This window comes from Bos javanicus, chromosome 12 (assembly GCF_032452875.1).
Source record: "Bos javanicus breed banteng chromosome 12, ARS-OSU_banteng_1.0, whole genome shotgun sequence".
Lineage (NCBI taxonomy): Eukaryota > Metazoa > Chordata > Mammalia > Artiodactyla > Bovidae > Bos > Bos javanicus.
Window position 1 is genome coordinate 57,517,576 of NC_083879.1, and position 72,089 is coordinate 57,589,664.

General features: G+C 37.7%; 1 protein-coding gene across 1 annotated transcript; it reads left to right on the forward strand.

The window, feature by feature from the left end:
* The first annotated feature begins 26,935 nt into the window (after positions 1-26,935).
* Positions 26,936-27,359, forward strand: LOC133258087 (replication protein A 32 kDa subunit-like). The gene has a single exon (XM_061434402.1). It carries the CDS (start codon positions 26,951-26,953, stop codon positions 27,314-27,316), a length of 366 nt encoding a protein of 121 aa, XP_061290386.1. The 5' UTR covers positions 26,936-26,950; the 3' UTR covers positions 27,317-27,359.
* The last annotated feature ends 44,730 nt before the right edge of the window (positions 27,360-72,089 follow it).

Below are 72,089 nucleotides of genomic sequence, written 5' to 3' on the forward strand. Positions count from 1 at the left end.
AATCTGAGAATTAAAGCTATGAGTATCTATGTCAGTACTGCAGAAATATCTCACTGGGTATATAAATCATATTTTAGAGAAATAGAAAACATAAATATATATTTAAAATTAATAAACTGTGTGTTTGAAATCCATTTTCATATACATAAGAAATATAAGGATTTTACAAAGAATTTCCTATACCTTACATACAGTTTCTTTATTATTAATCTGTTACAGTAGTATTGTACACATCTTATAATTAATTAATCAATATTAATCCTTTATTATTAATGAAAGTTCATATGATATTCAGATTTGCTTTATTTTTTCTAGGGCTTTTTGTCTGTACCAGAATCTTTTCCAATATACCAAATTATACTCAGTCATCTGTTTTCTTAAGCTTCTCTTGGCTATGACAGCTTTCTTCATATGATTAAACTGGAGGTCTGGGGTGTAAGGACTGAGATCACAGAGGTTAAGTGTCATTTTCATAAAATTATATTAAAGATGCATTATATCAGCATGATTCACCATTGTTGAATTTGACTTTGATTACTTGGCTGAGGAAGTGTTTGTCATTTCTACAGTGTGAAGTTATTCCTTCTTTTCCCTCCTGGTTCCATCCTTTTCTTACTCTCTTCTTTGAAAGGAGGTCACCGTGTACAGCTTATACTTAAGAAATGGGACCTTACACTCTTTCTGGAGGGCAAAATATCTTCATAAATCAGTTGGAATTTTACACTGGAGATTTACTTCTTCTCCCATTAATTTCCCTATATAATTTATTAATGTAAATATGGATTAACAGATGTTTATTTTATAATTTGCATTATTATCAAATACTACTTTTTTTGGTTACTTAAATTGTTTCAGCTGTGGCCGTTTGGCTTTTTCAGTCTGGTGGTCTTTGATGTTCATCAGTGTTTTGTCTTTTGAGTATATTTTTTCTGGTCACTACAGATACTCCAGGCTCAACTTCTATATTTTTGTTTTCCTTAGTCCTAGAGCCAATCATTTGTCCAAGGAGTCCTCTGACAGCTATTTCTCCTGAATCCTTTTTAAAAAAAATGTTCTGCTCTAGCCTTTATTGAATTATTTATGTTTTGCTATGCTGGGTCTTCATGACTGCATGGGCTTTTTTCTCTAGTTGCAGCAAAGAAGGATTACTCTCTGGTTGCAGTGCATGGGCTTCTCATTGCCCTAACTTCTCTTGTTGCAGAGCATGAGCTCTAGGGGACCCGTGCTTCAGTAGCTGCTGCACATGGGCTCAGTAGTTGTGGCTCCCAGGCTCTAGAGAACAGGCTCAGTAGTTGTAGCACATGGTAGTATTTTCTTTGCAGCACATGGGATCTTTCTAAATCAGGGATGGAACATGTGTCTCCTGCACTAATAGGTGTATTCTTTACCACTGATCTGCCACGGAAGCCCATCTCCTGAATCCTTTTGTTAATGAATGCTGTTAGAAACTGGATTTTGATTCTAGGTGTGTTTTTTGTTACTGGGATCTCAGAAGACAACACGATTACATGTACTGTAGATATGTTGCCAAGTCACTTCAGTCATGTCCGACTCTGTGTGACCCCATAGAGGGCAGCCCACCAGGCTCCCCCGTCCCTGGGATTCTCCTGGCAAGAACACTGGATTGGGTTGCCATTTCCTTCTCCAATGCATGAAAGTGAAAATTGAAAGTGAAGTTGCTCAGTCGTGTCCAACCCTTAGCATGGACTGCAGCCTACCAGGCTTCTCCGTCCATGGGATTTTCCAGGCAAGAGTCCTGGAGTTGGGTGCCATTGCCTTTTCCACAGTAGATATAAACCTATGTAAATACAGATATCTGCAAATATTTCCATAAGTAACCTTATGTATCTCTATTAAACTACACAAATCTAAATGGATATATTCACCTTTATTATATTACCACATGACTTTTACCACAGAGTATATATCCTCTTGCTAATTTGTATCCCCTGGCTCTGATAGTGAAGAACTTGGCCCCCACAGTCTGCCATCCTTTTACTTGTCTAATTTCAGAACTTTTCAAAGTAATATAAGAATTGTTATCCTATTCCCAGATAAAATACTTTAAAACTAGAGTTCAGTGTTGATGTATAGTTCCTTTTCCCCTAGTTCTACAGTCTCCTCCTTTTTAAAGTTACTTAGGTTAGTATGGTACTCCTCCATACCTTCCTTCAGTGAGGTTTTATCATGTTTTTTATACAACTCATTTGTTTTATCACATTCTGCCTTCCATCCTAGGATTCCTCCTACCCTTAAGGATTTCAAGAAAAGTTAAATATATTATTAGAAAGTATCTTACTTCCATTGTAGGCATTGTAGGTGAATTCTTTACCTGCCCAGCCATCAGGGAATCCCAGCTTGGATCCAGTCTCCAGTTATTCAATCAAAAGTTAGTTGTGATTAAAGACAATAATAATTTAAGAAAGGATTTGATTCAGGTTGGGCCTGATTAAATCATTTTAAAGACTCTAAGAGCAGAATAAATTCCAAGAAGAAATGTCCACTATAGACTGCAGATTAAGCTTGTATGTCAGACTTCCAGCCTTCCTTTCCCTGAAAGGACCCCCTAGGGCAGGATGGCCTGCCCTAACAATATGATACTTGTCTATCCACTCCCTAAATTGTCTGACCCAATTCCTTGCAATTAATTTTCTATAGGTTCTATTTCTCTGGTCAAAGAGGCTAATACACATTTTGGTACCAAAAAGGGATCTAGAGAAAGAGAATTTTTAAAATGTGTTCTCTCAAATGGTGTTGAGTTTTCTGGAATTGTTTTTCGAATGTGCATAGGAAGGAAACATTCATTCTGAGTGGTAAAGAAAGTATTGGCAGTCCTTGAAATGATTTTGTAATACAGACACGTAAAATGCTGCCATTGGATACCACAGACTAAATACTTAATAGAAACTGAAGTCCAAGGTGACAATTTCAAACACTTCAATTTTGACAAATCTTTTTTTCCCATAGAAGTGAGAGGTAACAGGTAGGAAGGCCAGGGGTCTCTAAACGGAGGAAATAGGCTGCAAGTATCAGACATTTTTTATCTCTCTCAAGTGCCAGGAGGAAACAATTCAGTGTTATATTTTTTCCCCTTCTCTATACAAATTTAAAGAGGTTTCTCTTAAAATTCTCTATGGCATAATGACACCTGGTTCCACCTGAACTTAACTTTTCTCAAACCTTGAGCTAACCGATGCATTTTTCTTATGGAAATGTTTGTCTTAAGCTACGTTAATATACCCTAGCATTTACCCTAGACTATGCACTTACCCTAGACTCTGTCTTCAAGTTGGTTTCGCCTAAAAGCTCAATACTGACTTGACAAACCAGTATGTTACACTCATACATTGTTCTGCTAATCTATGTTAATGAAACTATATATTTTTATGGAAATCTGCCTTTCTTCAAGATTCATGTCAATCGTTTTATGTCCTGGGATGACTCACCTGGTGCCATTCTCTAAGTTTTGAGACATTTCCTTTCTTTAATTAGCAGACTGCTAGTAGCTAAGGAGAAGGAAATGGCAACCCACTCTAGTGTTCTTGCCTGGAAAATCCCAGGGACAGCGGAGCCTGGTGGGCTGCCGTCTATGGGGTCGCACAGAGTCGGACACGACTGCACTGACTTAGCAGTAGCAGTAGCTATATAACATCCAGCTAAAGACTAGCAGGGGGTACTCTTTCTGCCCCCTTCTGATGTCTATGTCAGAAGCTTTATCTTTTTTGTACTTTAATAAAACTTTATTACACAAAGCTCTGAGTGATCAAGCCTCGTCTCTGGCCCCAGATTGAATTCTTCTTCTCCGGAGGCCAAGAATCCCGGCATCTTCATGGTTTGCTGCTAAGTCACTTCAGTCGTGTCCAACTCTGTGCGACCATATGGACAGCAGCCAACCAGGCTCTTCTGTCCACAGGATTAGGGAGTAGGTTGCCATTTCCTTTCATGATTTAGCAACAACCTTTCAGAAACAGGCCTTCATTCTCTCCTTGAGGATGTGAGCTCTCCACTGTCTGAAGAATTTGTAATGACCTCCCCTAAGATAGTTATAGAGCAAGTCACTGGTGATTCTCCTCAAGACCTAGGCCAACACCCCTATGTTCTAGATTTATAAAGAGACTCAGGTCCCAAGAGACCCAAATGGTGATTGTGACCCATGAAGTAGTGCACTGTACACCAAAATAGCAACACACATTTTCTAATTTGTGCTTAGCTGCTCAGTCATACCTGATTCTCTGCAGTCCCGAGGACTATAGCCCACCAGGCTCCTCTGTTCAAGGGACTCTCCAGGCAAGACTCTTGGAGAGGATTGCAATTTTCTGCTCCAGGGGATCTTTCTGACTCAAGGGATGGAACTCCAGACTTTTGCCCCTCCTGCATTGGCAAGTGTATTCTTTACCTCTAGCGCCACCTGGGAAACCCCTTTCTAATTTATATTAACAGGAATATGAGGATATGTGTGGAAATGGATCTTAAGGGTGTGGCACCATGGTGAAGGGAAATGAAGTTCGAGTAGGCCAAATTTATTGACAGGAGCCCACTAAGCAGAGATCCTACATTACAAGTTGTAGTTTGAGGTGTCAGAAAGGACCCTTACAGTTGGTCTGGTTTGTTGGATCCCCCAGATGAGGGTTAAATGCATAACTAACTACCTTAGTATATTGTAGAGGAAGGTATCCCAGGATGGAGAGAGAATGGAATTATGTGTGTAAGGCCTGCTTATCTAGATTGGGTTAGAAGGACACATATTTTACTAAGACTGTGAAAAATAAATTTGAGGGGAGTCCCAGAATCCTTGAAGAGCCTTGTGTTCACACCTTCAGTATGTTGAAAATTGTAGTGCAAACTCTTCTCATTGAACTGGGCTCCCTAAATGCAATGAAGATAATGGGACCTCAGGGTGGCAGGGGCTAAGGGCAACATGTAATTACCACAGACAAGGTGGATGAGGTAATGGATAGTAGAGTCAAAGCAGTAATATGAATAATCTGACTTGCAGAGACCTATGCATTGATTATGGTATCCCTAGAAAGAAGATTTGTCATATATCAGTTTTCTAGCATTCAATAAAAAACTACAATGAAGTGGTTGGCTGAAAATAGCAAAAACTATCTTCTCTAACAGATCTGGAGGCTAGAAAACTGGAATTGAGGTGTTGGCAAGGCCAGGCCCCCTCTAAGTAAGAATCCATCATGCTTTCTCTAGTGTCTAGTGATTGCTGACAACTCTTAATATCACCCATCCTCATTCCATATCACATGACATTTTCATTGTATGTCTGTGTACAGATTTCTTCTTTTAATATTGACATGAAGTTATTTTATTAGGGGACATTCACCACTGTGACTGCATTGAGGAAAGAGAAACAGTCATATTCCCTAGGGATCACTGTACACAGATTCTGAACTGACTAATTCCTGAACATGCAAAGCATCACTATGGCCCACTAGTCAGAGAGGGGTTGACGGAAGTCAAGCGATCACGGGAGTTTCATCTCGGGTCTATCTCATGGTAGGCCCATGGACAGTATCTCCCTGTCCACATTCTGTAGTTATTTCACCAGTTCCAGAAAGTGTAATTTGAATAAACATTTTTAGCAACTGGCAACACCCTTACTGATTGGTGGTGTGAGGGCTTTTATGGTGGGAAAGTCCAAGTGATTTCCTCTGCATCCTATTCAACTTGTCATTTTGGCCTATGCAGAAAAGGAATCTGGAAGAATAGCAGTGGATTACAGGAAGTTTAATCATTCGTTAACTTGTTTTGCAATTACCGTTCCAGATGTGGTTATGCTACATGGGGAAATTAACACATCCTCTGGTGCTTGCTACACAGCTATGGATCTGCAAAAATCTTTCTCCTCTGGACACTTGTTAGTAATGTTCTTCAGAAGTCATACATCTCTTGCTAATAAGGCTGGTGATACACTCACCAGCCCACCTCAGAGGTGTAAATGCCTTTGACCCCCAAGTCATTTTTTATTTTGTAGGAAGCCTGATACCTTTCCTTTCCACAGGACTTCATACCACTCCATGAAATTGATGGCATCAGACTGATTGAAACTGGTGAGCAGGAAACAGCAGCTACTTTGCCCATATCTAAGTGTTGTTAGTAGTAAAGAACCTGCTGGGCAATGCAGGAGATATAAGAGATGTGGGTTCGATCCCTGGATCAGGAAGAGTCCCTGGAGGAGGGCATGGGAACCCACTCCAGTTTTCTTGCTGGGAGATTTCCATGGAGAGAGGGGCCTGGCGGGCTATGGTCCATAGGGTCGCAAAGAGTCCGACAACGTCTGAAGCAATTTAGCACACATGCATGGCACTTATCAGTAAGACATTTCCATGCCAGAAGTTAAGAAATAGACCCAACAAAAAATTGGAGACCTTCCACTTGAATGATATTTCTAAGTGTCTAGTGGTGTGGTGCATGTTGAGATAGTCCTTCTCTGTTGAAGGGTAAATTATTAGACCTTCTATAACCATACAGGAGACACAGTGCCCAGTGTGTCTGGTTGGAATTTGGATGCAAAGTATCATTCACATGGGTGTGTTATTCCAGCCTATTAATGAATGATCCAAGAAGTTGCTACTTTCAAGTGAGCACTAGGACAGGGAAGTCTCTGAAACAAGTCCAGCCTTCAGTGCAAAATGCTCTGCCATTGGGCCATATAATCCAAAACATCTGGTCATGCTTGAAGTGTCCATTGCAGACAGTGATGCTATTTAGAACTTCTGGAAGTTCCTTAGAGATGAATCATAGTTCAAACCTTAAGGATAACTATATTCCTTAAAAACAAAAAACAGCTCTTGGCTTGCTGTTGGTTTTCATTAAAGACTGAACACTTGGGATTTCCTGATGGTTCAGTGGTTAAGAATCTGCCATGCAATGCAGGGGACACTGGTTTGAGTCCTGGTCTGGGAAGATCTCACATGCCACAGAGTAAGTAAGCCTGTGCACCATAACTACTGAACCCATGCACTGTACAGCCCAAGCTCTGAAACAAGAGAAACCACTGTAATGAGAAGCCAGAGAGTAGCCCCTGCTGACTACAACAAAGGAAAGCATGCGTGCAGCAATGAAGACACAGCACTGCCAATAAATAAATAATAAGTAAAATACATATTAAAAAGAGCCTGAACACATAACAGTGGGCCGCTAAATTACCATTGACCTCAGCTGCCCCTTATGAATGGGATGTCATCAGGCTCACCACGCCACAAAGCTGAGTATGCAGAGCAGTACTGTATTATCTAGCACAAGTCATCAGTATGATCAGAATATGACAGGCACAAGTAAGTGGTCTGATTCTCCATAATTCCTACCTTATTATCTTTTTCTCAGCCCACACCTATGGCCACATGAGGAGCTGCCTGTGACTAACCGACTAAGGAACACAAAACACAGGACTGATGTGTAGATAGTTCTATATGATATACAGACATCATTCCAGAAGTGGGCCCTGTGACCCAAAGCAGTTAGAATCAAATAAATCAAAAAATGGTCCTGATAGGAGGATACCTCTCTAAGTCAGTTGACCTGTTTATGGATTTCATGTAACTGTGTCTGCACTTCCCCAGAAGTATTTAATCCAGTGAGCCTGCTCAAGAGAAACTGAGGCATAAGAAATCAGAGAGAACTTTGGGATGGGCAGGTAGAACTACAAGATTGCCAACACCATTACAAATACAACACTTTAATAACTTTATGTGCATGGACTCATTCAATCTTCAGTCTCTTTTTCATGCCTAAGTACAAATATTGCTGTTTTATTATATTATATGGACTTGCTGCTGCTACTGCTGCTGCTAAGTCCACTTATGTGTATACAAAAGTGAAAGAAGTGAAAGTGTTAGCTGCTTAGTTATGTGTAACTCTTTGCGACCCCATGGGCTGTAGCCCCTCAGGCTCTTTGTCCCACGGAATTTCCCAGGCAAGAATACTGGAGTGGTTGCCATTCCCTCCTCCAGGGGATCTTCCCAACCTAGGGACTGAAGATGAGTCTCCTGCATTGCAGGCAGATTCTTTACCATCTGAGCTACCAGAGAAGACTTATGTGTATAGAAATCAACTTCAAATAGTCACAAAAAAGAGAGTTAGAGTCAGAACCAAATATGAATACTATATATTTTTAAAATTATATCTATTGAGGCATAAGAAATATTCAAAAGAAAATGCAGCTGATTTTGTTGTTGTTGTTGTTGCAATTTCCTGTTTTAATGGAAAGAGGATGAGAAGAATAATTGTTAAATTGAAACTGAGACCTACTGAGTGGTAAGATATTGAATGACAGACCTCTGGATTATTTTGCATAACTACTTGATTCTGACAATGCAATTCTGGAGTTTTCTTAAAAGGTACTATTTCCCTTATTTTTCATTCTTACTCTAAATCTGATTGAAGTAATAGTTTTCATTTTGCTAGCTATGCAAATTAAATGGTAAAAACAACAAAATAATCTCTTAGCAAGGTCCTAGAAACTGCTCTTTTCTTTGTTTTCCAGATTCACTGTTTTAAATTTTTATTGTAACGGTAAGTGTACATTTGCTTATCTACAAACAAAAGCAAATTGGGCTAATCTAAATTGTTATCAGTTTTATAGATGGCAACAAAAAGGTTGAACCTCCTCCAACTTTATTTAAATTGCATTTTATAGACTAAAAGCAAAGTTACAAATGACAGTTTACCAACCCAATGCATATACATACATTCATTCCACAAATCTTTATTGAAGGCCTTGTCTTTACCAAGGAAAATACTATTATAAGCAGTTCCCAACTCAAGTATGGATTTGCTTCTAAGAGTCTCTTGCAAATGTTGACTAACAACAACAACAACAAAAAAACCTACTTGAAATTCAAAACACCTCCTAAATTGGTATACAGTATGGGCTTTCCAAAGCTATCTGATTAAAAAAAAAAATCATTTAATGTCTTATAGAGATGTACCCTAAATGAAAATCAGGTTCAGGCACACTTAGTATTAAAGTTGTGTTGCCCTGATCTCTAAAGTGCAGACTCTGCATTCTCACCAAATCAGCATTCTTTGTGCTTGAACCATTTATCTTATTCTCTAGCCTTCCAGAATGACAATAGAAGGAAAGCATTTGAGGGAAAAGAAAAAAAGAACCCACAAGGGAAAGCGGAGGCTGGCTGCAGTTGAGCATTTAAGCTTGGAACTAATAAAAGTCGGTGTGTTTTTAAAACTAGTACTTCTTTATTACACACACACACACACAAAAATAAAGTCATAGCTTTACACACTGCTTCTCCTTCTCTCATCCTTCTCCTCACGAGGTGCCTCCTTTTATAAGGATACATCATTTCTATTTCTCTGTCAAACTTTAGATTTCTTTTCCTCTTAGAATAGTTGGTCATGTATACACTAAAACAAAAGGCAATTATTCCCACTCCCATCATTAAACTCATCAAAAGATCATTTTCCAAATAGAAAGCTATGGTGAAGGACACCTTGGATATCACTGTGACATGGCAATCTCTCCAGCTAGTTGTGCCCAGTTTTGCATTTTTATTATATAAGCAGGACATTTCTCTTCTGCAGAATCTGCCTGCCAATGCAGGAGACATGTGTTTGATCTCTGGATCGGGAAGATCCCCTGGAGTAGGAAATGGCAACCTACTCCAGTATTCTTGTCTGGAAAACTCCATGGACAGAGGAGCCTGGCAAGCTACAGCCCATGGGTCACAAAGAGTGGGACACAACTGAACGACTCAGCATGTACTACTTAGCCCATCACCACTACATGCAGTGTGCATGAGCAGACTGCACATGCACTCCTACTTGGCTTTTCTGTTACATGATGTGAAGTTACTGTAGTATTAATATCTGATTCTGACTTCTTTAAATATGTGTGTATGTGTGTGTTAGTCGCTCAGTAGTGTCCAACTCTTTGTGACCCCATGGACTGTAGCCCACCAGGCTCTTCTGTCCATGGGATTCTCCAGGTAAGAATACTAGAGTGGGTTGCCATTTCCTCCTCCATGGGATCTTCCCGACCCAGGGATTTACCCTGGGTCTCCTGAATTGCAGGCAGATTCTTTACCATCTGAACACTAGGACAAAAATAACTAAAGCATTCTGGGATCCTGCAAGTATGTGGGCATGCTAAGTTGCTTCAGTTGTGTCCAACTCTGTGCGACCCTATGGACTGTAGACCACCAGGCTCCTCTGTCCATGGGATTCTCCAGGCAAGAATACTGGAGTGGGTTGCGGCACCCTCCCCCAGGGGATCTTCCAGACCCAGGGGAAGTATTTTGGGGTCCTGAGAAATTTGTATGCAAGTCAGGAAGCAACAGTTAGAACTGGACATGGAACAACAGACTGGTTCCAAATAGGAAAAGGAGTACGTCAAGGCTGTATATTTTCACTCTGTTTATTTAACTTATATGCGGAGTACATCATGAGAAACGCTGGACTGGAAGAAACACAAGCTGGAATCAAGATTGCTGGGAGAAATATCAATAACCTCAGATATACAGATGACACCACCCTTATGGCAGAAAGTGAAGAGGAACTCAAAAGCCTCTTGATGAAAGTGAAAGTGGAGAGTGAAAAAGTGGGCTTAAACCTCAACATTCAGAAAACAAAGATCATGGCATCCGATCCCACCACTTCATGGGAAATAGATGGGGAAACAGTGGAAACAGTGTCAGACTTTATTTTGGGGGGCTCCAAAATCACTGCAGATGGTGACTGCACCATGAAATTAAAAGATGCTTACTCCTTGGAAGGAAAGTTATGACCAACCTAGATAGCATATTCAAAAGCAGAGACATTACTTTGCCAACAAAGGTCCATCTAGTCAAGGCTATGGTTTTTCCAGTGGTCATGTATGGATGTGAGAGTTGGACTGTGAAGAAGGCTGAGTGCCGAAGAATTGATGCTTTTGAACTGTGGTGTTGGAGAAGACTCTTGAGAGTCCCTTGGACTGCAAGGAGATCCAACCAGTCCATTCTGAAGGAGACCAGCCCTGCAATTTCTTTGGAAGTAATGATGCTAAAGCTGAAACTCCAGCACTTTGGCCACCTCATGCGAAGAGTTGACTCATTGGAAAAGACTCTGATGCTGGGAGGGATTGGGGGCAGGAGGAGAAGGGGACGGCAGAGGATGAGATGGCTGGATGGCATCACTGACTCGATGGACATGAGTCTGAGTGAACTCTGGGAGTTGGTGATGGACAGGGAGGCCTGGTGTGCTGCGATTCATGGGGTCGCAAAGATTCGGACACGACTGAGCAACTGATCTGATCTGATCTGAAGCATGCTTATGATTAAAGTAAGTGCATACATCATGGGTTTCTCTGGTGGCTAAGCAGTATAGAATCCAGCCACAATGCAGGAGACTTCTCAATCCCCGGGTTGGGAAGATCCTCTGGAGAAGGGGATGGCAACCAACTCCAGCATTCTTGCCTGGAGGATCCCATGAACAGAGAAGCCTGACAGGCTACAGTTCACAGGGCTGCGAAGAGTTGTACATGACCAAAGCAACTTAGCATGCAAGGACACATACTATATTTACTATAAATTATATTTTAAAATGGTTTGGTTTTAGTTTGCCCTCTCCAATCAAAATTTATCTCAACAAGATGCTGGCTTTTACTTCAAGGTTTGATATTTCTTGTTGTATATTCAAGTTTTAAATTGTCTAAACCCTGAGGTACTGGTGACTGCTATAATATGCAAAGTCTATGATGGCTCAACATGAGAGAAATTTGGAATTATTTATCTCAGAAGTACAACTATTAAACAAATTATTCTGATCATGCTGACTAAAAGTAATATTTGGCATATTTCATTGAAACTTCTTTCAAGTACACAAATACAGCACAGTATAATAATAGTTTTCACAGCTCTATGAATAATATCCTATAAAATAATTTGCTTATCACTTTCTAGACAATAACTTCTTAAAACTTTAAAGTTTAATTTCTGGTTCTAAAAATACACACAAACTTGTATTATTATATTTCCCATTTGCCTATCTGCGTAAATGTGTTCTTATTTTTTTTTCCCACTGCAAGGATAGCGGGTGCATAAATCCTTTTCTATTTGCAAACCTCAAGTCAGCATTAAAAATGATAAACAGTATTTCTCTATTTGAAAATGGCCTTGTTGAGGCTGAGAAAGAACCACAGGCAATTAAAAACTTTTTTTTTGTTACTCGTTAATATAAGGCTTTATTTTTCCATCTCTGTGTTTAATATGGGAATAAAAATAAAATGACATGAACTAATATTAGTGAAACCCTTAAGCAAGTAATGGAGGTGAAAAGTTCAACAAGCAATAAAAAACCCAATATTGAGGAAAAGAGAATATATGACAATGAATGGTTATCCACATATTAGCTCAGATGGATAGAGTACATAATTTATAATTCTGAGAGCCCCTGTTCAGTTTTCACATGAGTTTTACTTTATATAATACTAAGAAGGTTTGTTCCATCATTTTGGATCTTTCAAATATATAGATTAAAAAAAAATCAGGTAGGCAAATGACTGCTTGAGGGCCAATTTGTGTTTATTTGAACACCTATCAAACTCAACATTCTGTTCTCAATAGCTGGATGAAGCAGGGAAGCGATGATATGAAATATCATTTTTCGTCTGCGTAACTCAGAAGCAGCATGAATAAAGCACCAAGATGTCAGAGCTAAGGAGAATATTTTAGCCCCATAATTCAGGAAATGTTCAGCAAAAGTTTATTTTAAGGTCAGCTACAATCTAGAAGTGGTTTTTTCTGCCAAGAGACCTTATTTGTATACACCTATTGGGATTAGACTCCTATGGGAGAGTCTAACATGACTGAAGCAACTTAGCAGCAGCAGCAGCATTGGGCTTCCCTGGTGGCTCAGCTGGTAAAGGATCTGCCTGCAATGTGGGAGACACGGATTCGATCCCTGGGTTGGCAAGATCCCCTGGAGAAGGGAACAGCTAGCCACTCCAGTATTCTGGACTGGGTTGCAAAGAGCTGGACACAACTGAGTGACTTTCACTTTTCATCCATTACTTAATGCTTTTCATTTATGTAAACTGTCCCTGAAAATTATGGACTCAGCAAAATTATTAAATATATATTGATTTCATTATTTTTTATATTAGTATATTTTCATACTTATTGACAAGTTATAAAGTAGAACAAAGAACTCCCATGTACCCTTTATTCATACTAACATTTTGGCCATTTGTTCATATACATCTCCCTTCCTAAACATACAAATTTTTTGCTCTTAATCATGTAGCAGAAATTTGCAGATATTATATGCCATGATCTATAAATACTTCTGTATATTTTATGATAATAATTAATGCACTCACATTATAGTGAGAGTTGGACTATAAAGAAAGCTGAGCACCAAAGAATTGATGCTTTTGAACTGTGGTGTTGGAGAAGACTCTTGAGAGTCCCTTGGACTGCAAGGAGATCCAAGCAGTCCATCCTAAAGGAGATCAGTCTTGGGTGTTCATTGGAAGGACTGATATTGAAGCTGAAATTCCAGTACTTCGGCCATCTGATGTGAAGAGCTGACTCATTTGAAAAGACCCCGATGCTGGGAAAGATTTGAGGGCAGGAGGAGAAGGGGATGACAGAGGATGAGATGGTTGGATGGCATCACCAGCTCAATGGACATGAGTTTGGGTAAACTCTGGGAGTTAATGATGGACAAGGAGGCCTGGCATGCTGCAGTCCATGGGGTTGCAAAGAGTAGGACATGACTGAGTGACTGAACTGAACTGAATGCACTCACAGGCCTTGTCTAGAATCAGTTTGAGAAGGGACCACATAAGATTGTTAATGCCAGGAGGACTTTTTCATGGTCACCACACTGATATAACACTTTGCACATAAGGCTGGTCACTCAGAAAAATGACAGTGACACATTTCTTTCCCTTCATGATATTTCTGGTGTGTAACTAAACTGAATGGTTTTGCAAACTAAGATAGACTTGAGAATGTTACAAGACTGTAGATAACTCCTAGTTCTGGCTCCATTATATCATTATTAAAATAGAAACACCCTGTCAAATTCATATCTGTAGCACTCTCATTTATTGACCCTTTGTTATATTTTCAAGTCTGGTGAAACAGCTAACTAACCCTTATAATTTTTTGTACTCCAGGTACTCAGACAAGAGCCATACTGTTCAAGCGGAGTTCACTTAGCTATTCATACTGCAATGGACTCTTGGATCCCTTTTGTATTCAGTGGGTTATGATCCATTCTCATTATTATTTTGATGTTCAAAATGTCCCATATTTGTCCATGGGAATTCTTTAAGCTGGCTTTTGTGATTTTTGTTATGCCTCAATCATTTCTTGAATTCTTATTTTCTGGTACAAAATATATTCCAACCTCACATTGTACTTTTCCTCCCCTAGCATGGAAACCTGTGATTTCCTTAAGGAATTCTTGCTTCTGGATAACTGTGGAGGATTATATTTGGAAACAAAGATCGAGACCTTGATGTGTTTCTTGTTACTTGAATGTAGCTGCACTCATGCCCTTATGATGGATAGAGCAAGCTTCACACGTGTGCAGTCATGCATGTGCGTTTGTGCATACACAGAGCTAGCTAGCTAGCTACCTCTATTATCTATCAAAATCAATGAGCACACTGATTTCTTGAATTCCATGTTTGTAACTATCTCCCTTTTCAGACAGCGTAACCAGTCTTCTGTTTTTCTCAATGTGTTTTCTTTTGATCTGTTTTTGAGTATGTAAGCAAGCACTGGTATTGTGTGTAGACACCCTGCTCAGAGTGTTTGGGTTCTAACCACTCTTTCTGGGATTCTGTCACTTCACTACCACAACTAAACACTCCACTCTCCTTTAACTGTGACACTTCACAAATGACCTCACCTACCATGCAAATTCTCTCAACAATTCCAGCTTGGACAATGCATGGGAGCTTCCTTCGTCAAACTAACTGGGCCCTAACACCCCACTGCAAAACTGCCCATATAAATTCACCAATTGAGCAATAACCCCAGGCCAGTGTGTGCCCTGTACTGTTTCACTTCTCTCCCGGCTCACACTTCATACCACAGTCCCTGCCACTCACCCCTTCTAGGACATCCAACCAATTCCACTAGACTCCAATACCCATTCTGCTTAAATAATTATTAAAGCATGAGCTTTAGTTTCAGAAATTACATTTCCTCCAAAATTTAAAATTCATTGATGACTTATTTAAACATTCTTCTCAGTTAAGATACTTCATCTTTTTAAAACACTTTTAACTGTTAAACACTGAAAATAAAAACAAAGCTACTATTAAAAACTGATTAGAACTCTGAGATGGCATTAGTTACAAATGTTCTGATACAAACGAGTATACTTTTTTTTTTTTTTTTTAATGTGTGTGTATTAGCTGCACCGGAGAAGACAATGGCACCCCACTCCAGTACTGTTGCCTGGAAAATCCCATGGACGGAGGAGCCTGGTAGGCTGCAGTCCATGGGGTCTCGAAGAGTTGGACATGACAGAGCAAATTCACTTTCACTTTCACTTTTCACTTTCATGCATTGGAAAAGGAAATGGCAACCCACTCCAGTGTTCTTGCCTGGAGAATCCCAGGAATGGGGGAGCTTGGTGGGCTGCCGTCTATGGGGTCGCACAGAGTCGGACACGACTGAAGCGACTTAGCAGCAGCAGCAGCGTTAGTCGCACAGTTGTGTCTGACTCTTTACGACCCCATGGTTTTTAGCCTACTCAGTCGTATCTGTCTCTTTGTGACCCATAGGCTCTAGCCTGCTAGGCTCCTCTGTCCACAGAATTCTTCATGCAAGAACACTAGAATGGATTGCCATTCCCTTCTCCAGATGATCTTCTAGACCCATTGAAGGCAGATTCTCTACTTTTTGAGCCACCAGGAAGCCTTTTTCCCCCACATACATAGAATTATTGCAATGTTTTGTTACTGTTATACTCTCATTTAAAATCTTTAATGGTTTTTTTATCTTTCTTGCCTCACATTGGTTATCTTGTTTTCATTTGTTAATAAGTACCAGTAAACTGGCTGGGAAATTTGAACTATTTGCTCCATGGGCACCATCATCTCTGAGCATTTCATCTGAGAAGACATCTTGAATCTCACTATCATATGTTATAAAATTTTAAAGCATCCATGATGTTATTAAAAAGGACATATGTGCACACACACACAGAAACCCACCCACACTCACATATTATTCTTTTAACTTAGTAATTGAACATCACTGTTTTTGCACATTCCCAGGGCATCAGCTGTTTTTTCAGTTACATTTCTATGATTCATGTTTATTGTTGTGCTCACCCTAGCTTAATCACTCACAGTCACATGATATTCTCTATTGCTCATACATCCATTTTCTTGCCAGTGAAATCTAGTTGTTGTCTTTTTTTTTTTTTTCCTGAAATTTCTTATGAAAAGTACTGCTTTGAATATTCATGGAAATGTATCCCAGAGTACCTACTGACAGAGTTTCCCCTTGGCTTGTTGCTGGTGTTGCTTTAGTCACTTAGTTGTGTCCAACTACTTTGCGACCCCAAGGACTGTAACCTGCCAGGCTTCTCTGTCCGTGGAATTTCCCAGGCAAGAATACAGGAGTGGGTAGCCATTTCCTTCTCCAGGGGATCTTCCCGACTCAAGGACTGACACGTTTCCTGCATCGGAAGATGGGATCTTTACCACTGAGCTACAAGGGAAGCCCTTTCCCTCTGTACATACTGGCAAAGAGAATTTCTGGGTTGCAAGTTATGTAATATTTTCACCCTTCAGAAATGGAATGCACTTAAAATCCTACCAGTAATGCAGGATCTGGAGTCATATTATCACACTTCATTCTGTCATATTTTGTTGTTTATATTAATGGATGTGTAATATTTATATTTTTTTCATAATTTGAAGTTCATAATTCTTAGTTTAGCATGGGACCTAGATGGGCTTTTCTTATCCAATCAGCTGAGATTTCAGATGTTTTTAATGAACCATAGGACCAGGGATAAAAATTTCACGTGAGTCTTTGCAGTGTTTATATCCACCATCCAGGTGGACAAGTCTCCTTCCTAGGTACTTCAATTGTGGAATCTTAATTCTTTCCCCAAAAGACACCTGTATTGAGTATTGCATCCTTCTATTATATAATTGCTATTTAAAATTTTCAACTCTGTTCTCTGAGTTGTCTCATGGTAGATACCAGTCTAGAATAAAGCTGCTTAGTCTGAGTGTGGTTGGATGTGGTCTGATTTACTCTGAACATTTTGTTGTCAGCTATGATTTCTTAAATTATCTTTATCACTGATCAACATTATTGTTATCCTACCAAGATTAGTAATCCACATATTATCTTTAACCATTTAAAAATTCTTAGCATATTGTAATTGATTTGTGGCATAAACAGCTATTTTACAAGTCTATTCAATTAACATTATAAGGACTAGTTATGACATTGATATATATATATATATATATATAGATATAGATATATCAAGAAGAATATAAAACTGAGAAATAAATTCACTAATATTGCGACAAGGTCACAAAATATTTTTGACTCAGTCTGCTCTGATAGTGTGTATGTAATATTGATTGTTTTTACTCTATTTCTTAGTTTGATATTTTATAACAGAATACATTGACAAATGTTTATAACTCATACTAATATTTTAGTATTAAACTTACATGATTAATTAAAATGTAGATTTAATGTATAACTTATGCTTTACTTAAACACTCAGGCTTACTTTAAATTTCCTATATCAAACAACATTTGAGTTTTTAATCTTAGACACAAACTTTTTTAAGATAACAGTAAACATTTAACCTAATAATATTAATATATAATGTGTTTAAAATAAAAACATTTTTAAGATACCATTCTTCAAAATATTCAATAATCATAGATAGTATGTCATGAAGTTTGTGCTACATACAAGTTTATTTTGTGAAATTTGAAGTGTCTCATTCTGGGATTTTGTTATTCTAACATATGATACAACAACTGTAGTTATTCCTCCTTTTCCACATCTCCTTCCTTTCCTGGACACTCAATCCAGTCACAAACAGTAGGTGGGGCTGACTAAGGCTGGTTGGCATACCAGTAGCAATGAGCATGCCTAGCATCAAAATCTTCTTTCCTATTCTCTACTCTCCATTAAAGTAACCCAAATTCTTTGGAGAAATGACTCATTTTAGAAGTGGGATAAGGAAAGTATAAAATGAGATCCCAATAGCCTCTTTTCTAGGCCAGAAAATAGAGAAGAGCTCAAAGAATGATAAGTGCATGCCTAGAAATATGAAAGTCAATTTAAAGAGATATTCACTATACAAAATATTTAAATATCAACATGATGATATTAATGAATTATACTCAGTTAACTAAAATAAGAACTCAGGAGCCTATACTAATATAAATTAATGAATAGATGTTTGATGAAGTCTCAGAATATCTCCATCCCAGTACAGGTATATGTATGCATATATATATATATATATATATGTACATTATGTGTCATCTTAATCAGGTGCTCAAAATATAAAAAAAAAAGTAATGAAACAAATTAAAAGTGTGCCCTTAATAGGACTGGATGGGAAGGACATGACACTGCTCTTTGTTAAATATGCCAAAGATGCTTACTGCTACTGCTAAGTCACTTCAGTCGTGTCTGACTCTGTGCGACCCCAGAAACAGCAGCCCATCAGGCTCCCCCATCCCTGGAATTCTCCAGGCAAGAACACTGGAGTGTATGAATCTAATTAGATGAAACATTTTAGACTCCCAAGTTTAAGGGCATTATAGAAAATAACTAGCATTTGATATTCCCATGTGTCAAGATCATGAAAGTCAAGATAACACAGAACTGTTCTAAATGAATGAAATAAAATGATTTAGAAAATAAATGTATGTATGCAATTCTGAATTTGATCCTTTTATTTAAGTAGATATTCCTAGAAAAACTGGGGAAATTTAAATGGTCCCAGGAGCAGATTATAGTACTATATTAATATAAATTTCTGATCTTTATGTTTTCATTTTGGTTTTTCTAGAATAAGAAAAAGAAATGCAAAAGAGCAAAATGGCTGTCTGAGGAGGCCTTACAAATAGCTGTGAAAAGAAGAGAAGCAAAAAGCAAGGAGAAAAGGGAAAAAATAACCATTTGAATGCAGAGTTTCAAAGAAGAGCAAGGAGAGATAAGATAGCCTTCCTCAGTGATCAATGCAAAGAAATAGAGGAAAACAATAGAATGGGAAAGACTAGAGATCTCTTCAAGAAAATTAGAGATATCAAGGGAACATTTCATGCAAAGATGGGCTCAATAGAGGACAGAAATGATATGGACCTAACAGAAGCAGAAGATATTAAGAAGAATTGGCAAGAATACAAAGAAGAACTGTACAAAAAAGATCTTCACGACCCAGATAATCACAATGGTGTGATCACTCACACTCACCTAGAGCAAGACATCCTGGAATATGAAGTCAAGTGGGCCTTAGGAAGCATCACTATGAACAAAGCCAGTGGAAGTGATGGAATTCCAGTTGAGCTCTTTCAAATCCTGAAAGATGATGATGCTGTGAAGGTGCTGCACTCAATATGCCAGCAAATTCAGAAAACTCAGCAGTGGCCACAGGACAGGAAAAGGTTAGTTTTCATTCCAATCCCAAAGAAAGGCAATGCCAAAGAAGGCTCAAACTACCGCACAATTGCACTCATCTCACACGCTAGCAAAGTAATTCTCAAAATTCTCCAAGCCAGGCTTCAGCAATACGTGAACTGTGAACTTCCAAATGTTCAAGCTGGTTTTAGAAAAGGCAGAGGAACCAGAGATCAAATTGCCAACATCTGCTGGATCATTGAAAAAGCAAGAAAGTTCCAGAAAAACATATATTTCTGCTTTATTGTCTATGCCAAAGCCTTTGACTGTGTGGATCACAATAAACTGTGGAAAATTCTTCAAGAGATGGGAATACCAGACTACCTGACCTGCCTCTTAAGAAACCTCTATGCAGGTCAGGAAGCAACAGTTAGAGCTGGACATGGAACAACAGATTGGTTTCAAGTAGGAAAAGGAGTACGTCAATGCTGTATCTTGTCACCCTGCTTATTTAACTTATATGCAGAGTACATCATGAGAAATGCTGGGCTTGAGGAAGCACAAGCTGGAATCAAGATTGTGGGGAGAAATGTCAATAACCTCAGATACGCAGATGACAGCATCCTGATGGCAGAAAGTGAAGAGCTAAAGAGCTTCTTGATGAAACTGAAAGAGGAATGTGAAACAGTTGGCTTAAAGGCCAACATTCAGAAAACTAATATCATGGCACTCGGTCCCATCATTGCATGGCAAATAGATGGGGAAACAGTGGAGACAGTGGCTGACATTTATTTTTCTGGGCTCGAAAATCACTGCAGATTGTGATTGCAGCCATGAAATTAAATGACACTTGCTCCTTGGAAAGAAAGTTATGACCAACTTAGACAGCATATTAAAAAACAGAGACATTACTTTGCCAACAAAGGTCCATCTGGTTAAAGCTGTGGTTTTTCTAGTAGTAATGTATGGATATGAGAGCTGGACTATAAAGAAAGCTGATTGTCGAAGAATTGATGCTTTTTATATGTGGTGTTGGAGAAGACTCTTGAGAGTCCCTTGGACAGCAATGAGATCCAACCAGTCCATCCTAAAGGAAATATGCCCTGAATTTTCATTGTAAGGACTGATGCTGAAGCTGAAACTCCAATATTTTGGCCACCTGATGGGAAGAACTGACTCACTGGCAAAGACCCTGATGCTGTGAAAGATTGAAGGTGTGAGGAGAAGGGGACGACAGAGGATGAGATGGTTGGATGGCATCACCGACGCAATGGACATAAGCTTGAGTAGGCTCCGGGTTTGGTGATGTACAGGGAAGCCTGGCAGGCTGCAGTCCATGGGGTCACAAAGAGTTGGACATGATGAATGACTGAACTGAATGCTACAATGATGCTCATGTCCATTGTGTTAAAAGAAAATGAAGTGATGTAATTATAGTAATAGCCTTTAGAAAATTTTTCATTCAATTTTGATATCTCCTGAGGCAAGAAGATTTAAAGATGCATGTTTGGATTTACAAAAAAGTTGCAGAAATAAGTAAAATACAAGACATCGATTTGAAGGGGAACAGAATTTCAGTTAAGTCCCTCAGTCATGTCTACCTCAAACATATGAGCCTGGATTTCCAAAAATTTGCAGAGATGGGTAAAATACAAGCCATTGGTTTAAGTGGAAACAGAGAATATTTAAAATACTTCTCTAAATTCTTAAACTCTTCACATGATATAAAATATTAGTACTTTTTCATAACATATTCATTTGACTATTTCTTTTCACTTCAATGTAATGAAGCATTATGCTACAATTATGCGGATTATGGGATAAAAGAAAAATATGAAAGCAATGGAAGTATTACATGCACACACACAAACATATGTATACACTGAATACATATACTTAAAATCAACATCAAGCAAAACTTAAAAAATAATCACCACACTGTATTAGGAAGAGTTTCCAAAACAAATAAGATAAGTATACTTTAAATATTATCTGGAGTAACTTCTAACCATTTAATGGCACTAGAATTTGTTCTAGTACTTGTATGTTGAAATTTAACATTTGAAAAATGATAAGAGCTGAAACTCCAATGTTTTGGCCACCTGATGCAAAGAGCTGACTCATTTGAAAAGACCATGATGCTGGGAAAGATTGAGGGCAGGAGGAGAAGGGGACGACAGAGGATGAGATGGTTGGATGGCATCACCGACTCGATGGACATGGGTTTGGGTAGACTCCGGGAGTTGGTGATGGATAGGGAGGCCTGGTGTGCTGTGATTCATGGGGTTGCCAAGAGTCGGACAGAACTGGGTAACTGAACTGACTGAACTGAGCTTTATTACCCTGAATAATTTCCTTAAAGCAAATTCTCAGTAGTGCATCAAAGTTTGTGGGAATCTTTCTGAACTGAACTGAAGAGAATATTCTTTAGAATTTAATTACATTAATTAACTATAGCTACATAATACTATTTCTCTTTTTGTGTTTTTTTCAAATAAAACAATAAATGTCTTAGCAAATATAACTCCTTTACATTATCAACATACACAATGCCAAAGTGATAACCGCCTCAGTAGTTGTGTGCCCATCCCACCAGATAACTCCTATAGAACTATAAATATGTTGATAATAATGATCTTGATAAAAAATGTTTTATATAGAAATGAGTACATTTGGCTTATTCTTTTCGAATACTCTCTTACATAAAGGAAAACACATGTTCTCTATCAGTCATACTTTTATTTAATCATTATGCATGGATAGGTAGTTTTTCTTTTTTTAGGAAAATGTAATTTAAGAAGTAGAGGAACAAATATAATAAATCTTAATATAATTTCCAGCTTTGGGATATTTTTGGGATATCTACTTTACTATTTAAGTCAAACTAGTTGCATTATACAGACATAAAAATAATGAAACATTGATGCATCTGAAGAAAGCATTTTTCTTTGAATAATATGGATTTTAAGAGTAATATCATGCAAGTATAAAATGCCTTTATTTGTGTTTTTATTAGACAAATAGGTGGTATGTTTTATTTTATCACTTTTGCTGTGTCAGAAATGAACAACAACTATCTGTTGATGTTGTGGATACATTATGAAAGATCCTAAATCAATTTTGCATAACTTTATATTCTGTGTATTTGGTTTGTATATTACTTCTAGACTAGAATTTCATTTTTAAATTAAATATTGAATTCCTGAAGAAATACTATCATATTGCTCTACAGATGACAATCTAAAATCAAATTTTTACTATTTAATAATTAAAGATAACATTTTGGTCATAATGGTTTAAAAACAATATTTTGGTCATAATGATCAAATACTATCTGGTACTGACACTATTTTGGGGAAGGAGAGGAAATTATATATTTTGAGGCAAAACATAAACATTTAGCTTTTAAGAAAATATGTATGGAAACAATAAACATTAAGGATTATTTTTTTTCTATGTTTAAAAAATGTATGTGGTAGTATCATACTGAATTTTATTTACTATTAATAGTTTAGTAACAACAGACAGGACATATTAAATCTAATTCTTTTATACATTAACGTTTCTGAGAGAAAGAATGTTTGTACAGGCTTCTCCTTGGCTACATTTATGGCCATAAATACACACGCAGAAAAGGAGAAGTGGACTATGAAAAATATGGATTAAAGAGGGCAAGGAATATTAGAGGCAGAGATAATATGTTGAAGGCACACTTAAAGTATTTTCTTACTTTTCCCCAAAATTGTGTGTCACTGTGGGTGAATCTTTCAGTTTTATTACACCAGGCCATAGCATTCCTAACAATAAAATACAGTGTAATGAACTAGTTTGGAAATGAGGGATTGTGTGGGTGGTATTAGGAGAAGTATTTCATGTCTTCTGGATTTTAAAGGTCTGTTTTCTTTCATTGATTTACAGCATCAGTTTCCTGCATGATCTGATCATTTCAAATTCTGAAGGGTTTGAAAACAGCAGGCAACCTTGTAAAAGTGATTTAAAAACCTTCAAAAGTTCCTACTTTTATTTTTCATAGATGTCAAAACTCCACAAGCTACATGTGATCTTCACTAAAGGAATAATCCTACATCTTTATTTTGCTCTAATGGCAAGCATTTCTCATCTCTGTCAGCTTTGAGTGAATAACTGTATCAGAAAACTATGTTTTTTGGTCACAGGAATATTTATCACTTGCTATACGAATTTCACTGTCTGTAGCAAAGTTGAAGATCACCAGTGTCAATTCACTTTTAGGTCCCTGAAGGGAAACAGCCTTGGTGTTAGAATTGAAGTCTATAGTAAGAGCAGAAGACAGAGAGATAATTATGTTTAATGTTCAATATTGCTGTGGATAAGAATGAAAATTAAATCAGCATTCAAATAAAAAACACTGAATCTTTGTTAAAAAAAAAAAAAACAACTAAGTTAAGGCCGCATTTCAGCAGTATTTTCTAATACAATGCAATTTTTCTTCTGATGTTGTATTTTGCCCTTCTTTGGTAAACAAAACATTACACAGAAAAGACATTGAGAACAGGGACAAGAGATACACTCAGTTCAGTTCAGTTCAGTGGCTCACTCGTATCCGACTCTTTGTGACCCCATGAATTGCAGCACGCCAGGCCTCCCTGTCCCTCACCAACTCCCGGAGTTCACTCAGACTCATGTCCATCAAGTCAGTGATGCCATCCCGCCATTTCATCCTCTGTCATCCCCTTCTCCTCCTGCCCCCAATCCCTCCTAGCATCAGGGTCTTTTCCAATGAGTCAACTCTTCTCATGAGGTGGCCAAAGTATTGGAGTTTCAGCTTTAGCATCAGTCCTTCCAATCAACATCTAGGACTGATCTCCTTTAGGATGGACTGGTTAGTCCATCCTTTAGGGATGGACTGGTTGGTCTTGCAGTCCAAGGGACTCTCATGCGTCTTCTCCAACACCATAGTTCAAAAGCATCAGTTCTTCGGTGCTCAGTCCAACACTTCACTGTATACATATACAGAGTTGGGCGAGAGTCCAACTCTCGCCTCCATACATGACCACTGGAAAAACCATAGCCTTGACTAGATGGATCTTTGTTGGCAAAATAATGTCTCTGCTTTTGAATATGCTACCTAGGTTGGTCATAACTTTCCTTCCAAGGACTAATATACTTTAATGATTAGTGGGCAACTATAAGACTGACTAAAAAAAGATGAGAGAATTTAATATTCATAAATTTCTTGAAACCTATCATTTAGTGATCTAGAAAAGGTAAATAAGAACTTTTGTTCTTATTTTATTCATTATGAAAGTTTATTCCTTGTAAACTTTCTCATTTTATACCTTATAAACATTTTCTTATGGAAAAATTGGTTATAGGTGGAAAAGAGTTGCACAAAGCATTTTATTAGTGTAGCATGAGAAACCTTTAAAAAAATGTCAGATTCTTTACAATTTTATTTGGTAAAATACTAAAAATTATATCTTCATAAAGTTAAGTTCACAACTGAGCAATTTTTAACTGGGGGATTATTTCATCCATAAAAGAATATTTGCTTATGTAACTAATTTTCAGAATATAGGCTGCAAATAAATGTGTACAAATTTACCTATATTTTAGCTTTAAACCTTAAGATGTCAAATTTTATAAATTAATAGAGGAAAGCACAAGATATGACTGACTTGCTAATAATTTTGTCATGATACTAATATTTTGGTAACATCATTAATTCAGAAATTGTGAAAAGTCTGCTATTCATTTAGTCGGCATCAAGTTTTAAAATTTGTTTGATTAAAGCATATATACAATATACATTTTCTAAAAAATATTATAGCAATAATTTAAAAATATATTGATATTTGGACAACCACCTTTCTCTCTTAGAAATCTAGGGTTTTGAACAAGAAAGGCAATCTATCTCTGGCAAATCTTTTTCACTTTACATTAGTTATGAAAAAATATAATTCCATTTAAAACAAAAATAAGGCATTAGCTTGTTGCAGACCAAGTTAAAGAAACTAAAAGAAGGTTGACACATTCTGACTTGTAAAATGAGGCAGAGAAAGGGAAGAAATCTTAAGAGAAAAGGAGACATGCATCAGAATCACTTGGGAAGCCTATTAAAACACAGATTGCTAGGCCCAACTTAGAGTTTCTGATTCTGCAGGTCTAGGGTGAGGCATTTCTAACTATTTCCTAGTTGATGGCAATGCTACTAGCCTTGGAACCACTTTTGAGAACCACTTCATCAGGTATGTATGATTCCACTATTGCTTTTGTTTTGGTCATGAAGCATGTGAAATCTTAGCTACCAGACTAGGGATTCGACCCACACCCATTGCATTGGAAAGCGAATTTTTAACCACTGGACCACGATAGAAGTCCCTCCATTATTGTTTTGATAGCTATATTGTTGTTGTTGTTGTTGATTTAGTTGCTAAGTCTTATCTGATTCTTTTGGGATCCCATGGGCTGTTGCCTGCCAGCTCCTCTGTCCATGGAATTTCCCAGGTAAAAATACTGGAATGGGTTGCATTTCCTTCTCCAGGGGATCTTCCTGACCTAAGGATCAAACCCATGTCTTCTGCACTGGCAGGCAGATTCTTTACCACTGAACCACTGGAGCTTCCTGTTGCTTTTCAATTTGTAATAAACAATCTCACACTTGATTCTTGATGAAAAACAAAATGCATATATAAAAATGGTGCATTGACCTTCAGCCTTAAATGATATTAAGACAATATCATATTATAAATTGAGGAAGCTCAGTTTAAAAAAATGACTTAAGATAGAAGTTTGATCAATGTTGGGAGGAAAATTTTGCCTCTACCCCATTAGGTTTGACTGATTAGGGACCTGGAAAATAATTAACAGAAGTCTGATTTGTTGTTCAGTCATTAAGTCATATCTGAATCTTTGAGACCTCATGGACGGCAGCAAGCTATGCTTCCCTGTCCTTCACTATCTCTCAAAGTCTGTGGTTTGATTAAAGTCTGACTAAAGGTGGTCAAAGAAGTTAAGTGTATTCATATACAGGTGCATTTGAAGGTGCACAAAAGAAGTGGCTCTCTGGATAGCTGCTGCTGCTGCTGCTGCTGCTGCGTCACTTCAGATGTGTCCGACTCTGTTGGACCACATAGACGGCAGTCCACCAGGCTCCCCCGTCCCTGGGATTCTCCAGGCAAGAATACTGGAGTGGGTTGCCATTTCCTTCTCCAATGCATGAAAGTGAAAAGTGAAAGTGAAGTCGCTCAGTCGTGTCCAACTCTTCGCGACCCCATGGACTGCAGCCTACCAGGCTCCTCCATCCATGGGATTTGCCAGGCAAGAGTACTGGAGTGGGGTGCCATTGCCTTCTCTGTCTGGATAGCTAGAGATAGCTAAAGATATGGATTTATATGAGTTCACCACACATATTCTGGAAGTAGTCAATGCACACAAGATGCTGAGCAAGTCGAACAGCCAGCCTTCAGCAGGGAAAGCACCTATCAGCAATCCAGGAATGGGTGAGGCTGGGGACTTCGGTGGGAATAACTTCATACCAGCAAATGGCCTCACTGTGGTCGAGAACCAGGTGCTGAATTTGATCAAGGCTTGCCTAAGACCTGAAGGATTGAACTTTCAGGATCTCAAGAACCAACTCCAACACATGTCCGTAGCCTCAGTCAAGCTAGCTGTGGATTTTCTAAGCAACGAGGGACACATCTATTCCACCGTGGATGATGATCATTTTAAATCCACAGACGCAGAATAACTGAATCTAATTGGGTACCCGAGATATTTTCCAGTTGGACCGTTTTTTGCAGCCTCTTGTCTCCAGCTGTGCATATAATTGGCGAGTTGACTTCTAGGAAGATTTCATCTATAAAAGATCTCAACTGACATCATTTGAAACTTACTACTACTTATCTGTGTTTTTGATGGACTTCCCTGATAGCTCAGACGGTAAAGCGTCTGCCTACAATGTGGGAGACCTGCGTTCGATCCCTGGGTCAGGAAGATCCCCTGGAGAAGGAAACGGCAACCCACTCCAGTATTCATGCCTGGAAAATCCCATGGACCGAGGAGCCTAGTGGGCTACAATCATGGGGTCGCAAAGAGTCGGACACGACTGAGTGACTTCTGTGTGTGTGTGTGTGGCTTTATATACCCAATATCTTTCCTTTATATATTAATACTATAGGATATAGCTCTAAAACCACAAATATATGGCATATATATATGTTGTTTAGTCACTAAGCATGTCTGACTCTGTGCGACCCTATGGACTGTCACCCGCCAGGCTCCTCTGTCCATGGGATTCTCTAGGCAAGAGTACTGGAGTGGGTTGCCATGCCCTCCTCCAGGGTATCTTCCTGGCCTAGGGGTCAAACCCTGTCCTGAAGAAGTAAATTATTACCCTTGATCACAAGAAGCAAAGTAATGGAAGAGGCAAATAAGATGAAAGAGAATTCCAATTTCTCTAAAATGCTTTGAATAGTCAAGAAGAATCATCTAAAATTAGAAATCCTTATATCTACTTTAGTTAAAATTTATATGATATATTTTTGCAAAATTAATTTAATATGTAAAATTCCTTCAAGGGGCATCTGTTATGGATTCTTACAGGTATATATGTGTATAATCTCAAAAAAATTTAAAATGTCTACACCTAAATATCATCATATTAAGCATTTTAAATTAATCAACCTATATATTTCAAAATACACATTATACAAACTTTTAAAATGATAAATTATTGTAATAATAAAAGTTACATGTATTATAAAGAAAATATGAATAATTCATGAGAGGAGAAACAGTGGGGAAATTAAACTGGAGTCAGGATATGCCAAAAAATTCCATTTAATTGCATGTACTTCTCTGTAACATCTAATGACTTTCACAATTATGACGAATTACCTAATACTAAGTTATTGTCTCAACTTATAAGATGATTGATTAAATCATTTCTCCACGTCCCCTTTTTTTCTCCACAGAATTTATTTGTAATAGGAGCTCTTATTTCACTGAAACAATATTTTGATGAAGTCATTTCTGGTACAGTAGTCTCTTTTAAATGAGAAACAATGTAATATAAACAGTGTAAACATTACTGAATAGAAGACATTTGCATGTTTTAGATCAGATCTGCAACACTATATCAGAGTGAGTTACTTGAACACAGTCATTTTTACTGGGCTTCCCCAGTGGGTGAGTGGTGGGGAAAGAATCTGCCTGCAATACAAAGGACACGAGTTCAATCCCTAGTCTGGGAACATGCCATTTCTTCTAAGAAAATGGCAACCCATTCAATGTCCTTGCCTGGGAAATCCTATAGACAGAAGAGCCTTGCGGGCTGCAGTCCATGGAGTTGAACATGGACCTAGAGAATAAACAATAGCACCTTTACTGAGTCAAAGTAAAATTTTTATTTTCTTATAGATCCAATGTGTTATGAAACAAATACTAAAATTATCTTAAAGTAAACAAGTATTTTTTCTTTTACCTCAGTTATTAAATATATCAATAATATTTCCAGCCTTATGTCCTATCTCCCAAATAAGAGCTGCATAGTGTGTCGCATGATTTTTTAATGAAATGAAGAGAGAAACAATGCATTAGTTTTCTATTGTTCCCATATCAAATTACCTCAATTTAGTGACAAAACCACAAATGTATTATCTTATGGTTTTGGAGGTCTTAAGGTCTGACGTGGTTTTCACTGGGCTAACATCAAGGCGTTTTCAGATCTGTGTGCCTTTCTGGGGACACAGGAGGAGCTTCTAGACACCTCACGCATTCCTTTGACTCTTGGTGCTCTTACTCAACTTTCAAAGTCAGCAAAGTTGCATCTTTCTGACTCTTCATTCATCACATCTCTCTGTCTCTGACCTCAGTGAGCAAAGTGTCTCAGCTTTAATATCTCATATGATTTGACCTGCTTTACTTGAGTAAAGGAGAATGATGTCCTCATCTCAATATTTAATCATATCTGCACATACATTTCATGTTGTTTGTCAGGTGACATAGTCACAGGTTAGGGAACATTAGAACTGGGTATCATGTATTGTGAGGGATTATTATGCCAGAGAGACAGAGAAAGACAGAGAGAGAATAAATGAAGAGCAGGAGGAATGGAGAGGAAAGTGTTTCCATAAAAATAAATGTACCTAAATGTCAGTGTTTGAAATGATAGAATTCACACTGTATTATCTGACATGCAACTATTTAATTGACTTTTCTTCAAATTCTATTCAGTGGCCAATAGCAACCATAAGGGAGTGAACATAAGGCATAATCTGCTAAATACATGAAATATGTTTGTGCTAATAATTTAGTAATATTTTCTTGAGACATACAAACATACAAATAATAATTGAAATATTTTTTCTAGATATTTAAAGCACATAATCATTTGGTTAAAATGACTTATTTTACTTTGTATCTTACATCACTTAAAAAGATAAATATTTGATTAATATATAAACTGAATTCAAAACATAATAAAAACATGTTTCAAGAAACTCCTTAATTGAAAATTGCTATTTAATTTATATGCAGAGTACATCATGAGAAACGCTGGGCTGGAAGAAACACAAGTTGGAATCAAGATTGCCGGGAAAAATATCAATAACCTCATATATGCAGATGACACCACCCATATGGCAGAAAGTGAAGAGGAACTCAAAAGCCTGTTGATGAAAGTGAAAGTGGAGAGTGAAAAAGTTGGCTTAAAGCTCAACATTCAGAAAACGAAGATCATGGCATCCGGTCGCACCACTTCATGGGAAATAGATGGGGAAACAGTGGAAACAGTGTCAGACTTTATTTTTCTGGGCTCCAAAATCACTACAGATGGTGACTGCAGCCATGAGATTAAAAGACGCTTACTCCTTGGAAGGAAAGTTATAACCAATCTAGACAGCATATTCAAAAGCAGAGACATTACTTTGTGAACAAAGGTTCATCTAGTCAAGGCTATGGTTTTTCCTGTAGTCATATATGGATGTGAAAGTTGGACTGTGAAGAAAGCTGAGCCCCAAAGAACTGATGCCTTTGAACTGTGGTGTTGGAGAAGACTCTTGAGAGTCCCTTGGACTGCAAGGAGATCCAACCAGTCCATTCCGAAGGAGATCAGCCCTGGGATTTCTTTGGAAGGAATGATGCTGAAGCTGAAACTCCAGTATTTTGGCCACCTCATGTGAAGAGTTGACTCATTGGAAAAGACTCTTATGCTGGGAGGGATTGGGGGCAGGAGGAGAAGGGGATGACAGAGGATGAGATGGCTGAATGGCATCACTGACTGGATGGACGTGAGTCTGAGTGAACTCCGGGAGTTGGTGAGGGACAGGGAGGCCTGGCGTGCTGTGATTCATGGGGTCGCAAAGAGTCGGACACAACTGAGCGACTGAACTGAACTGATCTGATATGATAAATGTCTTTTATTTAACCTACATCAGAGTTGACTCATTGGAAAAGACTCTGATGCTGCGAGGGATTGGGGGCAGGAGAAGAAGGGGACAACAGAGGATGAGATGGCTGGATGGCATCACCGACTTGATGCACATGAGTTTGGGTGAACTCCAGGAGTTGGTGACAGACAGGGAGGCCTGGCATGCTGCGATTCATGGGTCACAAAGAGTTAGACACGACTGAGTGACTGAACTGAACTGAACTGATACAGCATGACTATCATCCTTCACAATTAAACACTTGAAACAGAGCAGGCAATTAGTAAATGCTTTTGGAATATATGTAAAAGTAAATATAGAATACATTGCCAAGTTACTTATCTGTCAGAATATAATCCTAGATTTTCCAACATATGCTTTCCTTTCACCAAAAAAGTATTGCCTGCTATAATATAATCCATGACCATTAGAGATCTGTGTGTTTCTACCTGACTTAAATCAAGGTTTAAAGAAAGAATTACAAATATTGGTAATTTACGTTTATCAATTTATATTGTAGTCAAAATCTTTAAATATGTCATTTTTTGCTTCGCTATCACTATTAGATAGATACTCCTACATTATTTATTGAGAATATTTGGACATTAGCAAAGTTTATCATTACTATCTACTACCGCCTATCATCATTACCATTTTAAAACTGAACAGGCATTATATCCATTGCTTGGATGATAACCCTTTTGAAAAATATTCTTCATTTCCTGATATGTATTGCTTCATCCCAATCCTATGCAAAATTAAGAGTTTATTTTTGTCAAAGTTTTAGAGGATAGGCCACAAGCTCAAATATCTAGAGTGTCACCTAAAGCCTTAAATTGAAGAGATCCCATTTCATTTTGATTTGCAAGACACTGTAGGACATTCTGCTTATATCTTTTGAATAGAATAGTTCACTTTAAGTACTTGGAAATACTTTCAGCGGGGTTCTGTTATCTACAGCAAGTATAGAGTAGAGAGTTCAACTGCACAGCTAGACAGATTGCTAGAGTGATAGTCCCTTTCCATAAGTGCTTGAGATGCCTGATGTAGTGGCAGATTCAATGCTAATTGACACTCTTAGCTTTTCAGACTTTCTATGAATGAGCTCTCAGTAACATTTCTTTTTTTCTTTTTCTGACTTAATGGAATGCATTTAGGCTTTTTCCATTATAGGTTATGATAAGATATTGAATTATAGTTCCTTGGGCTATACAGTAGATCCTTGTTGTTTGTCAGTTTAATATATCTGTTTTCTACATAGTATAGTGTGTATCTGTTAATTCCAAATTTCTAATTTATCCCTCCCCTAATTAATCATATATTAAAAAAATTAACTATATGTTCATTTACATTTTTAATTGAAGAATACTGACAGAATGTGGTCCACTGGAGAAGGGAAAGGCAAACCACTTCAGTGTTCTTGCCTTGAGAACCCCATGAACAGTATGAAAAGGCAAAATGATAGGATACTGAAAGGGGAACTCCCCAGGTCAGTAGGTGCCCAATATGCTACTGGAGATCAGTGGAGAAATAACTCCAGAAAGAATGAAGGGATGGAGCCAAAGCAAAAACAATACCCAGCTGTGGATGTGACTGGTGATAGAAGCAAGGTCCGATGCTGTAAAGAGCAATATTGCATAGGAACCTGGAAAGTCAGGTCCATGAATCAAGACAAATTGGAAGTGGTCAAACAGGAGATGGCAAGAGTGAACGTGGACATTCTAGGAATCAGCAAAATAAAATGAACTGGCATGGGTGAATTTAACTCAGATGACCACAATATCTACTATCGTGGGCAGGAATCCCTCAGAAGAAATGGAGTGGCCATCATGGTCAACAAAAGAGTCCGAAATGCAGTACTTGGATGCAATTTCAAAAAAGACAGAATGATCTCTGTTCGTTTCCAAGGAAAACCATTCAATATCACAATAATCCAAGTCTAGGCTCTGACCAGTAATGCTGAAGAAGCTGAAGTTGAATGGTTCTATGAAGACCTACAAGACCTTTTAGAACTAACACCCAAAAAAGATGTCCTTTTTATTATAGGGGACTGGAATGCAAAAGTAGGTGGTCAAGAAACACCTGGAGTAACAAGCAAATTTGGCCTTGAAATACGGAATGAAGCAGAGCAAAGGCTAATAGAGTTTTGCCAAGAAAATGTACTGGTCATAGCAAACATCCTCTTCCAACAACACAAGAGAAGACTCTACACATGGACAACATGAGATGGTCAACAGCAAAATCAGATTGATTATGTTCTTCACAGCCAAAGATGGAGAAGCTCTATACAGTCAACAAAAACAAGACTGGAAGCTGACTATGGCTCAGATCAAGAACTCCTTATTACCAAATTCAGACTTAAATTGAAGAAAGTAGGGAAAACTACTAGACCATTCAGGTATGACATAAATCAAATTGCTTATGATTATACAGTGAGCAATAGATTTAAGGGCCTAGATCTGATAGAGAGAGTGCCTGATAAACTATGGAAAGAGATTCATGACATTGTACAGGAGACAGGGATCAAGACCATCCTCATGGAAAAGAAATGCAAAAACAAAATGGCTGTTTGGGGAGGCCTTACAAATAGCTGTGAAAAGAAGAGAAGCGAAAAGCAAAGGAGAAAAGGAAAGATATAAACATCTGAATGCCGAGTTCCAAAGAATAGCAAGAAGAGATAAGAAAGGCTTCCTCAGCAATCAATGCAAAGAAATAGAGGAAAACAACAGAATGGGAAAGACTAGAGATCTCTTCAAGAAAAGTAAAGAGACCAAGGGAATATTTCATGCAAAGATGGGCTCGATAAAGGACAGAAATTGTATAGACCTAACAGAAGCAGAAGATATTAAGAAGAGGTGGCAAGAATACATAGAAGAACTGTACAAAAAAGATCTTCAATGACCCAGATAATCATGATGATGTGATCAGTTACCTGGAGCCAGACATTCTGGAGTGTGAAGTCAAGGGGGCCTTAGAAAGCATCACTACGAACAAAGTAAGTGGAGGTGATGGAATTCCAGTTGATCTATTTCAAACCCTGAAAGATGATGCTGTGAAAGTGCTACACTCAATATGCCAGCAAATTTGGAAAACTCAGCAATGGCCACAGGCTGGAAAAGGTCAGTTTTCATTCCCATCCCAAAGAAAAGCAATGCCAAAGAATGCTCAAACTACCGCACAATTGTACTCATCTCACACGCTAGTAAAGTAATGCTCAGAATTCTCCAAGCCAGGCTTCAACAATATGTGAAATGTGAACTTCCAGATGTTCAAAAGCTGGTTTTAGAAAAGGCAGAGGAACCAGAGACAAATTTCCAACATCTGCTGTATCATGGAAAAAGCAAGAGAGTTCAAGAAAAACATCTATTTCTGCTTTATTGACTATGCCAAAGCCTTTGACTGTGTGGATCACAATAAACTGTGGAAAATTCTGAAAGAGATGGGAATACCAGACCACCTGACCTGCCTCTTGAGAACTCTGTATGCAGGTCAGGAAGCAACAGTTAGAACTGGACATGGAACAACAGACTGATTCCAAATAGGAAAAGGAGTACGTCAAGGCTGTATATTGTCACCCTGCTTATTTAACTTATCTGCAGAGTACATCATGAGAAGCCCTGTGCTGGAAGAAACACAAGCTGGAATCAAGATTGCCAGGAGAAATATCAATAACCTCAGATATGCAGATGACACCACCCTTATGGCAGAAAGTGAAGAGGAACTCAAAAGCCTCTTGATGAAAGTGAAAGAGGAGAGTGAAAAAGTTGGCTTAAAGCTCAACATTCAGAAAATGAAGATCATGGCATCTGGTCCCATCACTGCATGGGAAATACATGGGGAAACAGTGGAAACAGTGGAAACAGTGTCAGACTTTATTTTTGGGGCTCCAAAATCACTGCAGATGGTGACTGCAGCCATGAAATTAAAAGAGGCTTACTCCTTGGAAGGAAAGTTATGACCAACCTAGATAGCATATTCAAAAGCAGAGACATTACTTTGCCAACAAAAGTCCGTCTAGTCAAGGCTATGTTTTTTCCTGTGGTCACGTATAGATGTGAGAGTTGGACTGTGAAGAAGGCTGAGCACCAAAGAATTGATGCTTTTGAACTTTGTTATTGGAGAAGACTCTTGAGAGTCCCTTGGACTGCAAGGAGATCCAACCAGTCCATTCTGAAGGAGATCAGCCCTGGGATTTCTTTGGAAGGAATGATGCTGAAGCTGAAACTCCAGTACTTTGGCCACCTCATGTGAAGAGTTGACTCATTGGAAAAGACTCTGATGCTGGGAGGGATTGGGGACAGGAGGAGAAGGGGATGACAGAGGATGAGATGGCTGGATGGCATCACTGACTCAATGGATGTGGGTCTGAGTGAACTCCGGGAGTTGGTGAGGGACAGGGAGGCCTGGCGTGCTGAGAATCATGTGGTCGCAAAGAGTTAGATATGACTGAGCGACTGAACTGAACTTAACTGATCATTATTTCCCATGTTCGGTTTCCCACGTCTAGTGACACACTGCTGCTGCTGCTAAGTCGCTTCAGTCGTGTCCGACTCTGTTCTACCCAATAGATTACAGCTCACTAGGCTCCCCCAGCCCTAGGATTCTCCAGGCAAAAGTACTAGAGCGCATTTCCATTTCCTTCTCCAATGCATGCAAGTGAAAAGTGAAAGTGAAGTCACTCAGTAGTGTCTGACTCTTAGTGACCCCATGGACTGCAGCCTACCAGGCTCCTCCGTCCATGGGATTTTCCAGGCAAGAGTACTGGAGTGGGGTGCCATTGCCTTCTCCAAGTGACACACTAGAATATATCATATCAAAAATACTCACATGAAATATACAAAAATGAAACTATTGAATTCTATACCTTCTTGAATCAGACTTTTATTGACATGGTCAATGAAGTATAATTTTAGCTTTCAACATATATTTTCTGCTATTTAAATATAAAGTCGGTAAGATCTTTTTCTCAACATGGCCTTTCAAGAGAACTAGCACATGGAATCTTCATAGAAATAATTTGAGTCATGCTTAAACAATCATTTATTCCTTCCTGTTTAATAAATACATATTCCCTGAGAGAGGAATGAGGAAATCCCTTCTTTCAGTAATTGTGAAAAAAAAAAAATTAGTAAACTGTGTATTTGTGAATTCATAGTAAACTTTTCATACAACCCTAGAATTGAGCTCACATTCTGCAACAGGAGAGAATCAATATCCTTTAATTAGTGTCCTGCAATTGTCATCACTTTTGTGCCATTATCTTTCATTTCTTGCACAGTCAGCTACTATCTCTAACATTGCTATGTTCTAAAATTAATTCCCAGCTGCATAGCTGTTCACACATCTGAAATGAACAACAACAACAACAAAAACTCGTACATGCATGTGGTAAATGCAGAGGAATTTTGTTTTGGAAATAAAAAGATCTAAGTTGCTAAGTCACATTTAATCACATAAAATTCATGTATTTTAAACCTATTTTTTTTTTGTCATTTAACATCGTATGACCTAGATAATAAAGAGAGAAAACCTTAGCTCTAATAATCAGGAGATATGTGACCCTGGAGTAGTTACTTAACATCTTCAAATATGCACTCATTTTGTTTATAAATTTGAAATGCAAGTATTACATATCTAATAAGACTTTTGAATGTATGTTTTTATAATTGTGTATATGCATGGCCCTGAAACAGTTCATGATATAATTTCATATAGTATATTTGCTTAACAAATGATAGCTTCTCTCTGCAATTGGAAGAAGATAATAAAGTATATCACAATTTATACATTGTTATGGGAATAACCACATTTATGATATATACTATTTGATAAAATAAAGGATATATTAAAGTATGTAACAGTGTAGATGAGGAATTTTCAGTTATCCTAGAAAATCACAAAAAATAAAGCCTCAATGCCAAGAACAATAAATAAAAAAACACCATCAGTCTCAAAATTGACTCAAATAGCACCTTTAGATTCCATAGTATAGGACTGGTCACATAGCTATCTGATGGTAAATACTCATTACTCTCTCCAGTTGCATGTAAACAGTCTAGAGATTTATAAAAATATATATATATATATATATATATATATATATATTTTTTTTTTAGGGAAAATCGTGCTACTAAGAATGCTGCATAAATGTACCCCCCAACCTTTTTCTGTTTGAAACCTCACAATTACTCTCTCACCCCACAACCAAATGAAAGAATTCTTGGGTCCCCAGGAGTTTGAAGGACAGAGTTATTTTCTTGATTCTTGCCTTGAAAGTCTTTAAGATATGACTCTTAGAACCTCTCTTCTATACAAAAGGATCTCAACATTACAAAAACAAAACAAAAAATTTAAGGTGTTAGTATTTTCACAGAATGCCTTGTTTGTCATCTCAATGAATAGATTAACTATCACAAAAATAATTACAGGTGTGGCTTTCGACTACTGAAATAATGTATAATACGACACTCAATCTGTCAGCAAATTTGGAAAATTCAGCAGTGGCACAGGACCAGAAAAGGTCACTTTTCATTCCAAACCCAAATAAGGGCAATGCCAAAGAATGTTCAAACTACTGCACAGTTGAGCTTATTTCACATGCTAGCAAGGTAATGCACAAAATCCTTCAAGTGAGGCTTCAGCAGTGTGTGAACCAGGATACAAGTTCCAGATATACAAGTTGGATTCAAAAAAGGTAGAGGAATGAGAAATCAAAATTACCAACATCTGTTGGATCATAGAAAAAACAAGGGAATTAAAAAAAAAAATCTACTTCTGTTTCATTGACTGTGTTAAAGCCTTTGACTATGTGGATCACAACAAACTGTGGAAAATTCTTAAAGAGATGGGAATACCAAGCCATCTTACCTGTCTCTTGCAAAACCTGTATGCAGGCCAAGAAGCGACAGTTAGAACTGGACATGGGACAACAGACTGTTTAAAACTGGGAAAGGAGTATGTCAAGGCCATGTACTGTCACCCTGTTGATTTAGCTTATATGCACAACGTATCATGTGAAACGTCAGGCTGGATGAATCAAAAGCTGGAATCAAGATTGCCAGCAGAAATATGAACAACCTCAAGTATAATACAGATGATACCACTCTAATGGCAGGAGGCAAAGAGGAATTAAAGAGCCACTTGATGAGGGTGAAAGAAGAGAGTGAAAAGCTGGCTTAAAACTCAACATCCAAAAAAATAAGATCAGGAAATCCAGTCCCATCACTTCATGGCAAATAGATAGAGAAAAAATAGAAACAGTGACAGATTTTATTTTCTTGGGCTCCAAAATCACTGTGGATGGTGACTGCAGTCACAAAATTAAAAGACACTTGCTCCTTGGAAGAAAGTGAAGTGAAAGTTGCTCAATCCTGTCCAACTCTTTGCAACCCCATGAACTGTAGCCTGCCAGGTTCCTCTGTTCATGGAATTCTCCAGGCCAGAATTCTAGAGTGTAGCAGTTCCCTTCTCCTAGGGATCTTCTCAACCCAGGGGTCGAACCCAGGTTTCTTGCATTGTAGATGGATTCTTAATCACCTGAGTCACCAGGGAAGCCCAACTATGACAAACTTAGACAGCAAGCAAATTAAAAAGCAAAGACATCACTTGGCCAACAAAGTTCTGCATAGTCAAAGCTATGTTTTTTCCAGTAGTCCTTTGAGATGTGGGAGTTGGACCACAAAGAAGGGTGAGTGCAAAAGAATTGATGCTTTTAAATTATGCTTCTGCAGAAGACTCTTGAGAATCCCTTTGACAGCAAGGAGATCAAATCATCAATACTAAGGGAAATTAACACTGAACATTCATTGGAAGGACTGATGGTGAAGCTGAAGCTCTAATAATTTGACCACCTGATGGGAAGAGCCAATTCACTGGAAAAGATGCAACTCATTGGAAAAGACCCTGATGTTGGGGAAAATTGAGGGGAGGAGTAGAAGAGGGTGACAGAGGATGAGATGGTTGGATGGCATCACTGACTCAATGTACATGAATCTGAACAAACTCCGGGAGATAGTGAAAAACAGGCAACACTGGCATGCTGAAGTCCATGGAGTCACAAAAAGTCAGATATGATTTACTAACTGAAAAACAACAGAGTATAATTTGTGACTCCATGGACAGTAGCTTGCACCAGGCTCCTTTTGTCCATGGGATTTTCTAGGCAAGAGTACTGGAGTGGGTTGCTATTTCCTTCTCCAGGGAATCCTCCAGACCCAGGCATCGAACCCAGGTCTCCTGCATTGTAAACAGATGCTTTACCATCTGAGCCACCAAGGAAGTCCATAATTTAGCAGAAAGCTTACGATATTTTAAATGGTCTAATCATAAATCTGTGGGTTAGTTTGAATTAAAATCTGAAGTCAAAAAAAAAAAAAAAAAGTATAACATCTTGAAGCAAAAGACAGAAATGTAGCACAACAGCCTACAAAGAAGCCTCTGAACCTGTCATGTACTACAAGCAGAAGCAGATCGAGATATCCCAAATATTGTGTGTGCATAATCAGATATTCAGTCATGCCTGACACTTTGTGATTTATGGACTATAGGCTGCCAGGCTCCTCTGTCCATGGATTATCCAGGCAAGAACACTGGAGTGGATTAGTTCAGTTCTGTTGCTCAGTCATGTCTGACTCTTTGCGACCTCTTGGAATGCATCACCAACTCCCAGGGTTTACTGAAACTCATGTCCATTGAGTTGGTGATGACACCCAATCATCTCATCCCCTGTCATCCCCTTCTCCACCCAACTTCCATATTTCCCAGCATCAGGGTTTTTTCAAGTGAATCAGTCCTCCACATCAGGTGGCCAAAGTATTGGAATTTCAGCTTCAGCATCAGTCCTTCCAATGAATATTCAGGACTGATGTCCTTGAAGATTGGCTGGTTGGATCTCCTTGCAGTTCAAGGGACTCTCAAGAGTCTTCTCCAACAACACAATTCAAAAGCATTGATTCTTTGGTGTTCAGCTTTCTTTATGGTCCAATTCTCACATCCATACATGACTACTGGAAAAACCATAGCTACGACTAGATGGAGGAGGAGAATTGGTGGCAAGGGTTGGAAAAGTGATGTCCTTGCTTTTTAATAGGCTGTATAGGTTGGTCATAATTTTTCTTCCAAGGAGCAAGTGTCTTTCAAATTCATGGCTGCAGTCACCATCTGCATTGATTTTGAAGCCTGCCAAAATAAAGTCTGTCATTATTTCCACTGTTTCCCCTTCTATTTGCCATGAAGTGATGGGACTGGATGCCATGATTTGAGTTTTCTGAATGTTGAGTTTTAAGCCAACTTTTTCACTCTCCTCTTTCACTTTCATCAAGAGGCTCTTTAGGTCTTCTTCACTTTCTGCCATAAGGGTGCTGTCATCTGCATATCTGAAGATATTGATATTTCTCCCAGAAATCTTGATTCCAGCTTGAGCTTCATCGAGTCCAGCATTTCTCATGATGTACTCTGCATATAAGTTAAATAAGCAGAGTGAAAATATACAGCATTCAGTTCAGTTCAGTTCAGTCACTCAGTCGTGTCCGACTCTTTGTGACCTCATGAACCACAGCACACCAGGCCTCCCTGTCCAACACCAACTCCCAGAGTTTACCCAGACTCATGTCCATTGAGTCGGTGATGCCATCCAAACATCTCATCCTCTGCTGTCCCCTTCTCCTCCTGCCCTCAATCTTTCCCAACATCAGGGTCTTTTAAAATGAGTCAGCTCTTTGCATCAGGTAGCCAAAATATTGGAGTTTCAGTTTCAACATCAGTCCTTCCAATGAACACCCAGGACTGATTTCCTTAAGGATGGACTGGTTGGATCTCCTTGCAGTCCAAGGGACTCAAGAGTCTTCTCCAACACCACAGTTCAATGTACTCCTTTCCCTATTTGGAACCAGTTTGTTGTTCCACGTCCATTTCTAACTATTGCTTCCTGACCTCATACAGATTTCTCAGGAAGCATGTCAGGTGGTCCGGCATTCCCAACTATTTAAGAATTTTCCAGAGTGTTGTGATCCACACAGTCAAAGGCATTGGCATAGTCAATAAAGCAGAAGTAGATGTTTTCCTGGAACTCTCTTGCTTTTTCGATGATCCAACGGATGTTGGCAATTTGATCTCTGGTTCCTCTGCCTTTTCTAAAATCAGCTAAATATCTGGAAATTCAAGGTTCACATATTGTTGAAGCCTGGCTTGAAGAATTTTGAGCGTTACTTTGCTAGCATGTGAAATGAGTACAATTGTGTGGTAGTCTGAACATTCTTTGGTGTTGCCTTTCTTTGGGATCAGAATGAAAACTGACTTTTTCCAGTCCTATGGCCACTGCTGAGCTTTCCAAATTTGCTGGCATATTGAGTGTAGCATTTTCACAGCATCATCTTTTAGGATTTGAAATAGCTCAACTGGAATTTCCTCACCTCCACTAGCTTTGTTCGTAGTGATGCTTCCTAAGGCCCACTTGACTTCATATTCCAGGATGTCTGGCTCTAGGTGAGTGATCCTACCATAGTGATTATCTGGATCATGAAGATCTTTTCTGTGTAGTTCTTCTGTGTATTCTTGCCACCTCTTCTTAATTTCTTCTGCTTCTGTTAGGTCCATACCATTTCTGTCCTTTATTGAGCCCATTTTTGCATGACATGTTCCCTTGGTATCTCTAATTTTCTTGAAGAGATCTTTCGTCTTTCCCATTCTATTATTTTCCTCTTTTTCTTTGCACTGATCACTGAAGAAGGCTTTCTTATCTCTCCTTGCTATTCTTTGGAACTCTGCATTCAAATGGGTATTTCTTTCCCTTTTTCCTTTGTTTTTCACTTCTTTTCTTTTCACAGCTATTTGTAAGGCTTCCTCATACAGCCATTTTGCTTTTTTGCATTTCTTTTTTCTTGGGGATGGTCTTAATTCCTGTCTCCTCTACAATGTCACAAATCTCCATCCATAGTTCTTTAGGCACTCTGTCTATCAGATCTAATCCCTTGAATCTATTGCTCACTTCCACTGTGTAATCATAAGGGATTTGATTTAGGTCATACCTGAATGGTCCAGTAGTTTTCCCGAGTTCCTTCAATTTAAGTCTTAATTTGGCAATAAGGAGTTCGTGATCTGAGCCAGAGTCAGCTCCCTGTCCTGTTTTTGCTGATTGTATAGAGCTTCTCCATCTTTGACTGCAAACAATATAATCAATCTGATTTCAGTTTTGACCATCTGGTGATGTCCATGTGAGGAGTCTTCTTTTATGTTGTTGGAAGAGGGTGTTTGCTATGACCAGTGCATTCTCTTGGCAAAATTCTATTAGACTTTGCCCTACTTCATTTTGTACTCCAAGGACAAATTTGCCTGTTACTCCAGGTGTTTCTTGATTCCTACTTTTGCATTCCAGTCCCCTATAATGAAAATCACATCTTTTTTGTGTGTATTGGTTTTAGAAGGTCATGTAGGTCTTCATAGAACCATTCAATTTCAGTTCTACAGCATTACTTGTCAGGGCATAGGCTTGGATTACTGTGGTATTGAATGGTTTACCTTGGAATCAACAGAGGTCATTCTGTTGTTTTTGAGATTTCATCCAAGTACTGCATTTTGGACTCTTTTGTTGACTATGATGGCTATTCCATTTCTTTGAAGGGATTCTTGCTCACAGTAGTAAATATAGTGGTCATCTGTGTTAAATTCACCCATTCCAGTCCATTGTGGTTCGCTGGTTCCTAAAATGTTGATGTTCACTCTTGCCATCTCCTGTTTGACCATGTCTAATTTACCTTGATTCATGGATCTAACATTCCAGGTTCCTATGCAATATTGCTCTTTACAGTATCAGACTTTGCTTCTATCACCAGTCACATCCACAACTGGTTTTTTTCTTTGGCTCCGTCTCTTCTTTCTTTCTGGAGTTATTTCTGCACTGTTCTCCAATAGTGTATTGAGCACCTACTGACCAGGGGAGTTCATCTTTCAGTGTCCTATCTTTTTGCCTTTTCATACTGTTCATGGGGAACTTTCATAGTGTTTACTGGAGTGTGTAGCCATTTCTTTCTCCAGGGGATTTTTCTGACCCAGGGATCAAACCTGGGTCTCCTGCATTGCAGGCAGATTCTTTACAATATGAACCATCAGGGAAGCCCTGAGTAGGTGAAGTACCAGTCATTATTTAGCTCACAATAATTATTTTTATATAAATATAATTTAATCCTTATAATTTCATTTTCAATTCATGCTTGAAGAATTTGAAGCTCTGAGACAGAGCTTAGCAAATGAAAGTGGCTAAATCAATATCATTTTCTTCATACAAGAATATTTTCTCTAAAGTATGAAAGGAATGGTTAAACTCAGTATGACAACTTACCAGACATTTTGGTGGGTAAACTGCCTGAAGCTTAACCTCATTATTCAAAATACCTTTTCAATGTCATACCCCTTAGTGGTGATATGATCTAATTTTAGGCCTTTGAAAGAGAGAAGTAAATAGACGAAGAGAGACTCTAAAGAGCTGAATACATAAAGTATCAAGTACACTCATAGTAGTTTTATCCACAACAACTTTAAAAGCAAGCAAACAAACAAATCTTTATGAATATAAAAATTACTTATTATGATTTTCTGGCTTTGTAAGAAGTTACAAGTCATCTGCATTGCAATGTCATGGGAATTAGATTGACAGAAATGAATTTTTTAAAGTCTGTATAATTAGAAATTATGTCTTTTATGTCAAATTACATGATATAAACCATTTTCCATATTTACTGTATAAAATGTTTTAAAACTAAAATACATAGCACTCTTTCATATCTCTTTATTTATTCTCTAATAATTAGTGAATTATTACTGAATTATTCCATGATTCTCTCCTGTTATCTCCTCAGTTGCTAAACTAGATGTCCCACCTCCAATAGGTAAAATATTTCACTGACATCATAACTCTGTATAAACTGCTTCTATGGCTACTGATAATGTCAACTAAGAATCTAAAATCACCCTGCGGGGTCATCACACATTGATTTATACATATATATCATACATATGGTGTGTATACACTTGAGTTATATATAATATATATTGTCACCCTGCTTATTTAACTTATATGCAGAGTACATCATGAGAAATGCTGGACTTGAAGAAGCACAAGCTGGAATCAAGATTGCTGGGAGAAATACCAATAACCTCAGATATGCAGATGACACCACCCTTATGGCAGAAAGTGAAGAGAAACTCAAAAGCCTTTTGATGAAAGTGAAAGTGGAGAGTGAAAAAGTTGGCTTAAAGCTCAACATTCAGAAAATGAAGATCATGGCATCTGGTCCCATCACTTCTTGGGAAATAGATGGGAAAACAGTGGAAACAGTGTCAGACTTTATTTTGGGGGGCTCCAAAATCACTGCAGATGGTGATTCAGCCATGAAATTAAAAGACACTTACTCCTTGGAAGGAAAGTTATGACCAACTTAGATAGTATATTTAAAAGCAGAGACATTACTTTGCCAACAAAGGTTCGTCTAGTCAAGGCTATGGATTTTCCTGTGGTCATGTATGGATGTGAAAGTTGGACTGTGAAGAAGGCTGAGCACCAAAGAATTGATGCTTTTGAACTGTGGTGTTGGAGAAGACTCTTGAGAGTCCCTTGGACTGCAAGGAGATCCAACCAGTCCATTCTGAAGGAGATCAGCCCTGGGATTTCTTTGGAAGGAATGATGCTAAAGTTGAAACTCCAGTACTTTGGCCACCTCATGCAAAGAGTTGACTCATTGGAAAAGACTCTGATGCTGGGAGAGATTGGGGGCAGGAGGAGAAGGGGACGACAGAGGATGAGATGGCTGGATGGCATCACTGACTCGATGGATATGAGTCTGGGTGAACTCCGGGAGTTGGTGATGGACAGGGAGGCCTGGCGTGCTGCGATTCATGGGGTCGCAAAGAGTCAGACACAACTGAGCAACTGAACTGAACTGAACTGAATACAAATACAGAACTGATATCTATATCTCCTACACATGTATTTGTCATGGAACCTATTAGTTCTGTTTCTCTGTTCTGTCTTTCAATAAATACACACACACACATTTTCATATGTTTCAAAACAGCAGATGGTACTCCATTCAATGGGTGGGATTTATCCAATTAGTTAAAGGCTTTAAAAGCAAATGCATTTTCCATTGAGGATAATGTTTGCTGTGGGTTTGTCATATATAGCTTTTATTATGTTGAGGTATGTTCCTTCTATTCCTGCTTTCTGGAGAGTTCTTATCATAAATGGATGTTGAATTTTGTCACAGGCTTTCTCTGCATCTATTTGCCTCAAGACTGTAACATAGAAATCCTGTCTAAGTTTTCATACTGCTGCCTTACTTTGGAGAGTTCAGACAATCATGTGAGTTAATTTCTCAAATCTCTAATATATATTAGAAATCTCTCTAATATATTCCCTTTATAATATATATAAAGTCTATAGATTACAAATATTAATCACACCTACAAAATACCATAACAGCAACATCCAGATTACTATTTGACCAAATAACTGGGCACATAACCTAACCAAGCTGAAACATGTCAAATTAACCATGACAAGAATCAAGGTTATTACTTATCATCCTCTTTAAGGATATACACCTGAATACAAACCTATGCAGCACAAAGTTTTCTGTATTTTGTATCTTATAGTTGTATTGTAATTAAATTTATGTCCTTATCATCTGCATTCTACAGAGATAGCAACTCCTTGAGAGTAGGAGCTTAATATTACCATTTTTATATCTATAGCACAAAACATAAGATTTACACAAAAATTCATTTAGCAAATGATAAAATTTTTAAGGGGCTTCCCTGGTGGCTTAGTGGTAAAGAATCAGCCTGCCAATGCAAAAGATGCAGGTTTGATCCCTGGCTGTGAAAGATCTCCTGGAGGAGGGCAAGGCACCCCATTCCAGTATTCTTGCCTGGAGAATCCCATGTACAGATGGTGGGCTATGGTCCATGGGGTCACAAAAGAGTTTGACATGACTTAGTAACTGAAGGAAAAAAAAATTATGACATGATATATTATTACTGAAAGTGTATTTGTTTCTCATAAATGGAATCCATGGAAAAACAAAATTAGATGAGATTTAAAGAGAAAAAGTGCTTTAAGTGACTAATATTAAACATAATTTTTAACTGAAATATTTATGATGTTCAACAGTGAAATTTCCAAGATTTAAGAGCCCTGCATATGTGTTTAGTATATCAGTAATAATGATATACTACTTACAGTATTGCTTACTGTAAACATCTCATAGTCATAATTTTATATGACAGTGGCAGATTCTACGACATCAATACTAACAGATGGTAATTACAAAATGAATGAAGCAGATTGTAAGTACACTGCCATTTAGATTGCACATATCTGTTGTATTATGAAATTAATCATCTAATGACTCGGATTGCATCTACATTAGGAATTAGATATCTGAATCAACATTTTGGAACAAAAAGAATTGTACAGTTGAAAATACTAGATTAGTTAGACACTGACTCATTTCAGAAGTTTCAGACACAAAATATTTACCACAGTACGCTAACATCTGATAAGAGAAACTAGGTAAACCTTACATAGGTCAGAAACAGTAACCACATATTTTATTATGTATCAAACTGGAAAGTGGACAGTTAGAAATTGTGTGTGTATGAAAGTAATTCTTATGCTAATTTGCTGTAATTGTTGAATTCATAAAAACAAATTATTCATAATTTTGTGTTAACTATTAGAAAAAAAGGGTACATTAAAAATCACCAGATTTTATTTTACATCATTCATAAATATTAAAGATCAGATGAGAAAATCAATTCCTTTGTATTTTACCTGTTTTATTATCCTCGTTACTGCTAAAGTTAAAGGGGCATCTTTGTCACATTATGTTTATCAGACATATAATTTTAAAATCAAATCCTTTATATATCCAGTGATTTTCTTTCAGTTGTTTGGACATATTCAGTGTGAATGCATTTAAAAAAAAATTTTACATCTCACACTCTCCTCCCCTCTGTCCATGTCCATAAGCCTATTTTCTATGTCTGTTTCTCCATTGTTGCCCTGTAAATACATTGTTGAGGTTTGACAGAAAACAGCAAAATTCTGTAAAGCAATTATCCTTCAATAAAAAATTAATTAATTTAAAAAATAAACATTTACAGAAGTGGGAGGCATACAAATAAATATGATTTGGATATAGAAAAGCCTATGGATGAGTAATGCATATGAATTGTACCAAAGTTTTATAGCCCCTTATACCACATTCACTGTTCATCTTTTAATAGCTCTGTTCTTTTCCTGTGATGTTATTAGTGAGTAAGAAATAAACAATGGGTGGCGTATAATTTAGTGGAACGTATGTCTGTTTATTGATACAAGTGAGACAGTTTCAAACCCCTTGGATCAGCCCCTGTTCCTATTTCTACACACAATTGTATATTACCACGTTTAGCTATGTATTAAAAGCTAGAACATTTAATTTTTGCTTTTTAGGTATACTTTCTAATACACAAGTCTTTTTTAAAACCCTATAATAATTACATTGTGTTTTATTTGTATTCCCCCAAATCTAGCAACAAGTTTAATATAATAGAAGAACTGATACTGTTTCCAAAAAATGTCTTTTAAATTAAGTTCAAGCAAACTGAAATCTAGACATGTGTTTGCAGAATATCAGTGATCCAAAATGTTTGATCAGGTAACACTACTGAATTTCTCATACTTTAATATTGGAAAAATAGAGTATTTCTGATGATCCAGAAATCCTATTTATAAAAGTGTATAATTCCCAACCCTTGTAAACACAGAAACTCTGAGCTCAATAATCCTTTATTTTAAAATCAACAAAAACTCAGCTCTCTGTAAGTGCATGCAGCATTTAAACTTCAACAAACAAACCCTATTTTCTGATACATGATAACTGTGCCTTTTAAATACCATAATCATTAGTTTCAACACCCTCCAGAGCATGAAGGATTTGATCATAGTACTGAACTTTTCATCTCATCTCAAACAGAGATGTCCATTTGAAGTGAAGATGTCAATTCAGAATAGTAAAGCAACATCTTCACTTACAGACAAGGAAAACGTTTAGTTACATCAACAAACCTTATGAATTTCTGGAGGCCAACTTCTCTATTATTCTTATCAATTATATGTTTCTTTGACAGTTAAACTAAAACTCCTTCCTACTGAAATAGTTTAGCAGAAAAAATCAAGCTTACAATGCAGTTTCAAAGAGTACAAGAAAACCAAGACTAATTGTCTGATAAAGGAAGCAACCATAATCTGGGGTCTGAAAATTAATCATGGTTGCAAACGATAAATATACAGATTCTTTAAAAGTGCCATTTGACAACACTAAGGGAATTCAGGAACATGAGAAAACAGAATCAAGTCTATTTTAGAAAGATCAGGAACAGACCTGTCCACGTGGTAAGGTAGAACACTATCATTCACACACATTGGCAGAAGTAAAAACCTACAGATTAAATCACCTCCTCAGAGGAGAGGAACTGAAGTCCTAAGTGGACTTAAATGGCTCCTCATGGCCCTCTGCACTCTGTTCTGTCAAAAGCTCTCAGAACAATTCCTGGATACTCAGAGTACCTACTTGCCCTAGAGTCACCTCACATGGACACTATGATTATATAAAGCATATATAATTGCATATATATATGTGCATATAAAAACGCTTCTCCGATGGCTCAGTTGGTAAAGAATCTGCTTGCAATGCAGGAGACACAGGAGATGTGTGTGCAGTGCCTGAGTTGGGAAGATCCCATGAGAAGGAAATAGCAACCCACGCCAATATCCTGTCTGGAAAATCCCATGGACAGAGGAGACTGGCAGGCTACAGTCAAGGAGGTCGCAAAGAGTTCGACATGACTGAGCACACAGAGCACTCTCTTCCTATCAATTATCCGACAAGCCACTGGGTCTAAAGAGAAAAAATGTAATTGTTTGAATAAAGTTGAGCATTCAGTGTGTTACTATGACTAAGCTAAACTTTGTATATAGTATCTAGCATCTTTCTTTCAAAATAGATATGTATACATGCATATATACATATATAAAGGAAGATGAATACTTTAAAAATATATATGAAATACTTAGTGAAAGTCACTTAGTCCTGTTTGACTCTTCGTGATCCCATGGACTATACAGTCTATGGAATTCCCCAGGAAAGAATACTCAAGTGGGTAGCTGTTTCCTTCTCCAGGGGATCTTTTCAACCCAGGGATTGAACCCCAGTCTCCTGCATTGCAGGCGGATTCTTTACCATCTGAGTATATACAAACTTTACCTATGATTAGATACTTTTAATATATATAATAATATATTGGATATATTAAAGTTTTTAAAATAAAAATAAATGAATTAAGTAAAAATCAATATGAGCTATTAATAGAGTGCTGTGGCACATCCTAGGTGATTATTCATCAATAATAAGAACCACATCTTCCCTAAAACACTACTGGACTGTATTTGTCTATCCACTTGTATCTGTTTGGAGTCATGTGCCTGGTTTTCACTAAAGGAAAATGAGTACAAAGGATATGTGCCCACTACCTGCCCCCACCGGCTGAAGGGTTAACAGTGTATGTCTTGTGCACAGGTTTTGTCTTTCTTGTTATCAGCCAGATGATGCAGGTGATACAGCCCCCAAATCCCAAATATTGGAGCCCTAGGCTTCACGGAAATGTTTGTCCATGAGACATAGGTTGGAGCAAAGATCCTTATTTCCTTTTCCCTTTGCCCCTTGTGGAAGGAGATTGGAGGGAAAAATAAACATTATTCTGTAAACACCCCTAAGATTTTGTAGTTGATTGTTTACAACATTTACCTTACCTTAATAAATATGATAAACCAAATCTAGGTGTCAAAAAAATAAAAAAGCAAAACCCTCCAAATATATACCATTCATTTAGTAGTGATTCAGAGGTTGGAGAGGAAGCTAGCATCAGATACGGGAAAGCAGCAGCTTTGTGTTAATGAGGAGGCCCATTAAGAACTGCCTTCCAACATACTTGCCTTGTGTTGCTAGAGATGTTTTCTCCTATCTAGTAAGAGAGTCTGAGATAGACTGCTGAGTGAAAGGACACATTTAGCCATTGCTCCAATTGGCACAGCTCTTCAGAAGATAGTTGAATGAAGTTTCCCACCTATACCAATCAGACTACTATCTCCTAGACAGCGGAGTGAGACCACTTGAGACCAGCCAGACCCAGATGAAAACTGTCCAGGTTAGAAAATCTGTCCTGTCAACCGACAGTGCTGTAAGAATACCAAATTGTTATCTTAAGCCAATACATTTTGAGATAACTTGCCATACAGAAAGAGCAAAGTGGCACACAATTTGATGTGAAGAGAGAAGTTCTGCTTTAACAAAAATAAATACCACATGGCATTGACTAGCGCCATGTTGAAGCTGAAAATGTGGAAGGAAAACAGAATAGGATGGGAACATGATGCTCTAATTTTACAGTGATTTTTTTTTTTGTCAGATTAGAGTAACTAGAACTATTGGAGTAGTGGTATAACAATTAGCAAAATGTGAAAAATAGAAAATATATTTAACATACTTGGGCAGACTAATCTAATCAGGCAAAATATCATAAAAGTCCAACCAATTGGTTGGACCCAGAGTCTGTGATAAGGTAAGAGAAAGACAATCTTAAAAAAAAAAAAAAATGTTTAGCTTCCAAGCAGACTTTAGAGAAATCAGAGAAGATCCAGTTCTTGATGAGTTGAATAATATTGTCATCATCAGTGTCCTTTGCTGATGAAGATTCATGAAGTGAAATGAGATCTGGTACTGAAAATCAAATCAAGTTTTCAGCTTTAAGAATCCTTGATTAGCACCTCTGAAAGCTGAAAGATTTAAAGCAATCCCTAGTAGTCATTCTCAGATTGACAAAAAAGGCTTCTGATATTTTTAAGGTTGTTGTCTTTAAGTAGCCTGATACGGAGGTCAAAGTAGAGAAATATATTATGGATGTGGCTTTTGCCACGTGGAGTGAACTCATGTCAGATGTATAAGAAACGAGTAAAACTTTTAATAAAGGTGTACTAGCAGCAGCACTACTGGCTTGGAGCAAAAAATGAGAAGACAAGTAAAAATTAAAAAGAAAAAAGCCACTGCTGGACATACACACTGAGGAAACCAGAAGGGAAAGAGACACGTGTACCCCAATGTTCATCGCAGCACTGTTTATAATAGCCAAGACGTGGAAGCAACCTAGATGTCCATCAGCAGATGAATGGATAAGAAAGCTGTGGTACATATACACAATGGAGTATTACTCAGCCATTAAAAAGAATACATTTGAATCAGTTCTAATGAGGTGGATGAAACTGGAGCCTATTATACAGAGTGAAGTAAGCCAGAAGGAAAAACATAAATACAGTATACTAACGCATATATATGGAATTTAGAAAGATGGTAACAATAACCCGGTGTACGAGACAGCAAAAGAGACACTGATGTATAGAACAGTCTTATGGACTCTGTGGGAGAGGGAGAGGGTGGGAAGATGTGGGAGAATGGCAATGAAACATGTAAAATATCATGTAGGAAACGAGTTGCCAGTCCAGGTTCGATGCATGATGCTGCATGCTTGGGGCTGGTGCACTGGGACGGCCCAGAGGGATGGTATGGGGAGGGAGGAGGGAGGAGGGTTCGGGATGGGGAACACATGTATACCTGTGGAGGATTCATTTTGATATTTGGCAAAACTAATACAATTATGTAAAGTTTAAAAATAAAATAAAATTGGAAGAATAATAAAAAAAAAAAAGAACTCTGGACATCCAACTTTCAATTGTTGAGAAGCAGACTGAGAAATCAAATTATGAGCAATTTATTATTAAAAAATAATTTTATCTCAGTGGAAAGAACTTGGATCAAAGAAAATTTAAAGAAGTACAATATGTAATGATGACCTTGAGAGCCACTATCATGGAACAAAGTTAAGTCCTCATCAAGGAATATTTTCTCTCCTAAGTAGAAAGATCTGGCAACTATTTGTTTGCCTGAGATTCAGAATTACCAATGACCAGTGGTTTTCAAGTTCTCCCTGTTCTTCCAAGGGAGAAGGCAATGGCAATCCACTCCAGTATTCTTGCCTGGAGAACCTCAGGGATGGGGGAGCCTGGTGGGCTGCCGTCTATGGGGTCACACAGAGTCAGATATGACTGAAGTGACTTAGCAGCAGCAGCAGCAGCAGATGTTCTTCCAAACCTTTCTGAATGGCACTGTGATTACAATTAGCCTATTCCTATTTCAGTGCTGTTTGCTGTGTAACTTTGTGGGATAAATTACTTTATTATGCAGTTCACCATTATCTGTCAAGAGAATATTATACTTTGCTAATATTGGTAAGCTCACTGAGCCATTTTCACTTACTTCCTATGTACACACCCAAGTTTCTTTTGCAGCCAACTTATTTCAAGATTCTTCTAGTCAGAAAGAAATCCAACTTTTATTTTAATGGTCTAAAGAAAGTGAATTTGAGTCAGTGTTTGAAAATAATGATTCGGTCTTCTTGGGTTTAAACTAACAACTGACACTTCAATATTTATAAGTTTCCCCAAATGAATGGTGTTGTCTTATCATGTAATAAGTTCTGCATTCTAGGAAGTGTTCAGGCAGAATCAGGATGATGTCCTCAGAGGTATGTGTGACAGAGATAGAATTGGATGAAGTACAGAATGACAAATAGAGTTCATCTGAACTTCTAGGCATGATTCACTGAGAGTGTTGCTTGGAGGACTGTTGAAGAGCATTGGGAAGTCAAGTCCATGATGTTCACAGCATGAGTGATATGACCAATAAACAATAATTTTCTTAGGAAAGGAAAAAAGTAGTGAATGACAGCACATTTGAATGGCCTTTAGCTCTAATTTCAATTCTACACTTGTAGTAACCAACCTCTTACATACAGCCTGCTGTTGCTGCTGCTAAGTCACTTCAGTCATGTCCAACTCTTTGTGACCCTATGGACTGTAGCCCACGAGGCTCTTCTGTCCATGGGAGTCTCCAGGCAAGAATACTGGAGTGGATTGTCAAGACTTCCTCCAGGGGACCTTCCCAATCCAGGGGTTGAACCTCTGTTTCTTATGTCTTCTGCATTGGCAGCCAGGTTCTTTACCACTTAGTGCCACCTGGGAAGCCTTATATACAGCCTAAAAAATATTTAAAAAATTTTAATAGGAATAAATTATTACAAATTATTTGTAATATATTGCTTATTAAATATATTGTTATTTAAATAAGAGCAATATACCCAAACACAGACTTGAAGAACTGCTAGGAATTACTTCAAAACTCATTAAACCTTCTTGTCGACTCTAAACTGTTGAATATTCTGTATTTCAAAACTGGTTATTAAATCAAGATGAAAACACAAGAGATTATACTGGGTTGGCCAAAAATTTTATTAAAATTTTTTCCTAAGATGGTATGGAAAGATCCAAATGAACTTTTTGACCAATCTAATGTTTGAAACACACAATACTGTATTTTTCTTTGAAACAAAGAATGATAATTTTAGTTTTAAATCACATATGTAGGTATACAAGTGTATCTGAATTGATAATATTATCTTAGATGTTATTTACTATGATTTACAAATATGTTTGACTTTTTTTTTAAAGCAGTAAATTTCACTTGGAATGTGGAGCTTTTCAGAGAAAGTAAAAAACTTGCTAATACTAGTGTTCTTCAGGCAGTAAATACCCTAAGGACTTCCTTAGTGGGAAAAGGCTGCTGAAAAAAAAAATCCATTGACTTTCAAGAGAACTTGGTAATTAACCTCTTGGCAGTTTTCTCCAAGCTATTCTGTTAGTCTCAGCACAATAGCAACTTAATTCTAGAAACAGAAATTAAATAGGCTTTGGAACAAAGTCTTTTGAAATAATAAACTTAGTATTCCATGTTTACTAAATGTAACTACTAGGACTTACATAAAATGAAATTTTATTCTCATGCTGTTAAATCTTATAGTATTGAGTTCTCTGGTTGAAAATTTGGGAAAAAATGATTTCATCTTATATGTTTAATGTAGCATATAAAAATTATTGAAAGACATAAAAGTTTTGTGGACTCCCCTTGACATTTAATATATTACAAATAACCTAGTATTCATAATATGTAATATGTAATATTCATAATATGTAAATTGAAAATCAGATTACAGATCACTATATAGTATGATCTTAAACTACAAAACAGATATTATAGATTGTACTTTAACTATTTAAGACTCTATTTGGGGAAACATATTGCACTAAGAATAAAAATTATCAATGTTAATCCTCAAACTAATTCTATGAGGTAAAAGATGGTATTATTTAAAATTATGCAAATAAAATGAAGCACAGAGCAATTGAGTAAACTTTCCAACCTCACAATTTAGGTAGAGAAAAAGGGTAAGCTTGAAGCATAGGCAGGTTAACTCAAAAATTTATGCTAATATCTACTGTAGACAGCTGTCTGTTTATACATGGAAACCTATATAACATTGTGGATTTTTAAAAGCCTTCTTTACTTTCTGGCATTGAAAGAGTTCCCAGATTCAGCTTGCATGTTTCCCACCACCATTCTAGAATAAATCATATTTCCAAGTACTCTTTGTTTCTTAACTATATATTGATATTGATATTAAAAGTTAGTTTCTCAGACATAAGAAACAATGGGTCTTATTTTAATATCCAGTCATACAATTCCTATTTTAACTACTGTATTTAGACCATTCACATTTAAAGTGATTACTTACATAGTTGCATTAGTATCTACCGCAATTGTGACTGTTTTCTATTTGTCGCATTTCTTATCATTTCACTTTATCTACCTACTCTAGTTTTAACTGTTTTATATGCTTTAATTTTGTATTCTGTCTTGACACATTCATTACAACTTTCTTCTTAATGGTGTATACATGTGTATGGTTGCCCTATCATTATACTGTTTTAACACAGAATTCTCAGTTCCTCCCTCCAACCTCTAGGGCACTGCCATATGAAAGCCACTCACTCGTGTCTGACTCTTTGCGACCCCATGGACTGCAGCCTACCAGGCTCCTCTGTCCATGGAATTATCGAGGCCAGAACACTGGAAGTAGGTAGCAATTCCCTTCTCCAGGGGATTCTTCCCAACCTAGGGATCGAACCCAGGTCTCCTGCATTGCAGGCAGATTCTTTAACAGCTGAGCCACGAGGGAAGCCCAAGAATACTGGAGTGGGTAGCCTATCCCTTTTCCAGTGATCTTCCCGACCCAGGAATCAAACCAGGGTCTCCTGCACTGCAGGCGGATTCTTTACCAGCTGAGCTGCCAAGAAAGCCCCATGGCACTGCTATAATTAATTTCATTTATTCACAAGCTGTAATAACTCATGCATTGTTACTCTTCTTATTGTAAACAAAGAAGTATTCTTTAAATCAATTAACAATAAGACATATACAAGATTTATCTTAACTTCATTTATTCTTTCTTTTACCCTTTTTATTTTTCTAGGTTAGAACCAGGTTTCTGACTCGTATCATTGATATGCTATATGATGGATTTCTTTTAATATTTCTTGTCTGCTAGCCATGTCTTGAATGTCTCCTTCTTTTTGAGTGAAACTTTTGCTGGATATGGAATTATCATCTGTTTTGTTTTTGTTGTGCTTTTCTTTCAGCATGTTAAATATGCCACTTCACTTTCTTCTTATGTAATGGTTTATGATGAAATGTTTCCTGCAATTCATACCCTTGTTCCTCTATGGTCAAGGTGTTTTCCTTTAGAGTTTTTTCTCTAGGCTCTTTCAATATTTTCTTTTTGTGATTGTTTTAACACAGTTTGAATATAGTATTCTCAGATGTAGTTTTGTTATTATTATTTATCCTCAAAAGTGTTCTCTCATTTTTTTTTCCCCTAAATCTCTGGTTGGTGTCTGTCCTTAATATGGAAAAGTTCTTGCCCATTCTTACCTCAAGCATTTCTTCCAGTCCCTCCTGTCTTTTTTCTCCTGATATCCAGCCATCTCATCCTCTGTCATCCCCTTCTCCTCCTGCCCCCAATCCCTCCCAGCATCAGAGTCTTCCAATGAGTCAACTCTTCACATGAGGTGGCCAGAGTACTGGAGTTTCAGCTTTAGCATCATTCCTTCCAAAGAAATCCCAGGGCTGATCTCCTTTAGAATGGACTGATTGGATTTCCTTGCAGTCCAAGGCACTCTGAAGAGTCTTCTCCAATACCACAGTTCAAAATCATCAATTCTTCAGCATTCAGCTTTCTTCATAGTCCAACTTTCATAATCATACATGACCACTGGAAAAACCATAGCCTTGACTAGACAGACCTTTGTTAGTAAAGTAATATCTCTGCTTTTGAATATGCTGTCTACGTTGGTCATACCTTTCCTTCCAAGGAGTAAGCATCTTTTATTTCATGGCTGCAATCACCATTTGCAGTGATTTTGGAGTCCCAAAAAATAAAGTCTGACACTGTTTCCACTGTTTCCCCATCTATTTCCCATGAAGTGATGGGACCACATGCCATGATCTTTTGTGTAGCAGAGTTTTATTAAAGTAAGAAAAGGGACAGAGAAAGAAGCTTCTGACATAGACATCAGAGGAGGATGGAGAGTGTCTGCCTCACTAGTGTTAGCAAGGGAGTTATATACTTTTTAAGCTGGTTATTAAAATAGATCAAAAGAATGTCTCATTTGTAGAAATTTTACCAGACCCACTCCCACAATTTACATTTTAGAATAACAGGATTATAGTTTAACAATAGAAAGATCCTACCAGACCCACTCCCATAATATGTATTCTAAATTATCAGGATTAGTCAGAAGGTTTTCAGGAAGGAGAAACTGTCCTCAAGCAGGATACATTGTTGTTATTTAATCCTTAGTACAGAGTTTAAACTGAGTTGTGTAATCATCAATTCCAGGCTTAAAGAAAAAAGACCATTTTATGTGACTAAGACTAAGGAATGTAGAGAAAAAAAAAAAGTTTGTCCTTTCCTCCTCCTTGAGAACCCCAGACCCCTCTCTCCTCCTCGGGGACCCCGGAATTCTAATCAACCTGCCTAGGAATTGACTCTGTCTCTATTGATGAGCCCATTGATAGCATTCTTTATTTATATGACTGTGTATTCCATTTTTATCATAAGCTTTTGATTGTTAATTTTTGCTTATATTACTTATCTATTCTGAACTGTTGTCCTCTTCATTCACTCGAGCCCTTACATATTATTTAAAGTTACTTTAAATTTTCTGTCTGATAATTGCATCATCAGTATCAAATATGAGTCTGGTTCTATGTTTGCTTTGTCTGTTCAGACCTAGTTGTATCTTGTATCTTAGCACACTTTGCAACTTTTAACTGAAGCCAAACTGGAAGTATCTGATAACAGGAACATTGGGAAACAGGTCTTTCACAAGGTTTCCAGTTAATTTGGCTAGGAGTTGGGTTGCCTTTAATGTTTGCTGTAACTATGAGTGCCACAGGCTTCAGACTTCTCTAATGTCACCATTTTCTTCTCTTCTGTTTCCTTTGTTCTTCCGTAAAAACTCTTCTTCAGATAGCATCTGTCTCTTGAAGTTCTCCCACTTTCAATGCACTGTTACTCTACTGGAGCTGTATTACTGCGGGAGTGGTAAGGTGTGGGGAAGGAGAAACTGTCTGCAATCTTATGATTAAATCCCATAAGATCTTCAGTTCAGTTCAGTTCAGTCGCTCAGTCATGTCCGACTCTTTGCGACCCCATTAATTGCAGCATGCCAGGCCTCTCTGTCCATCACCAACTCCTGGAGTTCAGTCAGACTCACGTCCATTGAGTCGGTGATGCCATCCAGCCATCTCATCCTCTGTCATCCCCTTCTCCTCCTGCCCCCAATCCCTCCCAGCATCAGAGTCTTTTCCAGTGAGTCAACTCTTCCTATGAGGTGGCCAAAGTACTGGAGTTTCAGCTTTAGCATCATTCCTTCCAAAGAAATCCCAAAGCTGATCTCCTTTAGAATGGACTGGTTAGATCTCCTTGCAGTCCAAGGGACTCTCAAGAGTCTTCTCCAACACCACAATTCAGAAGCATCGATTCTTTGGCGCTCAGCTTTCTTCACAGTCCAACTTTCACATCCATACATAACCACTGGAAAAACCATAGCCTTGACTAGATGGACCTTTTTTGGCAAAGTATGGTTAAGTCTCAGTTTTTCAGTGAGCCTTTCTCCCTGCGCTGTGACATTCATGATGCTTCTAAAGCTTTCCCTGACTCCTTAAGTGAAAAAGAAAAGTGTAACAGAGACTGTTTTGGGAATACTTGTCCATGATTAATCCTTGTGTACCCTGTTAGAACCATAGGAGGAATCTTTCTTGTCTCTTCACCTGGTGATGCTCTTGGATATAAATCCCATGAGAGTATGCTCTCTTAACTCTGAAGCACCCAGCTGTTTCTCACTCTCATGGTAGTACACACTCATCTATTAAAATTACTGTTTAGGGTGGCTGTGAAATTTTGACTCCAGGAACTCTGCTTTATGGAAGTATATCTTAGCTTTGACTCTCTCTATTCACCTGTATCTCCAGATTTCACAGTAGTGGTTGACTCTCTGACTTTAGTTCTTTGATAGATCCAAGGAAAATCATTCATTTTCAGTTTATTCAAATTTTTTTTCTTGTGTAATAGGGGCATGAGTAATAACTTTCAAACTCTTTATGAAACATAGCTGAAATCTGAGTTTTTTTTTAATTTATACATAAATAAAAGTATAAAACATAATAGATATTTAATTATGTATTCTGTTTCCATGGATGAGAAGTATTAATATTTATCAAATGTTGGCCAAGTTGATGTATAAGAAGTGTAAGGATCTTGTGATGGGATAGTCACAAATCTTACTAACTTCTTTTCCCATTCCATTATATCAGGGATTCTTAAATTTCTATGAACAGAAATCTCCTATGGATATGTAAAAATGTAAATATATTTACTCCTTGTGCACTTGGACTTATTGTTATAAATTATTCAATAGCAAATGAATAGATGAAGATTTGACTTCCACCTGGGAAATAATGCTGAATCCAGTTTCTCCACATCATGCTCTCAAACCACATATAATCCGTTCAGACTGCAGCATAGTTGACTTTAAAACAGCAATCTTTTACAAACCAAGAGTAAACAGTTGTACTGTCCAAAATAAGATATACACACACATATATCTACATGTATTTGACTCAACTCTGAATATTAAAGAGTATGACAACATGATGATCAGATCCTTAAGCATATTGTAATCTATAAAGCTTCCTTTTTCCCATTATGGAAAATAAGAATTTTTTTTTTTTTTTTTTGCTGAAAGAGAAAGCCTCATTTTCACTGGTGTAATTTTTATTTTTTTATCATTGTACCTCCTAATACAGCACTGCTAGATGACTATGAAATGTTTGGACTCTTTTTAAGGGGAAAAATGGAGAGAATACTGAGTCAGTAATGAAATAATAATATAAGAAAATGACTAGTGACTATTAGGAATCCAGATAAAGAGATGAAAGGAAAAGAGATTTTTCAAGAACATGATCTCTCCTACCTCCCTTGACTCCTCACTCTAAATCATTCAAAATACTAAGTCCTCTTCCTTGAAATGCTTTACAATATAATTAAATATATATTCAATTATTTAATTACCACATTACTTAATTATTTAATAGCCTTTAATCACCACATGGTAATTATTTAATTACCATGACAACATTACCAACTGCTTACATTAATTTTTTCAAGGCCTTACAATGTAGTAAAATTAAATAATAAAACAAAATTATAACTTTTATATACCTTGCAGACAATTATAAAAACATAGTCACTGTACTGATATTTTTATAATATGAATCATCAGTTGATGCTCTAAATGAAGAAAGCTTTTTTTAAAGTTTCTTCTATGATTTTGAGGCAAATAATTTGGTAATGTGAAGTAAAGTCAGAAAATATTTATGTTGGACATATTTTAAATCAACTTTTAAAAAGTGGATAAATTTAAGAGATTAGTTAGAATGAGGCTTTAATCTACTCTATTTTTTTTTCTATTAAACTTGAAAAAGCATAATTTATTCCAAATGACTCAGAGTGTTGGTGTGAGGTTCCAGATCAGATGACAGGAAAATGGCATAGAGGCCCTTCTCTTTATTTTTGCTTATAAATATTTAGGAGTTTAAGACCGACATTTCTCTCAAGATGTCAAACAGCTATTCAAGTTATAACATTATGCCACACACCACTTTGAAAAGAAATGTGATTCAAATATTTGAATAAAATATTTACTTAAACTAGATTTGGGTTCTATGTGGATTTTGAGAAGTTAGATACAACTAAAATTTACAGAAGCTCATACTGGAATATCTGGCAAAGCATAAAAATGTAATCCATTCTTGAGATCAAAAAGTTGTCCATGATTCAATGAGACTGGACGTGTAAAAAATGCTCTTTTGTTTGTCTTCCACTTTGATACCATTTCTGTTCCTATGTTCTCTTTTATAAATATGTGGAAACTGCATATAAAAGTAACAGTAGGAAGTTGGCATTTCATAGAAATGAGAAGACAAAAGTTGTTTTATATTCACACTGTTTTATTTTTGTTTCAATCTTATCAGCAGAGCTCCATTTACAGTCGTAACTGGGATATAAGTATGTCTGAGTAAAGATATTATCCTTCTTTTCAGTGCCACTTCCATTCACCCATGACTTGACATTCATCTTTGGATACTAAAGAGTCAGTGCAAACCACATTAAAGATGACATTTTGCACTGTCAAATATTTCCACAGGTCTAAGAGTCAAAAATAAATGTATTTACTAGGTTTCTTTCTTTGTTTCTTTTGACAGTCTCAATATAAGTATTCCAAGTCTATGTATACAGCATATTCACACTCAGGCAGTGCAATTTCATTTACATTCTTATTGAGTTCAGTCAGAAAATGCCAGGTATGCACCAAAATGTATTTAAAGCTCTCTATTTTACTGTCAGCACAAAGATTTACAAACATATCTCCTCACAAATATGCACATGCATAAATCCATGCAGGGCAATAAATTAGGTATTAAAAATGCTTACAGCAGTCTTTGTCCAATATGATTTTCCCCTCCAGTATTGTATCATTTCCCACATACAAGATAAAAAAAAAAAAAAAAGTAATTTTCCCAAAGGGATACTGAGTATAAAAATTATATGTTTCAACTGCTTGCAGTCTGGCTTCAATCTGTATTTTAACAGACAATTGCAAGTTCTTGCAATCTGACTTAATCTGTATTTTAACCGACAGATAACTATTGACATAGACTTAATGTGAATCATTGTGAAATTAAAGATTTGGGACTGATAGTGGTAGAAAATCAATAGGACCATTTTATTACCATAAGGATCATTTATTCTCATTAAAACAGATATATGAACCATTTCATTATTATAAGAATATCTAATTTAAATAATATATAAGTGGTTCTTATGGGAGTAAAAAATATTTTTAAACACTTCATTTTGGCAGAGGAATACCAAGCAAGATATTATGTAGGTGATTCTTAATCTGGGCTTTGACAAATAAATTGAAGTTAGGAAAAGAGGAAAGGAGCACAATGGACCAAGTCCAAAATCAAAGAAATAATGACACGAATTTGTGTTATATGTGTTCTGATTATAAAAGTACCCTGGATTGTCAACAGTGGTTATCTGTGAGATGAATGAGAATCTGTGCTGTATCAGTGAATAGGTAAGTTAGAAAGATTTATGCAGTCTACATTAAAGGCATTTAATGTGAGCAGGCATCTACTCTCGGCTCATCCTATCACAAATTTCCACAGTCAATAAAAGAGAGATAAATATTATACCCATACTCACACAGAGCTAAAATATAAATCCACATCATTTATCACATATACATAGAAACATATTGGCTTTTATTTTTGGTAAGTGTTTGTCATTTGGGAATCACTAAGCTAAGTTGCATACATTCAATAGCTCATGGGATCCTCTTCAGAAATTGAGGTGGTCAGTATTTATGTTTTCATTACATTTTCCAGCTACTTCAGGCTCAGAAAGCTTATATAACTTGCTTAAGATGCATATTAATGGATAGAATCAACATTTATTCCCCTATGAATCTGTAACTGGGGGATGGAAATGCCTTATGAAAACAATATTAATGAAGATTAATTGATACACTGTCTAAAAAATACACATTAATATATGGCCATAGTAATTATTTCCTTTCTTTTAGTTTCCTGATAAATCTAATACAAGACTTTAGTGGGATAATATTGAATTATATATAGGAAGATACAATTAACCGATCCACTTAGGGAAGTCTGTATTTTTTGTTATAAAGAATATAGTGAATTCCACAGGAAAGAAATAATGAAAGGGAGGGGTGGGACTTCCAAGAATGGCAGAGGGACTACAAAAATGTTTTTCTTCATAAAAACAAGGGAAGCATTGGCAACAAACTGTCAAAGTCAAAACTTTCAGAACTGTGGAAATTAACAAAAGTGTTGAAACAAACAGGGGCATGTTTCCTTGAGAAAATCTGCTAAACTTTAGTAAGGACAGTAGCATTTGTATCAATATGGCTCTGCCTAATCCCATCTCCTTTTTTTTTTTTTTTACTACATTTCAAAATTTATTTTTTAATAAAATAAGATCCATGAAGACACAATAGCACACTGGTTTACTAAATGGATGTGATATTTTTTTTTCACTTTCTTTATTTTATTTTTAAACTTTACAATATTGTATCATCTCCTTTTCTTCAGCTCTACAAGAGCCTTGAAAACTAGTAGACTCATAATCATAGTAACTGAGAAAATAGGCTGCCCTGTAGATAGAGGAGTGGGGTGGGTAGACCAGATTTGGAGTCCCTCAGTAAGTTCAGTACCTGGAGGAGTCCACTATTTGACTTATCTGGAGGATCTACAGAAAAAGTTTCAGTTGCAGAATGAAGTCATGATTTGACCTGTCTAGAAGCTTACATTTAATTTAATTAAGATGACCATTATATCTACTACTGTGGGCAAGAATCCCTTAGAAGAAATGGAGTAGCCCTCATAATCAACAAGAGAGTCTGGAATGCAGTATTGGGTGCAATCTCAAAAACAACATAATTATCTCAGTCCATTTCCAAGGCAAACCATTTGACATCACAGTAATCCGAGTCTATGCCCCAACCACTAATGCCAAAAAAGCTGAAGTTGAATGTTCCTATGAAGACCTACAAGACCTTCTAAAACTAACACCAAAAATGATATCCTTTTCATTATAGGGGATTGAAATGCAAAACTAGGAAATCAAGAGGCATGCGGAGTAACAGGCAAGCTTGGCCTTGGAGTACAAAATGAAGCAGGTCAAAGGCTAACACTTTTGACAAGAGAACACACTGGTCATAGCAAATACCTCCTACCAACAATACAAGAGATGACTCTACACATGAACATCACCCAGTGTTAAATATTGAAATCAGACAGATTATATTATCTGTAGTCGAAGATGGAGACTCTCTATATGGTCATCAAAAACAAGACCTGAAGCTGACTGTGGCTCAGATTATGAGATATGAGATCATTATTGCAAAACCCAGGCCTGGAGAATCCCAGAGACAGAGGAGCCTGGTGGGCTGCTGTCTGTGGGTTCGCACAGTTGAACACGACTGACATGACTTAGCATCAGCAACAGCAGCAAGCCTAAACTGAAGAAAGTAGGGAAAACCACTAGGCCATTCATATGACCTAAATCAAAACCCTTATGATTATATAGTGGAGGTGATGAATCAATTCAAGCAATTTGACCTAGTAGACAGAGTACCTGAAGAACTATGGAAGGAGGTTTGTAACACTGTACAGGAGGCAGTGACCAAACCATCACAAAGGAAAAGAAATACAAGAAGGCAAAGTGGTTATCTGAGGATGCTCTACAAAGAGCTAAGGAAAGAAGAGAAGTGAAAGGCAAGGTAGGAAGAGAAAGATACACCCAACTGAATGCAGAGTTCTAGAGAAGAGCAAGGAGAAATAAGAAGGCCTTTTATTTATTTTGCTATTTTTATTTATTATTATTATTGTTGTTTTTTTTTTAACTTTACAATATTGTATTGGTTTTCCCATATATCAACATGCATCCGCCACGGGTGTACATGTGTTCCCCACCCTGAACCCCCCTCCCACCTCCCTCCCCATACCACCCCTCTGGGTCATCCCAGTGCACCAGCCCCAAGCTTCCGGTATCCTGCATTGAACCTGGACTGGAGATTCATTTCTTATATGATATTATACATGTTTTAATGGCATTCTCCCAAATCATCCCCACCTCCTCTCCCACAGAGTCCAAAAGGCTGTTCTATACATCTGTGTCTCTTTTGCTGTCTCGCATACAGGGTTGTCATTATCATCTTTCTAAATTCCATATATATGTGTTAGTATACTGTATTGGTGTTTTTCTTTCTGGCTTACTTCACTCTGTATAATAGGCTCCAGTTTCATCCACCTCATTAGAACTGATTCAAATAAATTCTTTTTAATGGCTGAGTAATACTCCATTGTGTAAGAAGGCCTTTTAATATGAACAGTGAAAATAAATAGAGGAAAATAATAGAATGGGAGAGACTACAGATCTCTTCAAGAAAACTGGAGCTATCACGGGAACATTTAATGCAGGGATGAGCACGATCAATGACAGAAATGGTAAGGACATATAAGCAGAAGAGATTAAGAAGAGGTGGCAAGAATACACAAAAGAACTATACAAAAAAAGATGTCAATGACCTGGATATCCACAATGGTGTGGTCACTCACCTAGAGCCAGACATCCTGGAGTGTGAAGTCAAATGGGCCTTAGGAAGCATCACTAAGAACAAAGCTAGTGAAGGTGATGGAAATCCAGCTGAGCTCTTTCAAGTCCTAAAAGATAATGCTGTGAAAGTGCGGCACTCAATATGTCAGCAAATTTGGAAAACTTAGCAGTAGTCGCAGGACTGGAAAAGGTCAGTTTTCTTTCCAATCCCAAAGAAGGGCATTGCCAAAGAATGTTCAAACTATCATACAATTGTGTTCATTTCATGTGCTAGTAAGGCTTTGCTTAGGCTTCAGCAGTATGTAACCCAACTTCTAGGTTTACAAGCTGGGTTTAGAAAAGGCAGAGGAGCCAGAGATCAAATTGCCAACATGTTGGATCATATAAAGAGCAAGAGAACTCCAGAAAAACACCTACTTCATTGACTACTCTAAAGACTTTGACTGTGTGGATCACAACAAACTGTGAAAAATTCTTAAAGCGATGAGAATACCAGACCACCTTACCTCTCTCCTGAGAAACCTGTATGCCAGTCAAGAAGCTACAGTTAGAACTTTACATGAAACAGCTGACTGATTCACAATTGGGAAAGGAGTATGTCAAGGCTGTATATTGTCACCCTACTTATTTAACTTTTATGCAGAGTGCATCATGTGAAATGTCGTGCTGGAATCAAGATTGCCGGAAGAAATATCAATAATGTCAGATATGCAGATGACACTGTCCTAACAGACTCTTGATGAAGGTGAAAGAGGAGCATGAAAAAGCTAGCTTAAAACTATACACTCAAAAAACTAACATCGTGGACTCTGGTCCCATGGCAAATAGAAGAGGGAAAAGTGGAAGCAGTGACATTTTATTTTCTTGGGCTCCAAAATCACTTGGATAGTGACTGCAGCCACAAAATTAAAAGATGTTTTCTCCTTGGAAGGAAAGCTATGACAAATCTAGACAATGTATTAAAAAGCAGAGACACCACTTTGCCTACAAAGTTCTGTATAGTCAAACCTGTGGTTTTTTCAGCTGTCATGTACAGATGTGAGAGTTGGACCATAAAGCAGGGTGAGCACCACAGAACTGATGCTTTTAAATTGTGGTGCTGGAGAAGACTCTTGGGACTTCCCAGGTGGCATTAATTGTAAAGAACTCACCTGACAATGCAGGAGACTTAAGAGATGTGGGTTCAATCCCTGGGTCTGGAAGATCCCCTGGAGTAGGGTATGCTACTCTACTCCAGTATTGCTGCCTAGAGAATCCCATGAACAGAGGAGCTTGCCGGGCTATGGTCCATAGGGTTGTAATGAGTCAGCTACGACTGAAGCAACTTAGCATGCATGTAGAAGACTCTTGAGGGTACTTTGGTCTTCAAGGAGATCAAACTAGTAAATTCTAAAAGAAATAAAAGCTGAATATCCATTGGAAGTACTGATTCAGAGGGCTTCCCTCATAGCTCAGTTGGTAAAGAATCTGCCTACAATGCAGGAGACCCAGATTTGATTCCTGGGTCAGGAAGATTCCCTGGAGGAGAAAATGGCAATCCACTCCAGTATTCTTACCTGAAAAATCCCATGGACAGAGGCACCTGATGGGCTACAGTCCATGGGGTCACAAGAGTCGGACATGACTTAGCTAGTAAACCACCACCACCACCACTGATTCTGAAGCTCCAATACTTTGGCCTGATGCGAAGAGCTGACTCATTGGAAAAGGCCCTAATTCTGGGAAAGTTTGAAGGTAAAGAAGAATGAGGGGCAGAGGATGAGAAGGTTAGATAGTATCACTGACTCAATGGATATAAATTTGAGCAGACTCTCAGGGATGGAGGAGGACAGAGAAGCCTGGAGTCCTACTGTCCATGAGGTGGCAAAGAATTGAACACAATTTAGCAACTGAACAACAACAAAGAGTTTACATCAAGGTAGTAAGCCCTATCTCCAGGGTCTTTGTTGAATATAGTGATTGAAATACATATTAAAACACAGCTCCATAAAGCTGTGATATATGTTGTGGTAAATAAGAGATGGATCAAAAAGTTAAAAGGAATACCTAGGGAAGGAGATAGTCAGAAGGGGATTTGAAAAGCTCTGAAATATTACAGGAGCCCTAAACACTCTGCAAGGGTAATAATGTGTCCAGAACCCTGCTGATAGAAAATAGCACAAACTCTCACTTCAGGTTGACCCTGAGGTCCTATGTGAGCAGAAAGTAAAATTTAAGGCAGAATTATAAATTGCATGAGTATTAAAGTCATGCCCAATCATAGACACAGGCAAAAGATTCTGGTAATAGGCAAAAGATTCATGGTTCAAGACATTAAAAACTAATCATTATTAGCCCTCTAAGTTAACTGAGCAGAAATATCAGTGGCCATACATGACCAAAAAAAAAAAACAAAAAACCCAAAATTTAAATAATTATTCCTGAAAGGCAAAACTATAGAGACAATAAACTAAAAGATCAGTGGGTGCCAAAGGTATGAAAGTGAGGGGAGATGGAAAGGCAGAGCACAAAAGATTTTTACAGTGATGACTATGTATAATTATGTTTTGTCCTACAAATACACTGTGTGTGTGCTGCTATGCTCAGTGGTGTCCGACTCAGTGGTTATCACTTCCTTCTCCAGGGTATCTTCCTGACCCAGGGATTGAGCCCACATCTCCTGCATTACAGGCAGACTTTTTACCACTGCATCACCTGTTTTGTATGGGCTTCCTTGGTGACTCAGATGGTATAGAATGTGCCTGCAATGCAGGAGAAGCAGGTTCAATCCCTGGATTGGGGCGATCCCCTGGAGAAAGAAATGGCAAAACACCCAGTGCTCTTGCCTGGGAAAAACCACAGACAGAAGAACCTAGCAGGCTACAGTTCATGGGGTCACAAAGAATTAGAGAGGACTGGGTGACTCACACACACACACACACACACACATTTTGTCCAAACCCAATGCATAATACTGAGTCAGTGTACAATACCAAGAGTGAAACCTTAGATACAATTTGGATGTTGGATGACTATGACTTGTCAATATAAGTTCATCAGTGGTAAAAACATAAACTACTTTGATGAATGATGCTGATATTGGGGAAGGCCATGTGTATTGCAGGACAGAGGGTTTATAGCAAATATCTGTAACTCTCTCAGTTTTATTATAAACTGAAAACTGGTCTTTTAAGGAAGAATAATCCTGAAAATTCATTAAGCAAATGTCAGCAAAAATGACACAACAATGAAAACAAAAAACACCAATAATACAGTTATTTAAAATATCTCTCAGAATAGAAGCTGTGGCATTCTCGACTAGCCCAAAATAACAGGGGGATTTCTTTAAAAGAAAGGCTGGATATTAGATAATAGACTAATGACAGGAAAAAGTAAAGTCAGATTTTTAGGGGTAGGATAAGTAAAAATGAATTAAAAAAATTATATCTTTGAAATAATGCCATTTGCAGAAACACGAATGCACCTATAGATTATCATACTAAGTGAGAAATGTCAGATAGAGAAAGACAAATATCATATGTGGAATCTAAAACAAAATAGTACAAACTTATTTACAAAACAGAAATAGATTCACAAATGTAGAAAACTAACTGGGGTTACTAAGGGGAAAGGAGGGGAGGGAAAAATTGGGAGATTGGAATTGACATATGCACACTACTATAGTAAATAAATAAAGTAGATAACTAATGGGCAACCCTGGTGGCTCAGTGGTAAAGGATCCATCTGCCAATGCAGGAGGCTCAAGTTTGATCCCTGGGTCTCAGAGATCCCCTAGAGAAAGAAATGGAAACCCACTCCAGTATTCTTGCCTGGGAAACCCCATGGACAGAGGAGTCTGGAAGGCTACAGTCAGCCTATGAGGGTCACAAAGAGTTGGGTATGACTTAGCGACTAAAAACAACAACAGACAGCTAATAAGAACCTATTGTACAACACAAGGAACCGTACTCAATATTCTGTAAGGACCTATACAGGAAAAGAATCTTAAAAAGAGTGGATATATGTATATGTATAACTGATTCACTTTGCTTTACAGCAGAAAGTAACATAACATTGTAAATCAACTACACCCCAATAAAAATTAAAAAAAATAGACATAAAAAAATTAAAAATCATGTTGTAACTGGTCTTACAAAGGATATTAAAAAAAGAACTATATATTTTGTTTTTAAATCTAAATTTGTAACTGAGGCCACAGAGAAACCTAACAAGAAAAAAAAAATTGATAAGATATTGGAAATGATTGAATGAATGCACTTATTTATGGGCCAGAGAGTGAATGAAAGAGAGAAGGAATATGTTAACTTAAATGCAGGAAACAGTGGTAGAGCTGAAGTAGAAATGAAAAGGATTTATTTAAGCTAGAGATTGAACTAACACAAATTAAGAATCTTGAAAGGAGCAGCAGCAAGTGAAAATGAAACACTAAGCATATCTCACTAGAAATCTAAGAAATGCTATCATAAGCCTCAGTTCAGAAATGTCCCAAGGGTGATTCCTCTGATAAATAAATGAGTAATAAATAAAATTGGGAGGAGGGAAGAAAGCTTCTTTAAGAGGTACATTTCTTTATACATTGGGCTGGCCAAGGAGTTTGTTCTGGTTTTTCCATAAGATGTTATGCTCTAGGAGGGCAGGCATTTCTACATTTTTCTAGCCTTTGTTAGTATATGCATGCATGTGAAAGTGTATGTGTGTTAGGTTAAGAAGGTCAGTCAGTTCAGTTCAGTCACTCAGTCGTGTCTGACTCTTTGCGACCCCATGAACTGCAGCACGCCAGGCCTTTCTGTCCATCATCAACTCCTGGAGTTCACTCAAACTCATGTTCATCGAGTCGGTGATGCCATCCAGCTATCTCATCCTCTGTCGTCCCCTTCTCCTCTTGCCCCCAATCCCTCCCAGCATCAGAGTCTTTTCCAATGAGTCAACTCTTCGCATGAGGTGGCCAAAGTGCTGGAGTTTCAGCTTCAGCATCATTCCTTCAAAAGAACACCCAGGACTGATCTCCTTTAGAATGGATTGGTTGGATCTCCTTGCAGTCCAAGGGACTCTCAAGAGTTAAGAAGATAAGCACTGTAAAATCTTTTGTGTGCCTTTTGTTTATTTGGACTCTAAATATGTTACACAGAAAAAACAAGTTATTTTATTGAGATTCTGAGGACACTGTCTTCACTCTAGAGTGAAATAGCATATTCTACCAGTCAAAAAACGCCATATTCCTCAAAGCGTTGGAAAAAAGATATGACTTATGATGACCAGAACAAAACATCAGGATATACGAATTTTGGACTTTCATTTCTTTGGATTTTTATTTATTAATGCAGTAAAAATGGATTTTAATTTTAATTTCTAGGGTTTTAATTCTCAGAGACTTGAATATGGAAACAAATTTAACATTTAAACTTTGATATCTAGTAAGAATTTTAATATATGAAAAACATATCCACATTTATAGCTTCTGCATCACCGTTTTATTATCACTAATCATTTACAATGTTACAGGCGGCTGCGACCGGCGCACTAAGCGCAGGCGGTTGCGACCAGTGCGCTAAGCGCAGCCGAGAGGAGCCACCCCACGTCTGAAGTCAGGGGCAGAAGCCGGGAAGACACCATGCCCAAAGGGCAATGGCCAAGAGGAGTTACCCCACGTCTGAGGTCAGGGACAGCGGCTGAGAGTACCAGACTGCGACGGTGCAGGAACAGCCGAGAGGAGCTACCCTGCTTCCAAGGTCGGGGGGGTGGCTGAGAGGAGATACCCAGCGTCTGAGGTCAGGGGCAGCAACGAGAGGAGTTACCCCACTTCTGAGGTCAGGGGCAGCGGCCGGGAGGAGCTACCCCACACCCCTAAGCCCGAGGCCAGGGGCAGTGGCCAGGAGGACCAACCCCACCTCCAAGGAGCTGTGCCTGCGCGGGCACAGGAGGGCCTAGAGAAGCTATCCCACGTTGAAGGTCAGGAAGGGCGGTGGTAAGGAGACACCCCTCGTCCAAGGTAAGGAGCAATGGCTGCACTTAGCTGGAGCAGCTGTGAAGAGATACCCCACGGCCAAGGTAAGAGAAACCCAAGTAAGATGGTAGGTGTTGCAAAAGGGCATCAGAGGGCAAACACTGAAACCATACTCACAGAAAACTAGTCAATCTAATCACACTAGGACCACAGCCTTGTCTAACTCAATGAAACCAAGCCATGCCCGTGGGGCAACCCAAGATGGGCGGGTCATGGTGGAGAGATCTGACAGAATGTGGTCCACTGGAAAAGGGAATGGCTAACCACTTCAGTATTCATGCCTTGAGAACCCCATGAACAGTATGAAAAGGAAAAATGATAGGATACTGAAAGAGAAACTCATGGAGCCAAAATAAAAAGAATACCCAGCTGTGGATGTGACTGGTGATAGAAGCAAGGTCCGATGCTGTAAAGAGCAATATTGCATAGGAACCTGGAATGTCAGGTCCATGAATCAAGGCAAATTGGAAGTGGTCAAACAAGAGATGGCAAGAGGGAATGTCAACATTCTAGGAATCAGCGAACTGAAATGGACTGGAATGGGTGAATTTAACTCAGATGACCATTATATCTACTACTGGGGGCAGGAATCCTTCAGAGAAATGGAGTAGCCATCAAGGTCAACAAAAGAGTTTGAAATGCAGTACTTGGATGCAATCTCAAAAATGACAGAATGATCTCTGTTCATTTCCAAGGCAAACCATTCAATATCACAGTAATCCAAGTCTATGCCCCAACCAGTAACACTGAAGAAGCTGAAGTTGAACGGTTCTATGAAGACCTACAAGACCTTTTAGAACTAACACCTAAAAAAGATGTCCTTTTCATTATAGGGGACTGGAATGCAAAAGTAGGTGGTCAAGAAACACCTGGAGTAACAGGCAAATTTGGTCTTGGAATACGGAATGAAGCAGGGCAAAGACTAATAGAATTTTGCCAAGAAAATGCACTGGTCATAACAAACACCCTCTTCCAACAACACAAGAGAAGATTCTATACATAGACATCACCAGATGGTCAACACCGAAATCAGATTGACTATGTTCTTTACAGCCAAAGATGGAAAAGCTCTATACAGTCAGCAAAAACAAGACCAGGAGCTGACTATGGCTCAGACCATGAACTCCTTATTGCCAAATTCAGACTTATTGAAGAAAGTAGGGAAAACTACTAGACCATTCAGGCATGACCTAAATCAAATCCCTTAAGATTATACAGTGGAAGTGAGAAATAGATTTAAGGGACTAGATCTGATAGAGTGCCTGATGAACTGGGGA

Bases quoted from the DNA above. Each gene is read 5' to 3' on its own strand.
- LOC133258087 (XM_061434402.1), top strand. From the start codon at position 26,951: ATGGATTTATATGAGTTCACCACACATATTCTGGAAGTAGTCAATGCA.